The sequence below is a fragment of the Megascapheus bottae genome, chromosome 24, assembly GCF_031878675.1.
Source record: "Megascapheus bottae isolate mThoBot1 chromosome 24, mThoBot2.hap1, whole genome shotgun sequence".
Lineage (NCBI taxonomy): Eukaryota > Metazoa > Chordata > Mammalia > Rodentia > Geomyidae > Megascapheus > Megascapheus bottae.
The window spans coordinates 8,812,080-8,879,137 of NC_143532.1; the positions used below are offsets into that span (position 1 = coordinate 8,812,080).

General features: G+C 47.7%; 3 protein-coding genes across 8 annotated transcripts in view; 1 reads left to right on the forward strand and 2 right to left on the reverse strand.

The window, feature by feature from the left end:
* Calb2 (calbindin 2) overlaps positions 1-14,116 on the forward strand; it is a 23,469-nt gene extending 9,353 nt beyond the window's left edge. The window contains exons 3-11 of one of the 2 annotated variants that reach the window (XM_090357010.1): positions 1,700-1,789; positions 2,168-2,248; positions 6,980-7,036; positions 7,593-7,670; positions 8,119-8,174; positions 8,471-8,510; positions 8,728-8,781; positions 9,495-9,566; positions 13,524-14,116. In XM_090357010.1, coding sequence (XP_090213136.1) covers positions 1,700-1,789; positions 2,168-2,248; positions 6,980-7,036; positions 7,593-7,670; positions 8,119-8,174; positions 8,471-8,510; positions 8,728-8,781; positions 9,495-9,566; positions 13,524-13,640 — 645 coding nt within the window. In that variant the 3' untranslated portion in view covers positions 13,641-14,116. The remainder of the gene's footprint in view (positions 1-1,699; positions 1,790-2,167; positions 2,249-6,979; positions 7,037-7,592; positions 7,671-8,118; positions 8,175-8,470; positions 8,511-8,727; positions 8,782-9,494; positions 9,567-13,523) is intronic. The other variant, XM_090357011.1, reaches the window with a different exon arrangement.
* Positions 14,117-39,365: 25,249 nt separating this feature from the next.
* On the reverse strand, positions 39,366-42,442 carry Tle7 (TLE family member 7). Of its 2 annotated transcripts, none has more exons than XM_090357013.1 (8): positions 42,150-42,442; positions 41,805-41,883; positions 41,321-41,530; positions 40,968-41,209; positions 40,694-40,835; positions 40,378-40,531; positions 39,936-40,009; positions 39,366-39,694 (listed from the first exon to the last, which is right to left on the reverse strand). In XM_090357013.1, the coding sequence occupies exons 1-8, from the start codon at positions 42,440-42,442 to the stop codon at positions 39,590-39,592; spliced, it is 1,299 nt and encodes a 432-aa protein (XP_090213139.1). In that variant the 3' UTR covers positions 39,366-39,589. The 2 variants fall into 2 exon arrangements, with proteins under 2 accessions (XP_090213139.1, XP_090213138.1); XM_090357012.1 differs by having other exon boundaries at positions 41,805-41,889.
* A 7,968-nt stretch (positions 42,443-50,410) lies between these two features.
* Positions 50,411-58,318, reverse strand: Znf23 (zinc finger protein 23). Of its 4 annotated transcripts, none has more exons than XM_090357305.1 (5): positions 58,298-58,318; positions 56,517-56,576; positions 54,534-54,660; positions 53,937-54,032; positions 50,411-52,932 (listed from the first exon to the last, which is right to left on the reverse strand). In XM_090357305.1, the coding sequence occupies exons 2-5, from the start codon at positions 56,550-56,552 to the stop codon at positions 51,137-51,139; spliced, it is 2,055 nt and encodes a 684-aa protein (XP_090213431.1). In that variant the 5' UTR covers positions 56,553-56,576; positions 58,298-58,318; the 3' UTR covers positions 50,411-51,136. The 4 variants fall into 4 exon arrangements, with proteins under 4 accessions (XP_090213431.1, XP_090213433.1, XP_090213430.1 ...); XM_090357307.1 differs by having other exon boundaries at positions 54,534-54,710; positions 58,298-58,315; XM_090357304.1 differs by lacking the exon at positions 58,298-58,318 and adding an exon at positions 58,081-58,164.
* Between the last annotated feature and the right edge of the window lie 8,740 nt (positions 58,319-67,058).

Here is a 67,058-nt window from a genome sequence, read left to right on the forward strand (position 1 = left end):
GCCAAGTAGATTTCTGTTCTGTCAACTCGTCCTGGGCATGGCACAATGTTCAGAAGCATCCCTTGATCTACCCGAGACATCAGGAGCTATCTTAAGACATTACCCTCAATGTCCCCAGGGGGGACCCAGGAGAAAGCCTCTATCAGCAAGGCTGGATCCTCAGCAGAAAAGTGAGGGTTGCTGTGAAGCCATCTGAACCCCAGGTGGTCCTAACTGGCCTTGTGTCAGAGGTGTCACAAATTTTTGATCTGGAGTAGTAGTTCCAGACTACGTCCCAGGACATAGTGATAGGAACGCTGCTGCCCCGCATGCCAACCTGGTCCTACAGGTTTCTAGAATCTTCCTGGGGAGACATGTAGTGTATTATAAAGCTAAGGTGATAAATCTATTGGGATTCCTATGTCCAGTTCTGGAATGTATGCAGCCCTCTCTCTCCAACATGACCCTCTTTTCCGATCCTTCCAGAGTCCCTCTCTCCTGCTCCCTGTCCTTTGAATAACCCACTGCTAATTAGCAACTCTTCAAGGAGCAGCTCATGAGATGAGTCATGAATCATCCATGAACTCCTGGTTCAAAGCTCAGCAGAGTATCCAAGTGAGGCGGAGGTCAAAGCTACAGGATTAGAAGCACTGAGTGATTCATGTGTTTGTCGACCAACAGTTCCCTCCATGAGCCTCATTACTGGGATAACAAACCCTGTATTACAGAAATCATGGCCTCAAGATGGACTCGGAGATCATGAGCAAGGCAGAGGAATGTGTTCTAATAAAGTGTCTCAAATCCACAACCCTTCCCTTACTCATTCCTTCCCTCATACGGCATCAGGCTAATTTCTTTGTCCAACCTTCCCAAAGGCTGTCCTCCAGGTTTTGTGAAGACGTGTCACATAGTAGAAAGGACATTGACCTTGTATTTAATTGAGTGACTTCAAGAGAAGTTAGTTCCACTTGGACTCTATTTGTAGGTCAGAGAGAAGGGACAGCCACCTCACAGGACCCACAGGAAAAACTCTAATAGGTTGGTCACGTTTTGTGAGAAATCCTTGGTATCATACCACGCACATTTGTCAATGAAAACACTGACTTGCAAATAAGGATTGGAAAATCGAGAGCCTCAGAATTAATAGCATTTCCCTTGGCGATTCATCTCATCTCATGGTACTTCCTGAAGACTTGTTAACTAGCAGTGGGTTGTCCAAAGGATAGCATAAAATCAGAATTGTTGTGAAATTGGTAGTTTATCTTTAAGGAAGGAAATGGGAAATTCACCTTGCTGTGGTAGAGTGCTTAGAACCTATCTAGGAGTACTTGTTTGTTTGGGCTTTGTGAAATGTAGCTCAGTAACGTTGAGGTCTTCATTTTTATGACTGAGTGGTGGGAACGAGTCTAAACTCTGTTAATGGGGTTATGAATGAATCCATATCAAAGGCAGAGAGAGAAGCATATTGTGTGGTGTAGAAGGTGTCCAAGTATTTCAACTCCCTTTGGAAAATAAGTGACTGAGCTTTAGAGAAGAGCTCATTTGATTGAGATGAATCCTGGCCAGGAGAAAGATGAATGAGTTCCGATCTCTCCAAGCACTGTCTCCAATAGTCCAGTATTTGTTTCCAAGACAAAACAATTCCTGGACACTGCGACCCTGAGATCCAGTCTCCCATGGGATGTGGCAGCAAAAATCAGCCCCCTTTCTCTGTCCACAGATGTCAAAGAGCGATAACTTTGGGGAGAAGATGAAGGAGTTTATGCAGAAGTACGACAAGAACTCAGATGGGAAAATCGAGATGGCAGAGGTGAGAGCTTGTGTGGAAGGCTTGCATGTCCTGGGTCTCTGCCCTGTACATGCGTCTCCCTCTTAAACTAATGAAGACACCACAGGGTCGGCACTTAGATTGGCCCAAGGGAATAGGTGGGGCCTTTTCTCTGTGTCAGCCAAGGGAATAAGAAACAACAACGATCTAGGATAGGAACGGAGACTTCAAATGCCTCCAGATGTTGCAGGTGCCTGTGTTAAGGCTAAGGGTACCTTGCAATCACTTCTCAGAACCACCTCCCCCTCCTCCAAGGCCCTAGGACTCAAGGAAGGAAGCAAAAATGGAGCAACTGGAGACTCCTGCCAGACTCTCCACAGACTGCTTCCTTAATGTTGATGTCCTTCTGTGTCCCCTCAGCTGGCGCAGATCCTGCCCACTGAAGAGAACTTTCTGCTGTGCTTCAGGCAGCATGTGGGCTCCAGCGCTGAGTTCATGGAGGTGAGGCCTGGACACTTCCTTCTCTGTGCACAGTTCCCTGCTTCCTCCTGTGTTTAGACAAGACCCACCTTCATGTCTGGGGATAATCCCAGAGGTTGGCTACTCAAGGTGGGGGCCTTGGCCTGGTCTCAAAGGTGTCATCTGGGTACCTGTCAGAAAGTCAAAGACACTGCTCCACTGAATCAGAAGGGACAGTTTAAGATCCCCAGGTGGCATTCACATACTAAAGTGTGGAGGTCAAGATGAAAAGTAAGCATGGGCCAAGGCTGACTGGGAGAGGGTGTGTGTGTGTGTGTGTGTGTGTGTGTGTGTGTGTGTGTGTGTGTGTGTAACTCCCCAGTGAAGACTTTGTGAGGAAAGAACCTAATTTCATTTGGTTTGGCACTAGGATTCCCCATCATTCCCTCGTATCCTTGTTCCTAAAGCTAGGAAAGCCAAGGGAGAGTTACAGGTTCTTGTGTCTTCCAGGTTTGATCTGTGGTTTCAGACTGGGTTCCAGTGTCTCCCTCTTATAAAATGAGTATCAGCTAGGTACGGTGGGTAACACCAGTAATCGGAGCTACCCAGAAGGCGGAGCTCTGAGGATCACAGGTCAAAGCCAGCCTAGGCCGGAAACTCTTTACGACTCTTTCCTCCAAGCAACCACTAGAAAATCAGAAATGGCTCTAGCTCAAAGTAGGAGAGTGCTAGGCTTGAGCAAAAGAACTCAGCGCCCAGGCCCTGAGTTCAAGCCCCATGAACAACAAAAAGAAAAAAGAGGAAGGGGTGCTGTGGCTTAAAGTGGTAGAGTGCTAGCCTTGAGATGAAGAGCTCAGGGACCTAGGCCCAGAGTTCAAGCCTCACCACTGACAAAAAATAAAAAAAGAAAAGAGAGGAAGGAAGGGAGCCAGGGAGGGAGGGAGGGAAAAAAGAGTATCACCCAGTGTGCAATAGAAATTATTTAATATTCTCACATTCAAACTTTGAATATCCAAACTCAGATGTCTCTTAAATCAACCAATACATTAAAATCATGTAAAATGACAGATATTGAACTATTTTCCATGCCCCCCAAAGAAATTCCATATGGTTTGGCCAGTTCAATTACCAATCCTGATGTTTGACAAACTATCAAGTAATTTTTTTGCTTCTTTCCTGGGTTTGCATGCTATTTCAAGTGTTCTTTAGAGTGAAACTCAACACAAATAGCCTGCTCTGACACACAAAGACTGGACATCAACATGACTTCAGTTATCATACGCTGAGTTATATTCAGTCCCAACTGCCCATAATACCCTCTCCATGATTCACTGCCTAGAATGATGGGCGAGCCAGCCCAGAAATTCACACAGACAGTATCTCAGCTGGAGGGAATCAGTTGTCAGGGAAGAAGAGTCATTTTTTTTAAAAGCAACTTGCCTAAGCATCAGATAGGAGTTTAATTTTATAGTGCTTTATAGAATTTTCCCCAGCTTTTCTGAGATAGATTCTGTAAGCTGGTGGTTGACATTCTAGTTCTGTCCTAAATTCTCTTGCCTATCTGAAGGGGAAAATTTGCTAGGGTGTTCCTTTTGAGAGTATTATTTTTGCCTGTCCTGGGGTTTGAACTCAGGGCCTGAGCACTGTCCTTGGACTTTCTCAAGGCTAGAGTTCCACCACTTGAGCCACAGCACCTCTTCCAGCTTTTTCTATGTATGCGGTACTGAGGAATAGAAACCGGGTGTTCATGCATGCTAGGCAAGCACTCTACCACCAGGCCAAACTCCTGGCCCCGAGAGTATGTTTTATCTCTCTATAGAAAAGAGGGTATGAGGGTATAGCTGGAGGTATAGCACAGAGATAGAGTACTTCTTAGCATGCTTCTATCCTTAACATTGAAAACGAGGGGGGAAAAAGAAAAGGAAAAGAGAAAGAAGAGCCAGGTATGGGGTGACATGTGCCTATAATCCCAATTACTCAAGAAGCAGAAACCAGGCAGATTGAGAATCAAATCCAGGTCAGGCAAAAAGCTAGTGAAACTTCATCATAGCCAATAAAGCCTTAGCATAAACAGAAAGATCCTGGGCCAAGTGCCAGTGGCTCATGCCTGTAATCTTAGCTACTCAGAGGGTTGAGATCAAAGTCAGTCTGGGCAGAAATGTCCCCATGAGACTCTATCTCCAATAAAACTACTCAGAAAGAACAAGACATGGAACTATGGCTCAAGTGGTGGAGCGCTAGTCTTGAGCACAAAGAGGCTCAAGGACAGCACCCAGGCTCTGAGTTTAAGTCCCACAACTGACCCCCCTCCCCTCCCAAAAAACCAGGATCATTGTCCAGGCTAGCCTGGTCAAGAAACATGAAAATAAGTAACTATGCAAGAAATGGCTAGAGGCATGGTTCAAGTAACAGTTTTAAAAAGCACAAATCTTAAGAAAGAAGAAAAAGGAAGGAAGGAAGAAAAAGGAAGGAAGGAAGAAAAAGGAGCACCGTGCCTGGAGCCTTCTTTCAAGATTGGAGTCCACAAAAGTCTGGTCGCTACTCGATCCTGTTCTGGGAATAGAGATGCTAGCTTTCCAGTAGTAGAGATCCTGAATGAAGGCAAAATCATCACCATCTCCCTTTGTCTTTGTGTCTTCACCTGTCCCCCTCCTTCTCTTCTTTGTAGTTAAAATGATTCCACACTCATGCTTTCATTTTTCCATATTCTTTGCATAACCGCAAAGTAGACACCCCGGGAGCCCACCCTCTGCACTGATTCCTCCTCCTGGAGTTGGCCATTTGTTCCATCTTTATCAAGCAGAGGCATGAAATCATCCTTCCTGAGTCCTGAAAGGCTTGTGCTCTGGGACAGCTCTGTCATGTTGGCTCAGCACAACCTGCAATGTCTAATTTTAGGCAAGCCTCGGGACTTCTCTGAGATTCCACAAAGCCTGGGTCTCTTGAACTTTTTTCCTTGAATGCAAAGAGAATAAGGACACTCTGATAGATGAGCCCAGAGTACTGGAGGGAAAAAGAAGTCCATGCAGGGAGCCCACAGCCAACATGCAGTATGGGGTAGCCTGAGAAAGGGAAGATGGGCTACGGGATCCAGAAAAGCAGCCTCCGGCTCTGTGGAAGAACCAGGGTACCATCTCCCCAAATTGTCCATAGTTCACTATTTCACTGGGGTTTGCTTGTTTCTCATAAATTTAAAATCGGGACCAAAGTTTAATGTGGTAGTGCATGCCTATAATTCTAGCACTCAGGAAATGGAATCAAGGGGATAAAGAGTTTAAGGCAAGCTTGAGCTACACATGAGATACTTCTCTCCAAAAAAACATCCATACGAAAAAATCTTGTAACCTAAACTCTAATGTATCATGAAAATTATACTGCCCTGTTAGATGATATAAAAGGAAGACTCTAAATTACTCATAAACTCGTAACTGTCAGGACAAAAGATCCAATTTAGAAGGATGGGTGATTGCAGATTCTCAGGAAACTAAATGTAACTAGAGTTCAGGTATGGTTTGGAGCTAGGAAATGTGAAGGGAAGAAAAGTCAAGGGAACAAAATTGAAAGAAAATCTAAGAAATATAACACACTAAAATAAGCCAAAGATTTAAAGGGATGGGATTCTCTGTGCCTCTTTGTGACAGAATGAGACAGTGTCACCTCCTTCCTGATTTCCTCATTTCTGCCAGATGGGTTTGGGGTAAAGGCTGGAACTCTTGAGCACTTGAATACAGGGCCATGTGTTTTGAGGACATTTTATTTGTTACTTTTTTCTCACCAGTTCTGGGCCTTGAACTCATGGCTTGGGCACTGTCCTTGGGCTCTTGGGCTTCCTCAAGGCTAGCCACAGCACCATTTCTGGCTTTTTTTCTATGTATGTGATACCGAGGAATCGAACCCAGATCTTCGTGCATGCTAGGCAAGCACTCTACCACTAGGCTAAACCCCCTACCCCTTTGTTACTTATTCTTGTGTAACAAATTATTCTCAACATTTGGAAGCCTAGAGCAATTGACTATTTTTTTTAATCTTAGAGTTTTAGGACTGAGAATTTGGGGTTATCGCAGCTGGATGGTTCTGGGCTAGCCCAACCACTGTGGAATGGGGTCAAAGGTAGCATCTGATTAGCCAGGCATAGATCACATGCCCTCCCTCCTTCTGGAGCTCAACCTTCCTCGAACCATGTAGTTCACAGAGTGGGAGTGTTGAAGAAAGGCTTGGAGACAGTCTACAATAAGGGATTGCTTTTCCCTTTGTTTCACCATGAGACGTGACTGAAATGCATTATGACGCAGGGAAGGAGGAGAACGTATAGTAGATAATAATCAAGTCTGTTCTTGACCCTTCTCGAGAGTTCTCTCCAATCTCTAAAAATCACCTAGTATGAGATACTTCCAGAGCAAAAAAAAAAAAAAAGATACCCTGTACCCAAAACAACAATAAGATCCATCAGATCCTTGTTGGAATTTTCGGGTTAGTGCTTTAGAAAATATCAACCGTGGTTATGAGACGATCCAAACAGAACCCAGACTTGCACCATGTTAGAGTAGGGAGACTTTGTCAAAGCACTTTTCCTCTTCTCTTGTGTGACCTTGACTAAGAGACTTTGCTTCATCTCTTCCTCCAGAACATTACAGAAACTGGACTATCTCCTGGTCCTTATCCCTTGTCCTTATCCTAACACTCTTAAGCAACAAAAGCCTGACTGGTGTGTTAAAAAAAAAAAAAGAATTGGAAGGGAGGTGGGTAGGTCCTGAGATGGCTTTCCCATTGCAGGCCTGGCGGAAGTACGACACAGACCGAAGCGGCTACATTGAGGCCAATGAGCTCAAGGTAGGATGGGCTTTGGGAAGGGATGGAAGGGTTAAGAACAAGACTGAGGCCAGAATTGCACTGGGTTTAGGAGACCTGGTGAGGAAGAAGAGAGTGGCTGAGCAGCACGGAGATATAGCTGTACCCAAGCCTGGCCCAGAATTGTTGGCTTTGCTCAGAGAAAGCCCTGTGAAGTCAGGAATGTTAAACCAAACTCCACCCCTGTCCACCCAAGAGCCCAAGACATATGACCCCCCCCACCCAAGGCACCTGTAAAAATTTGGATGGATACCTCTGATCTCTCTGGACAACCCATGGCACCTGGGCAATGCTAAGCCCTGTGTCCTGGGCTCTGAAGAGTGGCCAGTCTCTATCACCTATTCTGTGGCAAGGTTGCACCCAGGAGCTACCCAAGGCCTTAAGGTCCCTCCACAAATGTTAACGTATGGAGGAAGTTAAGGTATGGAAATACTATATACAACTAGTAGACCTCAAGAAACGACCTGGACTATTTGAATAAATAAGGGTGGGGCTTGTATGAATGACTTGAACTCTGACGAGGCTTCTCGTGTTCCAGGGCTTCCTGTCAGACTTGCTGAAGAAGGCCAACCGGCCTTATGATGAACCTAAGCTCCAGGAATACACCCAAACCATAGTGAGTGACACAAGCACCTCCCAGGGCACAGGACTTGGGTCTCAAGCCACTGGGACTCATCCAGCCTAATGGCCAGGCGTTGTGAAGTGGTTCACAGTGGCTGTTGGCAATGGCAGGAGGCCTCACAGAGCTCAGAGTCTCCATGGAGCTGATTTGGGGCTAGCATGAGTATGGAGGGCCTCCGTTTCCGTGGCAGCTTCTCAGCCCTAGGAGAGGACAGACCTTTGATGCAGGCTGCTATGCATTGGCTACCACTCCCCAGGAGTCTCCATTGTCTCCTGATTGAGACCATGCTGGTCCCTGATTTTAGGTGACCTCCGTGGAGGCCTGAGTACACTCTAGCTTCCTCTCTTTCCTCCTCCCCAGTGAAAGGAAATGGCAAATTAAAGGCCCCACACGAAAGCAAGTCAGAGCAAATAACCTCAGTATTTCTTTGTGTCCCCAACAGCTCCGGATGTTTGACTTGAATGGGGATGGCAAATTGGGCCTCTCAGAGATGTCCAGGTAAGAACTTTCCCTCTCTCTTGGTGACGCTTTGAACAAGTTCCTGTGCTGCCATCTCCCACCCTGAGGACAGTTGGTGGGAAACCGGGCAGAGCCAGGTGTTGGGAAGCAAGACAAGCCAGGGAGAACTGGAAAAATCAACCCGTCGCTTTGTTCATCTCTTCTCAGCTCCCTACCAACTCCTGATTATAAAGCAAACTGTTTCCATAGCTACAGACGCAGCCTCGACACCGCTAAGAAAGGGCCCTTTGCCTGTGCCCCGTCTATTAATGTCTTCTCTAATGCTCTCTTTCCAGACTCTTGCCTGTTCAGGAAAACTTTCTGCTGAAATTTCAGGTAAAGGAACCACTCTGGTTTTTCTTGGCTTCCTCCCTTCCCCTCATCTCTCTGAGCTTCGGCCTTCCTTACCCCTGATCCAATAGGCACACATACATAGACACACACCACATACACATACACACCTATACTCTTGCTTACACACTCACTTTCATACACTCAATTAACACTCACAATCCTGGTTTTTTTTTAATCTTTAATATTTTGGTTCTTACAGGGCATGAAGCTGACCTCAGAAGAGTTCAATGCCATCTTCACATTTTATGACAAGGTAAGAGGGAACGAAGTGTAGGGGGTGGGGAGGAGGGGTCCCCAGCAAGGGGAGGCCTGGCCAGGATAGCTCAATAATGTCTGAAGGAAGACATGTGATTTGTTTCCGTAACATCTTCAGAAAAGACAAATGTCATTTTTGGTCCTTAGCCTATGAAGCCCAAGGATTTGGTTTCTTGAAAGCACAGCAGAAAATATTTAAGCAATGCTCAGAGCAGGAGTGTGTTCACACTGGTTCCAGGCCATGGTTACACCACAGCCAGTTGTTTTCCTACGGCGGGGAGTGAAATGCTCTCCTTACCATCGCCACTGCTCTCTTAAATGTCCCCTGTCCCTGTGACTTTCCTGGTCTTCTTTACAATCAAAGTGGTTGGAGTTTCACTGTAAGCATCCCATGGATACAAGAAGTTGACTCTTGGCTCCTGGAACCTCATTTATATTTTCAGTGTAAATAAGAAATACCACAGGGTCGGCCACAAGAGTTTCTAGTAAGCAACCTCATTCCTACACTGACTGGTCAAGACAGAATTGACACTTTATTCTGCTATTACATAGATGGATCCTTTTGTACAAAATATCAGGCAGATCAGTATCAATCAGACCGTGAACGCTCTAAGATGGGGTGGGGGCAGGAAAGGAGAAAATGACAAGGCCCCAGATAACTGGGGCCTGATTCTCAGAGCTCTTGAGCTGACTCTCTGCTTCCACCCCCAGGATGGAAGTGGCTACATCGATGAGAATGAGCTGGATGCCCTTCTGAAGGATTTGTATGAGAAGAACAAGAAGGTGAGCAAGGGATACCAGGGCCCTGAGGGAGGCACCCAGAGCACTTTGCCTCATTTTACTCCTTTCTGAGCTTCCATAGTAAGGCAATGGCAGGTTCTTGATTTTTGACGTTTAATAGAATTGTGGTAAATAAAGCTAGACGTAATGAAGCTTGCTATCTGAACCATTTTACGTATAGAGTTCAATCTTATTAAATATACCCATCATGCTGTGTGATCATCACCTCCATCCATCTCCAGAACATTTTCATCCTGAAAGCTCAGGCTCTGGATCCATCAAATGCAAACTGCCCACCCCCCTCTCCAGTCTCCTGGCAACCGTTCTACTTTCTGCCTCTCCACTAGGTACCACATAGAGGAGAATTCTATCATTTCTGGCGTCTTTCACTTGAGTATAATGCCCTCAGGCTCATCTGTGTTGTAGCAGGTCAGAATTTCCTTTCTTTCTAGCGCTGAATAATATGGCCTGTACATATTACCCCATTGTGTCCACCATTCCTCACCTATGGACATTCTGGTTGCTTCCATCTGTGGGTTGGGTGACTGACACTGCCATGAGGAGATGATGCTGTCAGCAAATGGCAATGTTAGCCAAATCCCCAATGAAGATTTTTAACACAAAGAAGGAAGTTGGAAGGCAGGCGGCGCCAACTGGAGGTGAGGGTTGTTCTGATCATTCAGGATCCATTGTAGGGTTTAGTCCTCTGCAAGAGAAGACTGAGAAGTGGATTCCAGTTCTTTGTGTGATTTTAGCACCCACAGGGACTCCTCACGGGCTCCCCTCAGTGCCACAATGTGAGGAATCAGGTGCAACCGTGGCCAGGAGACGGCTTTTGCCACTATCTTTCTTCACATCCTGGGAAATGTCTTTCACGGAGCAAATGGTCTTTCTTCTTTCTTTAATTAGATGGTGAAAGCGCTATAATTCCTTGAGCTGTCTAACTGCCTGGGCTGCCAAGGAAGAGCTAAATTTAATGCTCAATTTCAAGGGAGAAAAAAAAATCACTGAAGCCTCTGAGTCTGTCTCTGTCTGCAAATGCTTTCTGAGCCTTTCGTCTCCATCCTGAATATCACCCTTCATTTATTTCATCCCACATGTATTTTTTAGGTTACCTACAAGTGCTTTTGGAAAGAGACAGGAAATAAGGGCTAAAGAATCAAATACTTCCCCAAACGAAGGGAGCCTGCACCGGGTATTGGAATTCAGCAAACTTCTTCCTAACACTACACCTGAGTACAAAATTATTTATGTACTCGTGTCCAAAAGGATGCTTACTTGAATGGAAAATATAACTTTCCTTTTAATTGTATTTATTAATACACAATTTATCTTTATAAGGCTCTGCCAGACATCTGAGGTTGATAGATGCTAAAGGTATACATTAAATCTCAGTGAAAGCTCAATTTGGTGGCATATATCTGTGGTTTCAAAGAGGCAGAAGTAGAAAGATTTTGGTCAAAGGTTGGTCTGTACAAAAGCAGGAGACCCTATCGAAAAAAACAAACTAAATGCAAAAGGAGCTAGGATCTGGCTTACATGGTACTTGTCTAACAAATTAAATCTTGCCAAAAACAATCTCTGAGTGACTTGAATAGCCAGGTCTTTAATTCAACAGTCTCTCTTTAGGGACATGAAGGATCCTGCATGAGCAGGACAGGTGAACTCCAGATATAGAAACAAAGGCAAAGAGGTGTTGAGATTTGGAAGCAATTCTGCAGGATTATTACTAATATAGCTGTATCTGGGAGCCTTCTGCCTGTACCAGGCCCCAGTTTTGGCACCTGGAGATTAGGAGAATGAGTTGGTAGAGAACATTGACTATATCACTAAATAGCAGCACCTGAGCAGGGAAGAGAACAGCCACGACTCGTGAGCCCACAGGGCAGGTGCACTTCCATTTTGAACTGGGTAGATGGAGAGGTTTCAGTAGGGTAATGGTGGAGGCTCTGGAAAGAACAGGCTAATGGAACCGGATCCAGATATTTCAAAGCACTTGTAAGGCCATGGCAACTTGCTAAAGCCTTTCAAAGTTTTAAGTAAATCTTGGGGTCGCTCCCTTGTGCACTTCACCTCTGCACTTTTCTCACGTTTGGGCCAGGAGTGTGGCCTAGTGATAGCATGCTCGCCTAGCATGCACAAAGCCCTGGGTTTGATTCCCTGGAACTATATACACAGAAAAAGCAAAAAGTGCCCAAGGACAGTGCCCAGGCGGTGAGTTCAAGCCCCTGGACTGGCCAAAAAGAAATTATCAAGTTTGGGCCTCTTGTTTCCCTTTTTTTTCCTTTGGTCAGTCCTGGGGCTTGAATTCTGGGCCTGGATGCTTTCCTGGAGCTCTTTAGCTCAAGGTTAGCACTCTATCACTGGAGCCACGCCGCTACTTCTGGTTTTCTGGGGGTTAATTGGAGATAAGAGTCTCACAGACTTTCATGCACTGGCTGGCTTTGAACCTTGATCCTCAGAACTCAGCTTCCTGAGTAGCTAGAATTACAGGCATGAGCCACTGGTACGCAGCATATTTGGCTTTTGAGTGGCCGTACACCAACGTTGCAAATTAACTGACACTCGCAGAAACGTTTCAATAGATTCCTTCTAGGTCAGAGATGCTTTCAAGCACTCCTGGACTAGGCTGTCACTAGAAATCCATCACATGAAGTACTGTCTCTAAATAGCAAAGAAAATAAGTGATATTTGAAGACTGAGAAGGAGGTGACTAAGGACAGAGGACCCTAAACAATTAGGTAGACTTCAGGGACCAGGGATGAAGGATAGTTATACTGAGTTGATCTAACCTTTGTGGTGAGTGCCTTAGTCTTCAAATCTCAAATTTTTCATTAGCAGAATGGGGATTGTGACCCCTCTGCCTGGAAGGGGAGGATTTTTTTAAGTATCATCTAGTAATTTTAATATAAAAGGTTAAAGAGGAAGAGAAGAAAGAGGCAGGGGGAAGGGAAAGAAGATATAAAGGAAAGAGAAGCAAGTGGTTTTTCCACCTGTGATCCTAGCTACTCCAGAGGCTGAGATCTGAGGATTGTGGTTCAAAGCCAGCCCAGGCTGAAAAGTCTGTTGAGACTCTTATGTCCAATAAACTACTCAGAAGAAGTAACGTTATGGTTCACATGGTAGAGTGCTAGCTTTGTGCACAAACAAGCTCAGAGACAGTGCCCAGGCCCTGTGTTCAAGCTCCAGGACCAGCAAAAAAAAGGGAAGGGGATGGTAAAAAAAAAAGAAAGAAGGAGGCTGGTAAGTTTTGTATTCAAGGAAACAAGATTTCTTATTTAAATGGATAATGTATAGGAAAGTTTGGTTCAAGATACCTGGGAGACAAGACCAGGAAACTTTCTTAATTTCCATCTCCTAAATAAAGTTAACCCCAATAAGACACAAGAATGAAGACAAGGGGCCGGGAGTTTGGCCGAGTGGTAGAGTGCTTGCCTAGCATGCACGACGACCCAAGTTCGATTCCTCGGTACCACGTACATAGAAAAAAGCTGGAAGTGGTGCTGAGGCTCAAGTGGTAGAGCTCTAGCCTTGAGAAAGTCCAAGGACAGTGCTCAGGCCCTGAGCCCAAGCCCAGGATTGGCAAAAAAAAAAAAAAAAAGAATGAAGACAAGTTAGATGTTATATAGGTTAACAACTGTGGGGACATTGGTTACCCCACTGGGAATCGCTGGGCATGTGTTGTGCCAGGTGTTTCTGTCTATTCCCTCACACCATCCTAACCCTTCCATGTGCAAGGTACTATCCTTTTCCCCTTTTCCAGGTGAAGCAGCTGACGGCTTCCCGAGAGCACTGCAGCCAGCACTTGAAAGAGAATTTTAACCTAAATCTATGGGATTGCAAATTTTCTCTTAAGCCACTTAACCTGGGATAAGATGAAAGGAAGGTTGGGGAAGTGGGGGGGCCCTTGGGAGGGGGCATCGGCTGAGCCTGCTCTCACTCTCTCCTCCCATCTCCCAGGAAATGAACATCCAGCAGCTTACCAACTACAGGAAGAGTGTCATGTCCTTGGCTGAGGCGGGAAAGCTCTACAGAAAGGACCTGGAGATCGTGCTCTGCAGTGAGCCCCCCATGTAAAGAAGGGGACGTGGTAGCTGCTTCTCCACCTTCTCCCAACCCCTGCCCTTGCTCCCTGACTTCTCCCCAGACCAGAGATCCTGAGCACCCACCCCCCCCACCCCCGGGGCAACCTGCACATTTCAGCTTGCAAACAGGGAGGAGAGATGGAGACTGGGTGATGAAAGGGATTCCTCCGGGTGGGCTCCAGCCCAGCCTGTCTGACCAGACATAGGGCTCTGCCTGAAATGGTCACCAACTGCATGGCTGGTGTGGGGGAGGGCGTGGGTACAGCTTCCCTGGTTCTCTTTCCTGTGGTGCATGTGCTCATTTGCTGTGTGATTTAGGCGTTTATGTCCAACCGAGTGGCCTCTTTCTCTGGCTGCCTCCTGCCTTTCCTCCCAGCCACGACCCACCCCAAATTTCCAGGTTCCACCTACCATCTTGCTAGTGGTGTAGCTGTTGTGTCACAGTTGTGGAGGAAGCTGGCCTCTGCTGGCCTTCTCTACTTGTGCTCCCTTTCTCTTGGAGTTTCCTGTCTTCTTGTTTACCAAAGAAGAGTTTACAGACAATAAAGTGGAAACATTCTGCTGTGGAAAGTCACCCAGTTCTTGTCAACGAGGAGACTTCTCTTCTTTTCTAGGGGAGGGCCTGGCCTCATGTGGGGTGGAGTGGAGGGAGGGGGCTGTGATCAACTCATTTCGGTGTAGGACCCCAAACTCTATGGCTTTCAGTCTTTTTCTTTGGCCTGGCCCTACACCAACCTGAGTTACTTCTTCATTCCATGTTGTTTCTGTCTCTCAGATTACAACAGCTGTCACCCACTCATCGAAGGCTTGCTATGTCCAGATATTATGCCAAAAAGATGACCTGAGGAGTCTTAATCTTTTGAGAGAGCTGTTATGACTGTCTCCCAGCCATGGTCAAGGCAATAAAGGATGATAAGGCTGGACTCTAAGTCTCTAGGTCTGGTAGCCAGTTAGAGACAGAGCCAGTGTATGAATCCAGCAGACCAGGTCCATATTCTAAGCCATTGTCATTTTGTCATAGGGGCTCAATTAGGGTGTGATAAAGGTAAAACTAGATGATTTCCATCAAAGAAGGGAGACCTCTGGCCAAGAGTTTCAGACCACCAAGTGCTTAATTTTTCCTACTCAAAGTACAAACTAACCAGCAACGTCTTATCAAATGCCCCATGCTATATGACCAGCCTGACTTGCGGGTTCGCAGAGATGTTTGAGATAATTGATTTTTTTAATGTTTATGAGTTGTCTATAAGTCATGTTTAATCCCACAACAATCCTCTAAGATGAATACCATTTTCAGATAAGTAAACTAAAGCTCAATATCATTAAGGAACTTGTTCAAAGCTCTGTAAAATCAAAGTGACAGGCCTAAGACTTAGGTGTGGGTTAATCTTGACTCGGAAATCATCTGTGGAAATGTCTCTCAAGTTGCTATCCAGGAACTCACCAAGGACAATAGAGTACCAAGAATACTGGCCACCTGAATTACAGAACCCTCATTTCTTCCTCAGCCACACTTGTTTCTGAACCTTACCATGCTCCTTAGGTATAGCCTAAGCATCCAGCTGACCTCTGTCTGCCTGCCCACAGATGACTGGGTGGTGGACATCTGATCCCAAAGGAGCCTATCAGACTCTCCTGGGATTTGTGGTTGAGACCTGGGTTCCCTGATGTATATAGTTCTGAAGCTGGATGGAAAAAGGCTTGGGGATTTGAGGTCATACTGGGGATGCTTGATTTTGGATGCTGGGAAGAGCAGAAACTACGATCTTTGGGAAAGGGAGTCAATTAGGAAATACTGGAGGAAATTTGAAGAGGAAAATAAGTGGGAAACCAAAAGCTAAAGAGAGAAGAAAGACAAAGAGAAAGGTAGGGGGGAGAGAATGGGCAATCAGGGAACTAGGACAGCCACCTGGCTCCTCTAGTTTCCATCCAGTCTTCCTCGAGAAGGAGGAGGAGAAGATAGGCGAACCAGTCACCATAGCCTGAGACCTAACACAGTGGGGAAGAGCTGAGTCCTTCCGATCTAGTCGTGGCTCTGGACCTGGGTTTGCTGGAGTCCTTTCTTCACAGCATCCTTTCCTATGCAAAAGAAGAAAACTCATGGTCTCGGAAAGCAATGGTCCTTTTTGTGAAGGAGCTCCTTTGGTGAACTCTGAACATAGGTATTTGTCCACTGGGGGCAAAGGGAGAGAGGAGAGCAATCTCACAGGCCTTCACTACCAACTGGTCTTGTGGCTCTCTCCATATTCAGACCGAGGATAGCATTTGATTTATTAGAGTGTCTTTATGTCCTGTGAATGCCAGTCTTTGTTGCTGATTCATAAAACACTCTAGGAGGCAAGGGTAAGCCTTCAGAGGAAGTCCCAACCCAGCCCCACTCCCAGGAGAGGCCAGGATCCCATCATCTCCCACTTGAAAGTGGAGCTCCAATTCCGATGGTGAGCACAAACAATATCACAGCAACAAGATTAGAGGCAGAGATTGCAACCCTAAAGGTGGTTATTGCTGGGAGCACTCTGTATTTACATAATGCCCATTTGAAAGTCAAGCCCAAATCTATATAATTCTGTACTTTGAAAGGGAGTTCTAGTCAATCAGACCCAACTCAGGAATGATCTAGCACTGCCACGCAACTTCTCTGACACACCTGTTAAGAGGTTATCTTCAGGCAGCTCAGTGATAAAAAGCTTGTTTATCATGTATGGAATCCTGGATTGGATCCCCAAGACCATGAAAAAGGAAGATGTTAAGTCTTTTGCTATATTCCCTGTATTGACATACATTAGAAATATAATATCCAAAGTTATATGCTAACAGTATTTTGAGGTGGGGTCCTAGGGAGGTAATTGGGATTTGATGGAGTTGTAGGGTAGGCCCCGTGGGGCCCAGAATGCTAGAATGTTAGCTAGCACATTCGCTCTGACTAGTGATATGCTACCCTTTGCCATGCCCTGACACAGCAATAAGGCCCTCATCAGAAACCATGCCATGTCCTTAGACTCCCTTGCCTCCAGAACCACGAGTTTAAAAAAAACCCTCTGTTTGGGGGCATATATGTGTGTGTGTGTGTGTGTGTGTGTGTGTGTGTGTGTGTGTGTGTGTGTGTGTGTGTATGTGTGTGTGTATGTATTTTATATATATATATATATATATATACATTTAAATCATCCAGCATTCAGTTATAGCAACAACAGAAAAGGGACAAAAACATCTCTCTAATGGCTTGGGTCTCTCCAGGCAACTCCATTAGCTGTCCTAGCATCTAACAGAGGGCATCAGAAACACTATTGGGAGTGAAAAAGGAGCCCAGGGGCTTGACCCCTTCTCAGTGAGTACTAATGAGGACTCCACTCAGAGCCTCAAAGCTGTAAGCTGCAGTCAGTTTCATTCTCTGGAACCCAAGGCTAATGTGGGAATATTTCTTATAGGCTGCTGCTCCATCTACTGGCTGAAACACTGGGAAGAACTTTAAAGGCCCAGACCACTGCCAGGTCTTTCTCCATATATTTTCCTGACAAATACTTTCTACCTGGTGTCACAGGGAGATAGTGAGAAGACAAAGACATGGGATGGTAGGGGGACACAGGTCTGGTGGCACTGAGAAGTAATGACCCTGGTCAGTCAGGATCACCTGACCCCACAGCATGACTCCCAGCTACTAATAAACCCTCTCTGAACTGTTAACAAGGTAATCATCCCAACCTCTGGTAACCCTTGTGTCCAGGTGGGACACCAGATCCTTATCTGTTCTATTGAGTTCATCCAACAACAAATATACTCATGAAGCTCTAGAAAGGTATACAGGTATAAAGGGAAATATTTTTAAAAATTTAAGATTTAAAAAAATATTTTTTTTTTGCCAGTCCTAGGCTTGAGCTCAGGGCCTGAGCACTGTCCTTGGACTTTCTCAAGGTTAGAGCTCTACCACTTGAACCTCAGCACTACTTCCAGCTTTTTTCTATGTATGTGGTACCAAGGAATCGAACCCAGGTCTTCATGCATGCTAGGCAAGCACTCTACCACTAGGCCAAACTCCCGGCCCCTTAAAAAATAATTTTAAGATTTAAAAAAAAAAGGGAGGGGCTGGGAGTTTGGCCTAGTGGTAGAGTGCTTGCCTAGCATGCACAAAGACCCAGGTTCAATTCCTTGGTACCACATACACAGAAAAAGCCAGAAATGATCTGGGGCTCAAGTGGTAGAGCTCTAGCCTTGAGAAAGGCCAAGGCCAGAGCTCAGGCCCTGAGTTCTAGCCAGGATTGGCCAAGAATAAATAAAAAATAAAGGGAAAGATAGGCTAATATATATATATACATACACAATACATATACATATAGATACACAATATATATCATACATGTATATATCCTATATATACATATATAGCTAATGAAAAGAGACCCTAAGTGCTCTAAAGAAGAAAATAAACAGGTTAAAGATATCACAAGAGGGAGCTTCTTTGAAACGGAGGTATTTAAGCACAGACATGAAGAGAGTTAACCCTGCTACAATCTGGAGCCACACAGAGAGAATGGCAAGTGCAAGGGTCCTGCAGTGGAGGAGTTCTTGGCATGCTCAGGAAAGAAGGTCATGCGGGCAGGAGCTATGGCTCAAGTGGTAGCGCACTCACCTTAAGCACAAAAGCTCAGGGACAGCATCCAGGCCTTGAGTTCGTCTAGGACTGGCACCAGAAAAAAAAAAATTTGGATTTTTCTGGACATGTCAGAGCAAGCCAAGAGAGGGGGACGTATAATACTAGAACTGCAATGTATTAATCTGGCTTTGGCATAGCTCTACACACAAGGCCAGAGAAGAAAGCCCAGTGAGAAGCCAGGAAGTTGATGCTGTGAAGAGGCATTGGTAGAGGTTACAGCCTGGATATGGCATATGGGAGAAAGATGGGAGGAAGACAGGAGTCAAGGTAAGGCTGTTGGCTTGAGTGACAGTCAGTGGGGGGAGGCTGGTGAGCAGCTGGGATTTTGGTGTCTCTGTTGGGATAGCAACAGGAAGCAGGTGGCTCTGGAGAGCTATTGACCAAGGTGTAGATGTTGTCATGGAGGAACCATAGAAGGGACAGTAAGTAGGCAGGGCTGACAGGTGACCTTCATGCAGCCATTTCAAAGCTGGGACAAGAGGGAAGCTGGTACCCATCTACAGGATGGGAGATAGGGAAAGAGCCGCTCTGGGAATAAAAATGAGGAGGTTGGGTAGAATTCGAGGCTTTGCCTCATCCATGTCTGCTGGAATACTCCTATCCCAAGTTTTCAGGGGCCATTCTTTCTCATGGGAAGTTTTTTTTTTTTCACCAGTCCTGGGCCATGAACTTAGGGCCTGGGCACTATCCTGGGGATTTCTCAAGGCTAGAGCTCTACCACTTGAGCCATATCACCAATTCTGGCTTTTTTTTTTCTATGTATGTGGTACCAAGGAATCGAACCCAGGTCTTGGTGCATGCTAGGCAAGCACTCTACCACTAGGCTAAACTCCTGGCCCATGGAAAGTCTTTCTTTAGTGGAGTTCTGCCTCTGTGAACACACAGTTCTGTTCCACCATAGGGCTTTGAATTGTACATCTGTAGTTTCAACGTTTTCTTCTCATATGTGTTCTCAATGGCCATTAAGAATCCATGTGACTGAAAAATATTTAAATCCCCTTTTGTTGCCATAGAAACCACATGCCCCAACCATTTGAACCATTTGCTTTATCTTCTACCTGCCTGTCACAACCACTGGTAAATCCCAGAGGATTTCTTATGTTCCCATCTGCTACTGAGCATCTATGGTCCCTTCCCCCCACCCTCTGCTTTTCTTGAGTAATGGATTAACTGGATCCTAGAATATCCAGGCCCTGTTTTGCTAGCTCCATCTCCAGGATCAATGACTAATTCAGTCCAGTCCCCACAAAAACTGATGGCACCTTCAAAACTTGTCACTCAGAAGCATTAGTCATAAAAAGCTCTTACAAACATGTCAGTAAAATATAATGGATTCACAGCTGGGAGTCTGGCCTAGTGGTAGAGTGCTTGCCTAGCACGCATGAAGACCTGGGTTCAATTCCTTGATACCACATACATAGAAAGAAGCCAGAAGTGGTACAGCTCTAGCCTTGAGAAAGTCCAAGGACAGTGCTCAGGCCCAGAGCTTAAGCCGGTGGGTGAGGGGTGGGGAGTGTGTGTGTGTGTATATGACTCACATGAGACAGGGAGGATGCTCTTACCTGTTACCGCCTCAGGCCCAAGGAAGGAGAAGAGACAACCAGGATTCCGAGAGGAGTATTCAAACAATGCCACAGATTTGGTTCAAGCACACAGCCATCCCAGAGTTAAGACTTACAAATTCATACTCCCTTCCCCCACTCCCGCCCTTCTCCTCCTTTCCAGGCTCCACACTGCCTGAGCCCAGCCTGCAATCCGGGGCCAGGAGCCTTCTGCTGATGAAGTCTCCCCAGGCCAGCCTCAAAGGATGGAGAAAGATATGAATGGGCACTAAATGTACAGATTTAGACTTCTGGGCATTTGGGGCTAGAGTATCAATTTGTAGAACATTTGTGGAAAGATGGAGGCACAGGAATATGAGATCACACAGGAAGTGGTAGAAGTTAATAAAGGATCTGTGGACCTTTACATCGCTAGAGCTCTGAAAACAAATAGGAATGTGGCCGGGGAGACGGAGAGAAACCAGAAAGCTGTGTGGCCAAAGGTACCTGACACTGCTGAGATGTGAGGGCTAGAGTTGTAAGGAACTTTCCAAGACATTCAAAAGGATGAGGGGAGCTGTTTGGGCAGTGAATTGATGCAAGAATGAATGAATGAATGATCCTACCACTGGCCTTGAGGATGGGTGTTATCAGAGCTGAAATTGGGAAATCTTTTAAGTTAGAATAAAACCACTGATTATTTTTCCTTTACATTTTTATTATAAAGGTGATGTACAGAGAGAGGGGTTACAGTTACATATGTCAGGTAAAGAGTACATTTCTTTTTAGACAGTGTCACCCCTCCCCTCACCCACTCCTGGTTTGGCCGTGGAACGGCAGGTCTTTAGGTAGAACAGAAACTCAGAAGGAAGAGAGCCTATAGCTCATGTCTGTAATCCAAGCTACTCAGAAGGCTAAGATCTGATCACAGTTTGAAGCCAGCCCAGGCAGGAAAGTCCATGACTCTTATCTCCAATTAACCACCAGAAAACCCGCAAGTGCAGCTGGTGGCTCAAGTAGTCAATAGCCTTGAACAAAAAAGCTCAAGGACAGTACCTGAGTTTCAGGCCCAGGACCAGCAAAGGAGAGAGAGCCTCTGAGAGCCTCTGCTCAAGGACTGGGTGCAACCAGCTCCTGAAAGACCCTGCAGGCCTACTGAAGAACTTGAACTTCACTTACCTTCTTGACCTAGACTACAGGCCTACAACATGACTCTCTTTGTGACTCCCAGTCTCAGGTCCAATGTCACTTTCTCAGTGAGGCCCACCCGGCCATACTGCAGCCCCTAGAGCCCTCTCCACTCACACTGCATGCCCTTCCCCAGCACAATCTTGGGGCACATGTGACTCTGGCCTAGGTTTTGGCCACTGTCTCAGTATACATCAGGAGAGGAGAGTGTAAGTCTAACATAGGAAAGGCCAGAACCAGAATCATAGTGAACTGGTATGAAGAAGACATTGCTGGCTTCTAAGCTGGCAAAAGCAGATCCTCCTACTTCTGAGCTTCAGGGCTGAGATTCTTGGCTCTACCTTCCACAGACACATTCTGTGTCTGCCCCAGGACCCACGAGGATCCAGTGCTTCCCAAATTCACAGGTCCTCCTCGGCTCCTGTCACCCCTCAAAGTGCCCACAGGATCTCTCCTTATATTCGTCCATTTTCTGTGACTACAACAAAATATCGGCTTTGTAAAGTCCTTACTTTATACTTGGCTCATTATTCTAAAGGCTGCAGGGTGCCAGGTTCTGGTGAGGGCCCTCTGGCTATGTCACAGCATGGCATAGAAAGGAAAAAAAAGGAAATGATAGTATGCCGAAGGGCCCACGTAGCCCCATGCATCGCGTGGCCTCCCTTTAGGACCCGTTCTCACGAGAACCAGCACACCTGAAAAGCCCAGCACGAATCCCTTGTGAGGGCAGTGCCCAAGACCTCAGTACCTCGCGCTGCATCCCACCTCTTTTTAACATTTTTTATTGTTATTATAAAGGTGATGTAGAGAGGAATTATGGTTGTATTACTTTTCTTATTGGACAGTGCCACCCCAGCCCTTGCTCTCTCCCAGGTTTTTCATTCCCATCCCCATCCACAATTGCATGGTTCATTTTCAACAGTGCCTTGTGAGTACCACTGCTGCGTTTGATCCCCTTTCTTGAACCCCATCTCTTAATATCACCACGCTGGAACCCACGTTTCCCGCACATGAACCTGCTTATGGCCCAGGAGTTCTATGAACCTGGAGGGCTCCCCAAGAGGACACAGGGAGCTGATCTCCACACATCTACACTGAGATTGGGGTGCTGGCTTAATGCCATCAGTCCCCCCCCCTCGGTCCCCATCTGCCCTTTATTTCCATTCAGAGGCCCCCATCTGCCGCTAGAACTGGGCCAGACACTCCCTTAGGGAGCCCCCTTTCCCATCTGTAGAGCAGGGAATCTGGGAGTCCTTCGCAGCCCTGACTCCTATGCAGTGGAAGGTGTGCTGGACTTAACTGTTGGGCTGAAACCCCTTTGCACCACTACTTCAACATAAAACAAAATGAAGGAGTCTTAACCTCCTGACACTCTCAAGAGGATCCATGAGCAGAAAGCACACAGGATGGTGAACACCCCTGGCCATCAGAGCCAAGCTAGAAAATCACAGTGACATACCCTCCTCCCCACCTCCCCGCCCCTGCACACACAGAGCGTAATTCCAACCCTGCTTTCAAATGCTTGATTTCCATTTACAAAAGTGGAGTCTGCTGCCTTAGTGCAGGTTACAGACAGCCAGAGGAACAGAAGAGGCTTTCCGGAGACAACATGAAAACAGCATTTGCAATAAACAAGTCATTACAATGGCTTCCCCATACCTCACCCCTCCACATCACTATGTGATGCCCCTGTATTCATCTCACTGGCTCCTGGATTCAATCTGCTCGTGGAAATGGTCTGCTTATAGATTAAAAAGGATCCTAGAAATTCTGACAGATCAGCCTGTGTGCACAAGCCTGCTCTTTACAGTGCAGAGAGTGTAAGCCACCTGGCACCATCATTTATTTACCCAGAGCCTCCGTGTCCTTTCTCATGGTGAACACAAGCCACTGGCTATGCCACAGAGCAGTGCCTTCAGACAGACATCAAAGTAAACTAACAGCTCCCCGCAGGCGCAGACTGTGGTTCATTTATTACCATAACCAATGCCATCAGGAAGGAAGAGTAAATTTCTCTATCAGCATGTCTTTTTAAGAGTAAAAACTAGCATGGACAGAAGAAGGGCCCTGAGAAACCACCAGGAATGTCCCCTAAACTACTGAATTCACCAACAGCACTTAGGAGATGAGAGCCGAGGGTCTTTTGGGATCTGACAACTCTTCTCACAAAGATCTCACAACAGGAGCATACCAAACGAAGCCGGTGGGTTCTAGCATCAAGTTTTCTATGATGAAGAGACAAAAATCTCAGTGAGATTTCCCAAGGCTCCTCTGGGAAATCTCAAAGACCACTGTAGGTACAAAAGACACGTTGTCAATTCCCATCCATTTCTTCCTGTCTGCTTTGAAGAGGCCAGATCTGAAGTGTTTTCAGGGCAAAGTGGGTGCTTGATTAATGTATGATCACTGGTGCCTGAGAAGCAATACAAGGGTACCCATTTGATCAATAACACTTGAGAATATATAGATCCAAGAGTACTGAAGATAGGTAGCCACATTTTTTTAAATGCACACAGTGTCCATAGCCTTTGGCCCTTTCCCATAGTAGTGAAGAGTGAAAACAACCCAAATGTCCATCCACTGATGGATGGAGGGAAAAAAATGTGATTAAGTATCCATGCAGTGGAATATTATTCAGCCATAAATGGAACAAAATATCGATACATTCAAAAACATAGATGAACATCTAATGCATTATCCCAAGTAAAAGAAGTCAGGCATATAAAGGGCCACATATTGTATAATTCCATGTATATGAAATGTCCAGAATAGGTAAATCCATACAGACGGAAAGTAAATCAGGAAACAGGAAACACCATGGGCTTGGGTGGGGAACGAGCATGAATTTTTTAGAAAAATGTTCTAGAATACTGCCGGAGATGACTTTAAAACCATTCAACTGCACTCTTTACAAAGTCAAGTGGTACTTTAGTCTTTTTTAAGGACCATACTGACCTGGATTGCAAAATAATTAAGTCAATCATAGCTAATAAATAAATCAGTATGTGTACATACATCTATCTATATATATATCTTGCTTATAAATGAGGCATTTTTGTTATTGTGTTTTAAAATAATTCTGAGTGTTAAAAATTCCACATTAAGCATAGGCTAGGGAGCTGTATCAACTAGTGGAACACCTGTGCAGCGAATGCAAGACCTTGAACTTAAACCCCAGTAACACTCACACACGCACGCACGCACGCACATTCACTGTAAAATTCAAAACATATCCTGCTAGGACCTAGAATTTGGTACAAAGAAGAGTCTTCATATATTGGCAATGATATCCCTCCCTCATAATAAACCTACTAAACTGAGCACATTTTGCTAATTTTTAATACAGTTCATACATTCTTTTCAGACACTTGTACTATGAAACAGCACAAAACTGGCTTCCTAAATGTTATCCTTCATGGCACTCTTTCCTGTTGTGCAACAAATCGACATTTATGTAAAAAAGGCACAGGAGATGCAAGATCAAAACTGTTTTCATAATAACACTAAAGTGTTATTTGTACTCACATGCAATGTGCTCATCATCGCTATTTTCAAACCAATCGATAAGTAAGTCTTTTTAAGTGTCTCTGCTTTCATTTCTAATGCAGTAAATATCGATAGTTTTAACCCACATAAACAAAAGCTCTTTGGGTCATCTCAATAAGTTTTAAATCGATAGAGGAGAAGGTCATTTTTAAAATGACCTTAGTGCTGAGGGAAAAGTGGATAGACTCAGAACAATCCGTCCATCACACCAAACCATATGTTCTGTGAGAACCTTAATCAAGGGCATCGGTGCCTACCAGAGTAGCTGGCTAGGGTGCAGGGAGAGGGCCTCAGAGTCAGAGATCTGATTCAAAGTGAAGAAAACAAGAGTGGCTTTGAACAGAGCCAACAGTGATCTGCCATGAGCCTCAGCAAGCGCTTAACTCATCACCACGCCTTCACACCAAGAGTGCCCACGCCCTCCCCCCACCCCCAGGAAAAAAAAAACCCAGCGGCTGCAGGGGCCCACATTCCTAAAGATGCCACCTCCTGGCCATTTTCTCTGGTAAGTCACATAATGGAAGGCACCAGAGGGTGATCCTTGATGGGGAGCAGCAGTCTGGGGTAGTAATTTGGGAATGCAAGCCTACTGATTATTGACACAGCAGCTACGCTGTCCAAAGAAGTTGCTCCATCTCTGAGCGCATTTAGGCCAGCTGAAAAGCATGACGGCTAGTGCAGAAATAGGCAGAAAGTGACGGACGTGGTTAGAATGACCCCAACATCACGGGCATGCCACTCAGTGGACATCCTTTGATACATGAAATAAGAGTCATAGAACATGTGGGGAACATGAAGGGAAAACGGGGCCCAGCGGGAAAAGATAAAAGTATCCATATTAGGGGCTAGACGCCAAGAAATAAACAATTCTTCCAAGTTATAGAGTCTCTGGAGAGCTAAGAGCTACGAGGTCAAATCCCACTGCAATACATAGAAGGGTATGCACCCCCACACACACACCTCAGGTTTCGACACAAATGGCCCAGTGGCTTTGGCATCACCAGTGCTCCTGACCAGAAAGCTGAAGCTTATCTTAAGCTCCAGTATGAACTCGTTCACTGCTTGGCAACTTTGGAGGTTTTGCTTCATTTTTTTGTCTTGGAACACTGCTACAAACCTCAAATGCCCTCTATAACCTATACTGAGGGCTGGAGTGGCTCTGCTTCAACCTCTCTGGTTCTCGGTTGGCCAGCCACCTGTTTACTCTTCCTCCCAGCGTGCCCTCAAGTGACCTCTGTGCACGCTTCTGCTCCAACACAGGCCCCTCTTCAAAACCACATAATTGGTAGGGTTTAGGGTTAAAACACACACACACACACACACACACACACACACACGCACACACGCGTCCATCTTCCTTTGACAATCTGTTTGAATGGTCGAGACAACCACAGCAGAGCATGAAACAGGGAAGCTGTGTGTAACTGCCTGGGTCACAGGCTCGGGAAGCCAGCCCTACCCTTCTCGGAGTGTGCAGGCACAAGCTGATGATACGCATGCCCCAGGTAACTGCTCCTCAAGGGCAGGGAGACATTCTCCATCACTAACCACCTGAAAGCTCCCAGACTCTCACCGGCGCCCCTAGGGGGCATTCGAAAAATTCTCAGCTTAGAAATTGCAAAGTGAACTTAAAGGGTTCAAAAAGAAGTCTGTTTTTATAATACTCATTTTTTTAAGCTTTGAAAAGTCTTTCTTGACCACAAAACTCAAGATTAAACCATAAAACCTCCCTCTCACACACACACTGAAGTCTGTCCCTGGAGGCTTGAGAGCCCAACAGAGTCTGTGGGAGAGAGGCTATTGGGGGGTCCTTTGGGGGGAGGGGGGTTCCTGTCAACATAGCAATCAGAAACCAAAGCGGGAATGAGCCACTCGCAAGAGGCAACCTAGGTTAGAGATGCTTCATCTCACCAGTGATGGTCTAAATCCTGAACAAAGAGAATTGTGACTGGCCGAAATATCTCCTTTGCTAGACAGCGGGTTTCATGAAAATAACTCAGGTCAGCAGGCAAGGGGAGGCATGGCCCAAAGGGTGTGAGGCCAGTAGTTCTGAAAGTCCCAGAAGTTTGAGAGAACCCCTCAACCAAATGAGAGACAAACAGTAGTGTATAAACACCTCAGGCTCCTAGCACACGCACACACTCCCTTCCACCCACGAGTGCCCATGAGTTAAATCTCAAGATGACACGAGATCATGATCGCAGGACACAATATAGTCTGGGCATCAGGACAGACAGTGCTCCTCCATACCAAGTGGAAGAACAAAGAGAGTGGATAGCTAACAACCTAGGGGAAGCCCTGAGGAACAGCACACAAACCCTCAGAAGGCCACCAGTGGAAGTTATGGCCTCGGAACCCAAACAAATTCAGGATGATGAGTTTTTTTTAAAGATGATGCTGCCTTCCATTTCTAAGAAGGGGACGCTGAGTGGCCAAGAGGCATAAGGGTAACAAAAGCAGGGAAGGAAACCAAGATTTCCTTGGCTCATGTGCATCTGAAAAATGAAGACAACAACACTGGGCAGACATCTCTGGAGGCCACTGTCAGTAAGACATGTTGGTGGACAGACAGCTGATCAGGAAGGAGAAAGAGAAGAAGCTGCTTGAGGAAGCAACCATGAAAAAATAAAAATAAAACCTCACATCCAAGACTTGGATATTGAAAAAAAAAGACACTAGAGAAACACAAAGGTCTTGTAAAATTCAGTTCCATTCTAAACAGAAACACTCATTGCCTCTTCTTCGTGGCACAAGACATTCAAAGCAGATTCGGTGAGAGCTGCCAACTTGAAGGTCAATCTTTGGATAAACAAACCCAGAAAGAAGCTGATCCCTACCGGACAGCTCTGAGCAGCACACTTCCCCAAGAGGCTATCAGTATCCAGCCTGACCCCCTGGGGCAGAGGGGCGCCTTCCTTCTGTACAACCCACCGGCCAATCAGAGGGCCTTTCTCTAACTCTTCTTGCTGGAGGGAGCCGGATCTAGACTGCGAGATCACTCCCTTTGGTCACTGAGGCCCCAGCTCAGCACCCTTCTCACCTACTATGACTCAGCATCCCCTTTTTAAAAAGTGCAGCTCTTTTGAAGAGCTGACATCACAGGAGGTTGTGTTTCCACACTTTCTGAGGCCACCCCAAGGCAGAGGAGTCTGTTCCAGTGAGGAGACCAGCGGAAGGAACTTCCAGGGACCCCTGGACCTTCTTAAGAAAACATTCTGCAACAAGAATATTCTGTAATAAGAAAAACATTCTGTCAAACAAAAAAAAATTCTATAAGAACATTCTTAAAAGAGCCCCCATTTGCTCAAGAAGGGTATGTACACTTGCCACAATCGGAGCTTTGTGACTGTAAGAGAAAGTCACAGTAGATAGACACCCCAAAGACTGTTTCCTTGGACCATGGCTGGATAGTCTTGACCAAGGACTGGGCATGCCCTGCTCAAGCTCACCTCAAGTCTTTCCGACCTCGTATACGCACTCTGCTGAAACCTCTACTTCTGCAGGTAAGTGCAGAAGAACCACTGTGTCAAAGTGTCAAAGAAGATTCAATTCAGGGCACAAAAAGATGGTACACCTGGAGTCAGCCCAGTCCTCAGCCTCGTGGGGGCCTCAGCAGCTGCCCTGGGCCCTTCTGAGCAAGAATCATGAGACTGGAATCCCATCTGTGGAGACCGGGAATTCTCTGGCTAGGTTGTCTACACACACAGCAAATGAGACTACGGCACACAGTCCATACCATTCGCACCACCATCCTCTGTGCAGTATGGCTGATTCTAAGTGATGTAGCCTCAGAAATCTATTTGTAATTAACACCAGAGCGCCAACACCACATGTCAATGTTAATTAGGTCTAAACTAGGTAACACTTAGCATCTTATCATTGCCCTCGGGGGTAGGAAATTTCTCACCTTTGGGCCATGCAATCATTTAGTCTAAGTCCAACAAGGCAACTGCAGGTGAGCCTCAAAACTCAGTGAATCTAGTTTTTATTTTATTTTTTTTTCACAGCAACATAATCATCAATACAAGCTAACATCTCATGTCAAATGACCCTTGCAGAGTAAAACGTAAAAATGAAAAAGTTCCCCAGCTCTGTGAGAGAGTCTCATGTTAACATCTAGGTCTGGCTCCACAGAACCCATCTTCACTTGTAAAACAGCCAGCATCACCAACTTTCCCGGACTCTACACAGCTCTTGGCACAACTGGAGGATTCCAAGGTGCTAAATGGAGTCCTAGGCACTTAATTCATAGCTATCAGCTGCAGTGGATGGCCCCAGTCCACAGAAGCTCATCAGTACTGAGCTATAACCCCTATAAGCTTGACTCACACCCAGCCATCATCATTAACCAACTCAAAACATCCTAGCACCTCATTTCTTTATTCTAAGACCCAGGGGTAGCTCCTGCTCTTTCCCACAGCATTTCTAAAGCTTGCTTCTATTGCCTTGGGCCACTTCAAAGTGGCAAACTTCAAAGTGAGGAATTTGTAAGCATACAACTAGAAGACACTACATGCCCCAAGAGGAAACTCTGAGAGATATTCAAGGGGGAAAAAAGAAAGGTTTCCAAGCCTGGAGGAACATTCTTCATTCTTCAGAGGTGACACAATCTTGAAACAGAATGACTGAGCAATCTTAGAGCAGATGTGTAAGAAGTTAAAGAGAAAGACAGATGAGACTGGTCTGTCTATAGAAGACGATTAAACAGAATCACACCAATGATTACATGTCCTTAACCCATTTAGAATGCTCCAATATGACAGCCCCAAAACAAGGGTACCTGTGGTCTTCTCCTATAGAGCATTTAGGCCACACTCCTAAACAGTGGTGACTTCAAGTTCTTCAAATACTCATCCTCTACTTCTGTTTCTTCCAGAGCCTTCTCCTTAGAGCCTCTTTCTGAACGAGGAAGCATCACCTCAGGTTTACGCTTCCACAGAATGCATTCACCACAAACAATTACTTCACAATCTTTTGTCCCACAGTAAAAGACTGTGAAAGGCATGCTGCATTTTCCAACCAAGTCTGCAGCCCTTTGACTCTGAAAGCCTCCCTTTCCTAGGATTGTACCATCTACAGTCAGTGTACAGAAGTAGGCAGAAATCAGATGTCAAGGTCAGAAGAGAAATCTCACAGCACTTCAGTGTAGGCAGGTCAGGGCCCCATGACAGAATGCTCAGCCTACAGAAAATATAGCAAGGAGCGGTCTGGCTCTGTCTCTCCCTCCCTCTGAGAGGACATTCGGAAAGGCCTGGAGGTGATCTCATGGTCAGTATGGGGAAAGGGGTGTATGGAAGGCGCTACTAACCATCTAGCAGGCAGGGTCCACTGCCACCAAGTCCCCTACAACAAAGAACACGTCAAAAGTCAACAGTGCTAAGGTTGAGGAAGCTGAGACTCTCCATGCATCCAAGAGCTCGAGTCCTGACTCTTCTGAGATGTCTTTGTTAAGCCAAAGATACAGAAACCGTATGTACATTGTACATGCACACAGGGCCATAGAGCTTTCAAGCCAGGGGCTGGAGGCCCCACAACTCCTCATTTCCCATCATGAATGCTTCTCAATCTTACACCGTCAAGAGAAATGGAGGTCAATGCTGTGTTCGGGGAGTAGTCTGTTTCTTTCATCTTCATAAATAGAACAAACCCTGTCCAAAAGGACTGCTGGTATATGCCCCCCTACTTAAACCCTGCAGGCATCCAGGTGAGCTGGGACTATTACAATCACCATATGATAGGGAAGACTAAGTACACACCACTAGCAAGTGACCACAGCAGTGACGCCCCCTGGGTAGCCGAGGTTCAGAAACTGGTCATGGAACCTGCTGTGACCCCAGAATGTTCTGGCTCCGCCAGGCTTTCCACCTGGCTCATGCACAGCAAGTGGGAAGGCTGAGCCTAGAGAAATTATTAAGAAATACCTGGCCAGTCACTGTACCACCCGTACGAAGCTGCTTTGCAGGCGTATTTGCAGACCTGGAGATTGATGAATGTGTGGACACAGACAGCAAACCGATGCAGCAGGGGCTCTCTCCAAGAGCCCTGTTGGTTTGCAGGGCTGACGGCTCCTGAGCCTTCCTGCAGGTGGAGGCCTCCCAGGTGCAGCTCTGGCAGGAAGGAAGCCTCAGGCTCTCCATCAGCTCCTTCTTATCTCCAACCACACCGCCTCTCCAGCTAACTTGACCAGTGCACCAGTCACCCAGCATTAGGGACATCCCCCCACCCCCTCCTCTGGATACCAGCCACTTCCAGCACACCACGCAGACGGGCACCTCCCAGGCCCGTCTGTGCTCCTCAGAGAAGCCAGAAGTTATCTGGAAATTTATGAAGCGAAAGTAAACGGCAAATCCCTTGAGTTTCCTAACAGTCCTTCAGCGAGGCCTCCTCTTGGCTCTCTCCGTCTCTCTCTGCTTTTGTTTCATAGGAAGAGGCTGTGGTCCACGCAGGAGAGTGGTCACACGGGAACCAATATCCCTGTCCTCCTCCGGCTAGACCCGAGAAGCACAGATGGGCTCTGGCCTTGGGGCTGTGAGCTGCAGGTATTTGGCGCTCTCCGGGAGTCCTGGTGGTCCCTCCTTTAGTCTCCTCACTCTTGAAGACCATGAAACATAAGCATCCACTAGGAGCCTGTAACTAGCAAGAGACTACATTCACACAAACGATCACAGGGAGGACATTTCCTTATAATCTGTCACCGTACATGCTCAAATCTTAGGATTGTTTTGACTCGGAAAACAGCCAAGCGAGCCAGGCTCTGCTACTCATGCCTGTAACCCTACCTACTCAGAAGGCTAAGACATGAGGATCACAGTTCAAGCCAGCCCAGGCACTAACGTCCATGAGACTCCTATCTCCCACTTAACCACCAAAACACTGGAAGTCATGCTGTGGCTCAAGGGGCAGTGCAGTGGCCTTGAGCTGAAGAGCTCAGGGACAGTGCCCAGGCCCAGAGTTCAAGTACCACAAACAAACAAACAAAAACAGCCAAGCAGATATTATACACTTACCACACCAGTTTTGTTTTTGTTTGCCGGTTGTGGGCCTTGAACTCTGGGCCTGGGTGCTGTCCCTGAGCTGTCTTCAGCTCAAGGTTAGCGTTCCATCACTTGAGTCACAGCGCTACTTCCAGTTTTCTGGTGGTTAATTGGAGATAAGAGTCTCACGAACTTTTGTGCCCGGGATGGCTTTGAACCGCAATCCTCAGATTTCAGCCTCCTCGGTAGCTTAGGATTATAGGTGTGAGCCACTAACGCCCGGCTCAGCCCAGGTTTTTCTAAATGAGTAAAGCATGCGTGTAAAGTGAAACTCCCCAGGGCCCTGTTCTTCCCGTACTCCCTCGTTACCCAAAATGAGCTCTGTCTTGGTCTGAGGTGCAGCCCTTACTCTCCCACTATGGCTGTAGAGCCAGAACCAGCATGGCAAGCTACTTGGTGACTAACAGAAACAGCAATACACTGTCCTCATCTGGGCCTAATTGGGGTGCCCGCTGGACCCCGGTGCCTTTCCTAGAACAGAATGGGAAGGAGGAGCCTGACTGTTTCATGGGGGCGGAGATCCTGAGAGGAAGAGGCGAATGGCTGGGATGAGGCAGGGACTGTCTAGACCCACTTAGCATCACCAGCAACACTGGCCACTGAGAAAACCCTGCCCAGAGTACGAATGCACTCATGGTTTCCACAGAAGAGAAGCTGGTGGGCATGTGGAAAGGACAGATTATGAGGAGGATCATGGTTCAAGGCCAACCCACACAAAAATGTTGGGGAGGCCCCCTCATGCCATGCTTCCACCCTATCCCAGCTCAACAAACAAGAATGGTAACATATGTCCTAATTATGATCCCACTGGGAGACACAGGTAAGAGTGACCAGGGTTCCCGGCTAGTCCTAGGTTCAACACAACCTAACAAAAAATAGTCATGTGCTGGTGGCTCATGCTCGTCATCCTAGCTAACTCAGGAGGCTGAGATCCGAGGACAGCAGTTCAAAGCCAGCCGAGGCAGGAAAGTCCGTGAGACACTTATCTCCCCAAACATCAGAAGGTGCACCTGTCCGGCTCTGTGGATGCTGAGGTTGAGGGTCCAGACCCTGGCTTTGTTCTCTGAGCTGCTCCCCCAGGGCCGATGGTCTCTGGACCATTGGTTTACCTGCAGACCTGGAGTTCTGTCTGGTCCACAACGCAGGACACTGAGTCTAAGAAGGAGCTCCCTTCAAGGTAGCGTGGACCTTGGGATCCCAGGGGAGCCAGATGGCCAGGGGCAGAGGCATGGATTTCTTTTTTGATCTGATATCCCTGTCTCTGGTGAGATTAAAATTGTTTGAAATTGGATGGTGAGTGTGCAAGGTGGTCACAAGGGGGCAGCAGAGACACCTAAAAACAACTAATTGGTCTTTGGATTTCAGGCCCACAATTTCTAATCTGTGCAAACCTAACACCAGGCATTTTACAAGCTCCCCCAGGGGAACATTAGCTTCTAAATGGAGAAAGGGGGGGAGGAGGAGGAGGAGGAGGAGGAGGAGGAGGAGGAGGAGGAGGAGGAGGAGGAGGAGGTCCAAACTCATTCTAGTATTCCACTAGAACAGAGAATCATTAGGCTGGATCTTTGTATCTCCAAGCCTAAGTCACTGACAACCAGCATTATTCATTCATCTGGAAACCTGGGAGGATTATAAATGTTCAGCCAGAATGGGTAAGGAAGTCTGTGAGACTCCTCGCCAATGAAGCACCAAAAATGAAATAAAAACATCAACAACAACAGCAAAATCTCTGAACTGGAGCTGTGATTCAAGTGGGAGAGCCCTAGCTTTGAACACAAAAGCTCAGGGACAGTGCCCAGTCCCTGAGTTCAAGCCCCAGGACCAGCCCACACACAAAAAATCCATTTGTTTACCATCACTGGCCATGGAGTAAAGGGGTGGCACAGACTTCAAGTCCAGTAACCCTGCAGCACCTCAGAACTATACATTAAACGGTGCCAGGAGCTCTTGTCCTTGGCCTCTGGCTCAGGATTTTATGGTCACCTGTGACTCAGGGCAGGCACACAGGATGTCAACCAAAGAATCTCTCACCTGAAGTTATGATATACAAGTCCTCTAAACCCAGGCAAAGACAGAAGGGGAAAGGACCAGAAAACTTCCTGCAGGCTGAACTTGTACAGCAGGCGAGTGGGTTAGATATCAGCGATGAATGAGAGGAAGTGCCATACTTGAGACCTAAAGAAGAAGATGAATAAAGGATAGTAGAACGGGGGAGAGAGCAGCGTAACACAGTTTCCAATGGGAGATGAAGCTGGCATGGGGTAGGGGCTCAGAACATGAACACGGTCCTAAAATCAGGTGTAAAACTTTGGGGCCAGGTAGGGGATGATTCACTGGAGTCCTTTGGTGAAGCCACATGGCCAAGCTAGGGAACTGGAAATCTGGGCCCTGGATTCCAGTCTGCTAGAGTTGGTCCAGCCTTGTATAAAGACATGGCTCAGAGGAGGAAGGAAGCCTCACCCTGGGAGAACACAGAAGGCCAGATGGGAACAGGGCTATTTATCTCAAATTCACTAGCATTTGGCCTTTGGAAAGCATTCTTCCAAAGTAATCATCTCTAAGGGAGGCCATTTAAACCCAAGGTCCAGATCAGAACAGCTAAGTCATCTGGGCTTGAGCGTGATACGAAACAGGGGAAAATGACAGGAGAAATTCCCTCCGAAGCTTAAAAGGAGAATTGTCTATGTAAGGCGTGATACAGACCTGGCATCTAACTGGTTGCTCATCATCACGACAACCCCGCCCTACTTCAAATCCAGTGCGCCACCACTGTGGGTCCTTCAGTTTCTTCCGCCTCTTCTTGTTCCTAATTAATGACAGCATTGGTTGAGTACTTTTTACATAGCATTGACATATAGCAGCATTTCATCTAGCAGTAATGTTTTGGCATCAGCATTTCTCTAATTTAAAGGTACGCAAATGTAAGAACATAGCCCACAGCTGAGCCCAAAGGGAATCAGATCAGATTCAGGTAGCCATCTTCTATTATGGCCTCCAGTGCCCAGGGCTCTGTCTTGGCCTAAGACCCTCAGGATATCTTTTTTCCTCTATCCTTCATCCTTAGGTAGATGTAAGGATTTCATTTGGTTTGGAATCTTCTTCTCTGTCCAACATTTCCAAAGGTCAGAGAGCTAGATCCATGTGAATGTGTTTCCCCTGAAACCTGACAAGCCAACCTCGAACTCTAGCCTGTGCCTCAGCCAGCTTGTCCCTTAGTTCTATCATTAGGGCACCAAATTGATCCTATCCAGAAGTTCAAGTTCATCTGCTGATCCAGTTCCTGAGGAATCCCAGAGAGCAGGAATCTTCTCAGTGTCTTCCACAGATCCAAGCACAATAGCTGGAGAACTTACCTCTTTGCCAAAACAGGATCCCCTCCCACTTTTCCTGTCCCATTCACAGTGACATTGCTCATCCTTTGACTCAGCCCTCTCCAACTGTCTCCTCCTCCCTCAACGGTCCTCTCTTCTTGGAAGGGACCAACTGCCTCTTAGATCTTCCACATCGCCCACATTCCAACAGCCAACGACTCACCCGCTCTCCAGTGAGTGCAGGCCGAGTTCCTCTCACCTTATCTTACCCTATGCTCTGCCCCTTGCTAGCTAGCTCCCAGTGTGGCTCTCCCACAAGGACCCCTAAATGTCTTTGAGGGCAGAACTGTGTTTCATTTTTCATCCCTACAGTAACTAGTATGGGGTGGGGGAGGAACATTAATATATTGAGCAAGTTAGGGCTTTTGTTGAAACAAAAAGGTCTGTCCATAGGATCTTTCAATTAAAAATAAGTTTAACAACATAGATATATTTCTTGACATAAAAAGTTATAAAGGGGCTGGGAGCACAGCCTAGTGGGCTAGCATAGGCTAGCATGTTGGCCTAGCATGCACGAAGCTCTGGGTTCGATTCCTCAGTATCACATACACAGAAAAAGCCGGAAGTGGCGCTGTGGTTCAAGTGGCAGAACACTAGCTTTGAGCAAAAAGTGTCTAAGGACACTGCCCAGACCCTGAGTTCAAGCCCCAAGACTGGCCAGAAAAAAAAAAAAAGTTATACAGTTAGGGGCTGGGAGTGCAGCCTAGAGGTAGAGTGCCTGCCTAACATTCATGAAGCTCCAGGTTCGATTCCTAGGTACCACACACAGAGAAAATGCCAGAAGTGGTGCTTGTGGCTCAAGTGGTAGTCACTAGCCTTGAGAAAGTCCAAGGTCAGTGCCCAGACCCTAAGTTCAAGCCCCAGTACTGGCACACACAAAAAAAAACAGTTATAAAGTTGGTCACCTACAGCCCAGCTCCTTGCCTGGCAATACAGACCGTGCTTTTATCTATTTGGACTGCTTCCCCTGAAACCTATTGACTATGAAAATAATCAGTGAATGAATATTAGAGGTCACCTAATTCAGGGGAATTTATACCTGAATGCTGGAAACAGCAAGGTAACTTGTTAAATATTTATCAGGTGTCTACAGTAAGACATATTTCTATCCCTTTTTTGATTTTCTTCCTTTTAAAGATCAGATTTGCAAAACATCTCCATGTACTTTTTACTCAACTTTCTCCAACATCCAATTATCACATAATCATCAAAAACAGAAAATTACCATTTACACACTAATAAATCTGCAGACCTTGCTCAGATTTTCCCAGTGGCCCATCCACATTTTCTCATATTCTGTACAGTTCATTTTGATGTCAGACAGAGCTAGTCTTCCTTCCTTTTGTCTGTTTTTCCCTGGCTACTCTAACATGCTTCATTCCTATATTAGTTTTATCAACTCCATGAAACAATGATTGTTATTTTCTTGTGCCAGTACTGGGGTTTAAACTCAGATGTGTCAAGTTCTCCTGTAACTTTCTGTTGTTGTTCAAAGTTAGCATTCTACCACGTGAGCCACACCTCTGCTTCCAGCATTTTGCTGGTTTATTGGAGATAAGAGTCTCATGGGTTTTTTTGGCCAGGGTTGGCAAAGCTCAATCCTCAGATCCCAGCCTCCTGAGGAGTTAGAATTATAAGCATAAACCACTAGTGCCTGTATATTGGTATATTTATAATGCACATTATTTATAAACTAACTTGTGGGAAACTAGTATTATAAAGACATTAAAATGTGACATCCAGAAACAGAGGCCATCTTCTCACTTTGCCTGTTTCTGTCTCCCAGAAGTGCAGCAAAATTTTCCTTTTATGGATTTTGCGTATTTCTTAGAATTTCATTTCCTTATTGCTCTTATCAGAGTTTATTTTGGTTTGGGTTTGTTTTTTTTTATGGTATTAGTTACCAACCACCTACTATGACTTAGCCCTTATACTACTCCTGCTTTATGGAGGAGAAAGGGAGCACAGAGAGGTTACAGCGCCAAGCTCACACACTCTGTTCAGTACCCTACCTGCCTGGCTTCAAAACCCACACTGCCTCCACACCAGAAACAGACACTGGGCTTGGAAGCTAAGGAAGCAGAAACCAGGCTGCGAATGGGGAGCCCCTTCTAAGGGGTGAGTGGCCTCTAAGGGGGCCAGTGATATTTATCAATAGGAGGGCACTAGAGAAAACTTCTCTGGGGTTTTATACCCAGACAAACTGGCCCTTCAGAATACCAACAACATATCAATGCTTTAGATTATGCAAAAACACAACTACTACTGTTCCTCTTCTGTTGAGATGCAAAGTGTAGCAAGACTGTGTATGTGTATATATGTATACATACATGTATATATGTGTGTGTATATATGTACATGGAGCATGTATACACACATATCACAAATTATAGCAGATCTACAGACCACATTCTCCAGGCTTCAACTGTGCAGAAAGGCAAGCCTTCCCAGTGCAGGGGACAGGAGTTAGATGAGAAGCAAAGGGTGTGAGGGCTGAGAGGGATTGTAGGGCTGGCATACTAGCTAAGCTGCCCCTGTAATGGATTCCTCTACCCCCAGGGGACTCCACAGGTAACAGAAAGCAGAACAAGGACCATACTGTGACACAGAACTGCAACTGGGTGGTTTAGAAGCCTTGTTCAGGTCAAGCAGTGGTTGACTCAACCTCATCTTCCTCATTCTCCTGAGCCAGGGGAACGTGGAAAGTCCTGGGCTGGCACAGATGCTGTCCTTGGACCTCAGAGGTCCTGGTCTAATGGAGGCAGGCAGGCCTCACCCACAGGGGACCACCTGAAGCCACAGCATGTGCTAGGTACTTGTTAAGTGCTCTCCAAGCTTAGGGAACAATGATAGAATCAGTGTGAGAACTGTCTCAGTCTGTTCCCACTGGGGGGTTTTAAATTAATTCTTGAAGAGAGGAGGCCTTGCCAGGCATTATATTATTGCTTTTGTGAAAACAAGGGCTTAGTGGGTAAGTAAGCTAGCAAGTGTGAGGTCATCATCTCACCCTGTGATTTGAGGGTAAATCAAACCGACTTATTGAGACCAGCAGCATTGCTCTTCTGTTATGAGGATAACCCCTCCTCAGAGGGTGGGTATGGGCATGCCAACACTGGGACTTGAACTCACAGCCCCATACTCTCCTTCTGCCTTCTCACTCCTACTGGCTCCCTATCACTTGAGCCAGGCCTCCACTTCTGGCTTCCGGATGCTTAATTTGAAATAAGAGACTCACCTCATAATCCTCAGGTAGAGTAGGTCGGGTTACAGACATAAGCCCAGAGCCTCTGCTCCGAGGGGTTTGAGGGCTCTTCTTCTACCCTTCAAAACGAGATGTCCCTGTGTGCACCACGGAAGCAAAATTATCGAGACAAAGAGAAAAACAGGGGCAAGTCTGAATGAACCGTCACCTGTCCCCTCCCCTTGCCTGCTAGTCACCTAGGGGCCTTCCGGACCTGACTCCCGCTGTCTCCCCCGGCTCGGGCCCCAGCGGGGCTGGGGACCCGGCAGGCAGCGGGTCCCCGCTTTCGAGGTGCACTGGCCTCGACGGCGGTACCTTCCGGGCGCCAGGCATCCAGCACGCATCCGCATCCGGGACTTTTGTGGAGCCACGCCCCCCTGCCCACGTGTCCCCGCCGGCCACGCCCCTTCCACACCTCTCTGCAGGCGGCTTGTGCTGTGGCCTGGTGTCTTGAGGATGGAAGGCGCCCCGGGCCGCACGGCAGGCGGATCGCTGGAGGGCCCTGAGCTCGAGTCTCACAGAGGGCATGCTTCTCTTGCCGTGCTCTATGGGAGGTCACCCCGCAAGGGGCAGTGAGGTAAAAAAGAGGCGCCATGCTTCCCTACATGTGGGTACCCAAGTATGAACTCCCCTCTGTAGGACTGTGGGAAAAGAAGGGGGACCAAAAGAAATGTCAGTCACAGGGCTTCTCCCTTCAGGATCTGTAAAGGAGAAGGACAGCTTGCCGTGGGGGAGGGGGCATCTCTGGAGACAGGACGTGGCTTCCGCTGCTTCCGTCCTATCTGTGAAGGAGTTGTCTCCTAGACTGCAGGGCCAGGAAAGGATTTTCCAAATCTTTCCAGTTCCTGGCTGACTGAATCGACGCATGGTTGAGCCATGGATTCAAGATGGTACTTGTTCTTGTTTTCTGTTGCTGTTTGTTGGTTTTGTTTTCTTATAATTCCAAGAATTCCTTGATCCTTCCTAAAAGGTTACAAGGTAAACCACATCTGATCTAAGCTTCTCTCCCGCCCCTGGGAGACTGGAGTTCACACTCTCACCATTTGCTAAGCAGAAACATCACCCAGCCAGCACAGGGACTTCCTTTTGTTCATTGAAAGAAAGGAACATGAATCCAGGCTAATTTTGTGTTTACTTTGCCAGTTTATTCATTACAATTATATTTCAAAAACATCCCTATCCAAACTTAGAAATCAGTAGTAGAAAAACAACAAAGGAAAAGCCACAAGCCACATAATGGAGGTTTAGGAAGCGGATGGATAGTTTAGGGAGGGGATGGATAACCAGTCATCAAGGCTGAGATGGAGGAAGTACTGAAACTTTCTGGAACCCTGAGCTGAGATCTTCTTTGCGCCATGGCCCAGGATCCTCAATACAAGAGCTGGTAAACCGTGGCAGTATTCTTGGAGCCTGTGACCAGATACTTGTTGTCCGAGGAAATATCACAACATAGAATGTCTGAAGACTCCTCTGTCTAGAAGGGCAGAGGGGGTGAGGCAAGAACTGGTAGAACTGTTTCAAGGTTTCCAGAGACCCAAGGCTTGGTCTGCAAACAAGGCCAAGTCTTGGGGCTCAAGATGGAGCCCATGGACCCAGCGTCCCCTGCCCTATTCAATGCCAGCTCAGTGGTGGATCCTCTTAAATCCACCCAGTAGGATCAGGGGCCACAAGTACCCAGTGCTTCGAGTTTGTACACATGCCCTCCCTTCCCATACCTGAAACAACCGTTGTAGAGTTGGGGCTTCTATGCAATGGATTGACTCATCTTGTGTGGACACAAAATAGGTTCCTGGCAATGAAAGAATAGACAAGAAGGCCAGAGACTTGAAGCTGTGTTGTCATTCCAGTCTGCCCTCAACTAGACTGGGGACAGAGAGGACAACTCTTTGCTTCAATTTCCTGGTCTATGAGAATCAGAACCTAAGCCAGTCTCCTTATCTGCTGCAACCCTCCCACCACGACGAGGATCATGGGTATCACTGAAAGAAATGGACCACCACACAGGGCTTTGTGACTCTTCCTTCTGTCTGTATGAATCTTCTGTCATGCAGTACAAGAAGCTCTTATATTACAGAGAAAGGAAGATAAGAGGAAGACAATATGAAAGTGAACCCCCCACCCCAAACGTCTACGGCAGTCTCCTGGTATATCGCTCACCGCAGGAAGCAAACTTGAGGTTGTGGTGATGGGTGTATCTTTGGATCACAGCCTTAAACTTCTCCTCCCGGTGAGCATGCAGGATTACAATGTCGCTCATTTTCAGGCCCGCTAACACCCATTCCTCACCAGGGTCATGGGTTATGCACAGGATCTGGTTGGAAGATGGTTTGAGGTCAGTATTCCATGTTCCCAGGGCCCTCCTTACATGCTTGAATCTTGACCTCAGCCCCTGCCCCTGCACATCTACACATCCAAAGCCTCGTGGGGCGGGGGGGGGGGGGGTTGCAAGGGCCCCGGCATAGCTGACAGGTACCTCATTACTTAAATGATGCTGCTGCAGCCTCTGGTAACTCCTCAGGTCCCAGGAATACAAGATGGTGTCTTCACCGCCCGTCCAGAACTTGTGGCCTGTGATATCCACACAACGGGAGCCGTAGACGGGGACTTCATGTTTCCTGGTGGGAAAACAACTCACAGGTCCACAGACAGGTGTGGACCCACCTTGTGGCACCCAAGAGAGGAGAGTGGCACCTTGCAGACCAGCTCCCCTCAGTGCCTCACATGATTCTAGAGAGGACAGGCCATACCTGATTAAGATTTGGTTCTGCACGTCCCAGATCTCCACAAATCCTTTGAAGCAAGCCAGACAGATGTGGGCATCCGAGGAGATGGCGAGGGAATAGCAAATGGGGCCTGTTGAGGCCAGCTGTGCCTTGACTTGGGGTGTGGGCGCCAGGTCCCAGAGGGTCAGGGTCTGGGCCACGCCCCCGGTGATGAGGCTCTGCTCGTCGGGGAAGAGCTTGCAGGTGAGGACCCGGTTCTGACGGTTCTGGAGCAACAGTGCACACGCGCGCTGTGCCCCTCACAGCACTGAAGACTGAGGACCTGTGTTCCCCCCACCCTGCCTCCCCGCAAAGCCCCGGGCCTCACAGCCCCTCACCTGAAAGTCCAGCTGGGCCTGCGGGGCCCTGTCCGAGGCGTGCAGAGCGCTGTCATCCCACACCCGGATGTAGCCCGAGCCACACGTGTACACATGGTGGGGGGCGCGGCTGACAGCAATGGCGCTGACCCTCTTCCCGTGGTGGAGCATGCCCACCTTGCAGAAATCGCCTGGGGCTCTCCTGACCTTCACTTCAGCCGGGACGGGGGGCTAAGGGGAGAACAGCGTAGGGGGCAGTGAAAGGGTGGCAGGCTTCCTTCCTGCCACCAAACTCCTGAACATCAGAGCAGATCTCAGACCAGAGCCTGGTCCGGGATGCCCCAGAGAGAGCACCGTGACACCACGACCCCACCATGCTGGAGGCCAAGCTTATCAGGATGGTGGGCCACGCCCGACAGCCTGGTTCAATTATGTAAGCATGTATAGACACCCCCCACTTCTCAACTGACAGAGGGAGGGGGAACACAGCCAAGAAGGTGCTTACGATAGTTCTGAGGAATGACCAGACGTCTCTGCTGAGAGATGGTGACATATAGGGCTGGCCTGCAGAGAAACAGCAATACCTACCACTCACAGACAGGGAAAAGACAGTTCTCTCCACCCAGGGCCCCCCATTCTGGGTTCCCAACCCGAGGTCAGGCTTGGGTCCACCACCCCTTTCTGCCCCCATGTCACAGCCAGTACTTACCAAACGTGGCTTCTGGTAGAAAGCTTTGACAGATTGGAGAGAGGGAGGAGACAGCATGAAGCAAAAGCTTCATGCCCGGAGCCCCCTCTCCCAAGGGCAACTTGTGGGGGCGGGGAACCTCACCATTCATCAGAGACCTACCTGGGGCCAGTTTTGTCCTTCGGTTCTCCCTCTGAGAACCACATGGCCTGAAGTCCAGATGTGTCCCTGGTCTGGAGGTTCCACTGTTCCTGCGTTATATTGGTCAGTTCCTGATACACAGGGCCGTGCTGTGTGGGGGGCAGTGGAGGCCCCCCATAATCACTGCCCAGCTGGGGCTGTCCTCGCTGAGGCTGGGGAGCTATTGCAGAGCTTTCCCGCAGATTTCTCCTCTCCACTCGTCTGTCGTGAATCCTAAGTATCTTAAAGGAGTCTGCTTCCTTCTCCTCAGCCATGTTCTTGATCACCGGAGTTCTGAAACACCGGGCCTAGGGGGTAGAGAAGCAGACAGACTCGGTACCCAGAACCTGGGCACCCCATTTGCCCTGCTCCCCTGTCGCAGGATAGAGACAGAGGCAGAAATGGGGATGCCCTGTGCGAGGTCTAGAAAGGTCTGTGAATGTCTCCTTGCATGTGAGGCCTCAAGAGATTGGCTGCCAATGGGACTTTCTTACACATCGACTCCATTTCCAGTCACAGAAAAATCAAACTCGCCCTTTATTCTGTTGTCCACATTTCAGAAAGAGGGTTCGTTCTCGATACACATGAAAAGTGCAGGGTCACAAGAAATCTAAACTGGGTTCCTGTCCCCCAGGCATACTAGAAAGGGAAGCCTGGGGGAATTCAAGACTAGAAGCTCAAACACAAAGATGTTCTATTTGATGGGACAAGGGTACAGATGAGGGAGAGGTCAGGAGATACTGGTAATTCTGAGAAGTGAATGGAATCAGGCACGTCGAATGCTCTACATTGCATGAGGCTAAAAGTAAAGACTCAACAAATGCAAGACAGCACTATTTGTGGATGATGCCAGGAACCAGAGTTCTAAGGACTTAAGGTAAAGCAAGGGTTTTCCCACAGGAAAATTCCATCACATTGTCTGCCCAGTAGCTTGCCCTGTAGAGATTCTATCAATCAGCACAGCATAGCAGAGGTGTAGGGGCACAACAGTGGGATGGAAGCAGACATCTTCCAGTTAAGAGAAATGGCCTGGAGCCTGGAGTTTGGCCTAGTGGTAGAGTGCTTGCCTAGCATGCACGAAGACCTGGGTTTGAGTCCTCGGTACAGTATACATAGGAAAAAGCCAGAAGTGGTGCTGTGGCTCAAGTGGTAGAGTTCTAGCATTGAGAAAGGCCAAAGATAGTGCTCAGGCCCAGGACTGGCAAAAGAGAGGAAGAGAGAGAGAGAGAGAGAGAGAGAGAGAGAGAGAGAGAGAGAGAGAGAGAGAGAGAGAGAGAGAAAATATGGCCTGACAGCTAAGCTTAATCCTGGGCTCTCACTGAAGGTTCCAGAAGGCTCCAGGGAGGCCAGGGCTGTGTGTCTGATCTGGAAACAAATGTACTCATTTTATGTCACACAACTGTTCATGCCACTTTGTTTGGGGTTGTCTGTATATGTGTTCATATGTGCATGTATGTGTATTGTGGCACTGGGGTTCAAACACAGGGCCTTGCATATGGTAGGCAAATGTTTTATCACTGAGTTAGCCCAGGCCACATTTTTTTTTTTACAAGTCCTGGGCTTGAGCTCAGGGCCTGAGCACTGTCCTTGGACTTTCTCAAGGCTAGAGCTCTACCACTTGAGCCTCAGCACCACTTCTGGCTTTTATTCTATGCATGTGGTATCGATTGCATGCTAGGCAAGCACTCTACCACTTGGGCCAAACTCCCAGCTCAAGGGCACATTTTATTAATTAAAAAAAAGAGCTCAAAGTAGGTAAACATAAGGCTTATGACCAGACATCTATAAAAGCCGAAGAGGCGGCTCAACCTATGCCTTGTGTGGTTTACTTTCCTTCCTTACCATCAGACGAAAGAAGGCACCACTGATCATAACTATCAAGATATCGTGCCAGGCGCTGGTGGCTCACACCTGTAATTCTAGCTACTGAGAAGGCTGAGATCTGAGGATCACAGTTCAAAGCCAGCCTGGGCACAAAAAAGTCCATTGGACTCTTATCTCCAATTAACCACCAGAAAACAGGAAGTGACACTGTGGCTCAAGTGGTAGTTGAAGAGCTCAGGGACAGCACCCAGGCCCAGAGTTCAAGCCCCAAAACCGACAAAAAAAAATATTTGCCTTCCACCCCGTATTTCCAATTTAAGGAATTTATCCTCTAAGTCCACCCACATATATGCAAAATAACACACGTGTGTGTCAGAAAATTACATCATCATTTGTGAAAGCAGATCATTGTACAAAACCCAAGCAACCACAAGAAAAGACTGATGAGATAGTTACAGCATACCACACAGTGGAATAGTACTTGACTGTGAGAAAATCACAAGGACAAGTGCACTGGCATGGAAAATTCTGATGTGCATTAATAAGTGGTAGAGGGAATGCAAAATTCAGGACAAGGTGCAAAAGATATGACCTTTGTATATAAGAGACAAATTAAAATTTATCTTCATATATGCTTGCACATGCACAAGAAAAATGAACAGCTGTTTGTCTTCGAGGGATAGAAATGGCAGACAGAAAAGAAGACTGGGAGATTTGTTGCTGCAGGTTTGGAGGTGCTTTTTGCATACTTCTGAATAGTTCCATCGAAGTTTTAAAACATTACGCTGAAGTCTATCTCGTGTAACTTTCCCCACATGATTCTCAATTAGCTTATTTAATTTTTAGTTAATTTCCCCTGAGACACATCAGGTTTCCTTTAACAGGAATACAGGAGGAATGCCTGAAACACAGGTACTGTGTAGCTTGCATGATGGGGACCCCAAATAGCTGGTAAACCCAGTCAGCGCCCACACCCCGCTTATGGAGGCTGGGAAAAGCATAACATTCATGTGGCAACTTAACCCCAAGAATATATGACCTTCAGAGGGAAATGGGGACAAAAACATAAGAAGGGATATCAATGGGTGAGAAGTAATGCACCTTCTAGCTGGCAAATAGAACTGTAACCCCTCTCTACACTGAAATAGCAAATAAAAAAAAGAATATATGACCTTCAGCCAGGCGAGGTGGCTCATGCCCATAATCCTAGCTACTCAGAAGGCTGAGATCTGAAGATCAAGGTTCAAAGCCAGCTCCAGCACAAAAAGACCTGAGACTCTTATCTCCAATTAACCTCTAGAAAATGGGAAGTGGGGCTTAGAGCAAGGATAGGGTGGTAGCCTTGAGCTGAAGAGCTCAGGGACAACGCCCAGGCCTAGTTCAAGCCCCATGACCTACAAAAATAAACGAGAGAGAGAGAGAGAGAGAGAGAGAGAGAGAGAGAGAGAGAGAGAAAATATGACCTTCTAGGAAGAGGTCCCTTACTTCTCTTTCTCCGAGCTGGAAAGTCAGAGACCCCCTTCCCTGGCCAACACTTTATTCCAAACCCTCAACACAAAATACAGGTGCTGAGGCCTCCAAGCCAGCGAGACTAGCACCCACAAATAGCCTGTGGCAAGAAACTCACCTCTGAAGGCTGAAGGTCAAATGCCAGAGATGGAAAATGAAGGGCAGCAAAGACTCACTTAGGCCTAGGAACTTTCCCTAGCTCTGGACCCTCCTTTCCATCTCTGGCACTGCCCCTCAGCCTTCAGCGCTGCTGTTTTTAAACCCTAGCCCTGTATCCGGCAGCCCTAGCTGGGAATGGGGGCCAGGTGTCTGAGTCCTGGAAAGCTGGTTAATCACGCAGGCTGACATTTCCATTCCTACTTGACTCTTGGGGTGGAAGACAAGATGGAAATCCCCAGGTAAATACATTCCAGGAGGTGAGATGCAGTGAATAACCTCTGTGAGCTAAGTCTTTAGTCTGGGGAGCCTTGCAAGAGTTGGGGTTTAGGCAAAGCTGAGCCGGGGCTCTAATTCCCAGGTGAACACTCTGCTCCTGAGGGCTGACCTCCACTGAAGCCCTCAATGGGTGATTAGGGGAACTGATGGTTTGCTTCGTGGGGAAGGAGGGAGTTTCTTTTGATGAAAACTTCTCAAACAAGGGAAGACTTCATAATGGCAGACTTCACATTGCTAGGGGGGTGGAAAAATAACCAAAGCAACACCAGATTGGGGGGGGCACAAATTGGAGGCCCTCTGATCCCATCCCCCCCACTCCTTTTCTTCATCCAGCAGCAAATTCCAGGCAGTTTATTTGGCCTGGAGCTTTCTTACTTTTGCTCCCCTACAAGAGTTAGTGAGCTGCAGGTCCCCCCTTCCCAGGGCATCAGTCACGTGGGAAAGGGGAGGGGGCACCCCCAGTGTTTGAATGGCCAGCGTCCTGGGGAGGGGGGGGTCCTGGTTTGTAGGAGGGTGATGGGGATTCGAACCACAAAACACCGGCTCGTCTGCAGATCTTGCCGCTTTCCTGCCTGGCTCGTGCTCCCCCGGGGCCGCGGCCGCCGAGCCTGGCAAGGGAGAGCCCGGGCCTCCCAGGGCGGACCCGGAGGCCCGCAGGGCGCAGGACCCGAGCGGAGCCCTCGCGGCGGCCCCGGGGGTCCGGGCCTGTCCCGGGGAGGGGGGCGCGGGTTCCAAGCCCCCCCTCCTCACGCGCCCCCCTTCCCGGGGAGGGCACCATGGCGGCCTCCGCGCCCACGTGGCGCCTGGTTCTTCCCACCCCGGCCCGCCGGCCGTGCAAGCCCTGGCGCTGCAAGCCCTGCACGGGGACCCAGTCCGCGCTCGGCCTCCGCCCCGCGGCTCTGCTTCGCTCTCCTCCTCCGGCGCCCGCCATGGCCCGGGCACCCGGCGGGCCCTGCTTCCCACCGGGCGCTGCAGGGCCGGGCGGCCGGGCCGGGCGGGGGGCGGCCCAGGCCTCTGCCTCTCTGCCATCTTCGCTTCCACCCCGGGCGGCCCCACGTGACGGGCCGTCCCCACCCCGGGGGCCCTGGATCCGGGGTGGGAGGGGGGGCAGCTGTTGCAGGACGTGGGCCTCGTGTGGCCGAGGCGACCCGGGGGCCGGCCACGCTCTCCCTGCTGCCGTGCCGGAGGCTCCCGCGCGGCCTCGGCCCCACGCGGGCGCGCGCCGCCCCCCAGGGTGGAGGGGGGATGGGAGCTGCTATGGCTGCTGCGCGCCCCCGGCCCCACCCGCACGGCCCGCGCCCCCTGCGCCCTTCCCCTCCGAGGCCAGCTCGAGGCTCCGGGCGCGAGCCTCGGACTCCAGTCCGGTGGATGGTGGAGGCCCTCGCGGGGCCCACGCTGCGCCCCCAGAGGCCCAGGGCCGCGCCTGGGCCCCGCCGGGGCCCTCCGCGCCCATCCTGGCAGCCCGTGGGCTTTCAGGGAGGAACCGCTGGCAGACCCGGGGGGTCGAGGCGGACACGGGAGGCCCGGGGCAGAACAGCCCCTTACCGTGGTTGGTCGAGGGTGAGCCCCTGGGGCCCGAGGCCGCCAGGGGGGGAGGCTCAGTGCGAGGTGCAGTCCGGGAAGGCTTCCTGGAGGCCCGGCTGGGGCTGCGGGTGGAGGGATTTCGGTGGCGGGGAAGAGGCTGGGGAGCCACACCTGGGGAACGTGGCAGCCACTTGGGGACCCGAGCCCGGGGAAATCAGGCTGGAGTGGGAGGGAGGTTCCGGCCCTGAGCATGGAGAGGGCCCGGAGGCTCCGATCCCAGGCGGGAGCCCCCAGGAGGCCTGGAAGGTGCTGGAGGTTCTGGAAAGCCTGCGTCTGCCGCGCTTGGGCCTGAGGTCTTCCGGGCCTCGCTCCTCGCCTCCCCCTTGGCCGAGGATGGCCAAGCGCAAGGGCCGGAGACATTGTGGACCAGAAGGGGACGAGGGGGGGCAGGGTCCCCCCGTGCCTGGCCGGATAGCCAATAGCAGAGCCGGTGGATGAGAGGCTGGGAGGACGCGGAGGCTGCTGGCCGCCTTCTTCTCAAGGGACCCTGGAATCCATGGACCTTCCCTGCTCAACCTACTGCACCCCTCATGAGCCTCCCAGCTCACCCACCCACAGGTGACCCAACAGCCATGTTGGCCTCTGAGTTTCCATTTCCTCTCGTGACCAGGCCAGGGTAGCCAGCACGCCACTCCCCACGGATGACATTCTGGGATGGGAGGGCAGCCAGCACCCCGCACTCCACAGGGACAGAGGCCCCTGATCCAGACTCAAGGAGGACGACTTTAACCCGTACCCCCCCACCACCACCCAGGGCTAAAAAGCTCTCATTTTGTGTCCAGGGCTGAGGCTTCTCCCTATCCACTTGGGCTTAGGGGTGTGAGTCACAGCCATGGGGGACTGGCCCTGGGTGTTGTGGCCCGGTCACTTCATGTGCTTATCTCCAGGGTCTGAGCAGATGGACACCACTGGACAGTGAAAACCCCACAGGGTGGGGAGCAAAACCAGGAGCTGTCAGGCAGGAAGAACCTCCAGAGTCCCGGGTGCAGGCCATCCCTGCGCTCACCAGGAGCCTAAGGCTCAGAGGTCCAACTTCGCGGGGTACATGGGGGACACCGGGCTCTCTCCTCAGTGACTTTTTTTAAAGATTTTATTAACACTGATTTTTACATATTTCAAATGTCATGTTTACTCACTTTTCTTGGGCAGGTCCTAGGGCTTGAACTCAGCGCCTACGTGTTGTCTCTGAACGTCTTTAACTCTACCATTTAGACCACACGCCACTTCTTTTTTGGTAGTTCAGTGAAGTTCCAGACTCTCCTGCCTCGACTGGCTTCAAACTGTCATCCTTAGCTCTCTTACGTGGCTAGGATTACAGGCATGAGCCACCAGCACCTGGCTTCTCAGTGACTCTTTAATCTTTTTTACAGTTCCTGCCTAAGTCCTATGGGTCCTGCAGGGAGCAGGGCCGTAGGACTTCCCATGTACCCCCAAACACCACTGGACTCATCCCCAAGACCTGCAGCAGCCATCTGTGACCTGGGAAGGTGAGGGTTAGGCCTGGGCACCTGCTCTCCCCACCAGGACTAGGTAGGTGAAAGACCATCCTTCCCGGGGCCTCAGCGCATTGTCTGGGATGCCCTGATAGTCAGGGCAGGTAATGAAGGGAAAGAGGGGCCCAGCTCTCCTCCGTCCTCTCCCCTCGTGTGTTCTGGGACTTCTAGTCTGTCTTTTCCTATGGCTGGTTGCCAGATGAGATGTACAGAAGGGCACCCAGCGTGAGGTTACCGGGTCACTGGCTTCCTCTCAGGAATAGCCAACACAAGCCAGCCACGGGAGCTACAGGAAGAAGGATGTGAGTGGGGCTCCCTGCAAGGCCTGCCATGAGTGCCTCTTGATATGGGAACTCTGCCTGTGCCCATGTGTCTTTATGCTTGTGGGAGGGATTTGGGAGCTGTGTGTTGTGACTGTGCAGCAGATAATTTGGCTCTCACAAACACACCTGAGAAGAGGTCTACCATCCCATTTTACAAGGGTAAAATGAAGGCCCAGGGATGTTACATATCTTTGCATTGTTGAAATTTCTCTGAATACTGGGTATTACACTTTTTTTTTTTTGCCAGTCCTGGGCTTGAGCTCAGGACCTGGGCACTGTCCTTGGACTTTCTCAAGGCTACAGCTCCACCACTTGAGCCTCAGGACCACTTCTGGCTTTTTCTGTGTATCTGGTACTGAAGAATAGAACCCGGGTCTTCATGCATGCTAGGCAAGCACTCTACCAGTAGGCCAAACTCCCATCCCCTAGATATTACGCTTTTATGTCACAAATTTTACGAAAGTATTGTCACTCTTCTATTTTAACATTACTTTGGTATATTTAAAACAAAAACATACAGAAGATTTCTTTGACTAAATGCAATAATTATTTCCTTATTGCTGGCTTCTTCCTTGCATCTGATACTTTCAAAGGTTTTCTAGATAGTACATAAAATTACTCATCCTTTTCCTTTTCAAAAATTTTTATTGTCTTTCCTTTTTACAAAAGTAGTGCATGCTTATCAAAAGTTAAGCATAAATATATTAATTCAGGTAATGGAATATTTGTTTTTGTGCTGGTCCTGTGGCTTCAACTCAGTGACGGAACACTTTTTTTTTTGGACTCAAGGCTATCGCTCTACCAGTTCCACTTCTGGCTTTTCGGGTTAACTGGAGGTAAGTTTCACAAACTTTCCTGACCTGGCTGGCTTTAAGCATGATCCTCAGATCTCAACCTCCAGAGCAGCTAGGATTACAGGTGTGAGCCACAGATACCTGGCTTTAAGTCTTTCTTTTGTGTCAGTCACGGGGCCTAGACACCGTCTAGCTTTTCTGCTCAAGGTTAGTGCTCTACCACTTTGACCCGCAGCTCCTCTTCTGTTTTTCTGGTGATTAATTAGTCTTAGCCAGGCTCAGTGGCTCACACCGGTAATCCCAGCTACTCAGGAGGCTGAGATCTGAGGATCCTGGTTCACTAAAGTCTGTGAGACCCTTATCTCCAATTAACCACCAGAAAAGCAGAGGTGGCTCTGTGGCTCAAGGAGGAGGGTGGTAGTCTTGAGCTGAAGAGTTCAGGGACAAAACACAGGCTAAGGGGTAGGGGAGTAGCCTTGAGCTGAAGAGCTCAAGAACAGTGCCCAGGCCTAGAGTTCCAGCCCCACAATAGGCAGAGAAAAAAATCTCCCAGACTTTCCTGCTCTGATTGGCTTTGAACCATAATCCTTGAATCGCAGCCTTCTGAGTAATTAGGATTACAGGCATGAGCCACCAGCACTAGGCTTGAAAATTTTATAATATGAATTTCTCTATTTAGTAACATTCATCTTTTATTGGTCTCCTTTTATTCAATTATCTTTTGGTAGTCCTCAGTGGAGTATTATAATTTTCTCTGTACATATACTGCAAAACAATTGTTTACTCCTTGAAAATCTACCTTTCTTGATGCTTCTAGGGGTTTTTCTCATTTCCTGACTGGTACTGACAGAAAAATTAGAGATAACATTTTAACTGGCCATCTATTCCTGACTGCATGAAACAGGAAAGTCTTGTTTGAAGACTCCACATTCATTTCCCTTTCAGGGCCTTTTCCCAGGGTAACTGCGACCCACTGTGGCATTAACCTTCCTTCTTCACTCTTCTTGCTACTCCGGCTTTGCTTCATTATGGACACTCTGGTGCTGATTAAGTTGGAAGCTAAACCTAAAGGCCTTCCGACATACTTTGCACACATAGGGCTTCTTCCAAGTATGGACAGTCTGGTGTATGATACAGTCAGAACTGACACTGAAGCCTTTGCCACACTCCACACAGCGGAATGGCTTCTCCCCGGTATGACTTCTCTGATGGCGGATTAAATGGGCATTGACATGAAAAGCTTTGCCACACTCCTTACACTGGAAGGGTTTCTCCCCAGTGTGGATTCTCTGGTGCACAATGTAGTCAGAGCTACAGCTGAATGCTTTCTCACATTCCACACACTTAAAAGGCTTCTCCCCAGTGTGTATGCGCTGGTGTCTGGTTAACTTGGCATTGATGCTGAAGGCTTTCCCACATTCTTTACACTGGAAGGGTTTTTCCCCAGTGTGGATTCGATGGTGATCCAGGAGGTTTCTTTTGGATGTAAAGCATTTCCCACACTCGTTACACTGGAAGGGTTTCTCTCCAGTGTGAATTCTCTGATGCTGCATTAATTTGGCATTGACGCTGAAGGCCTTTCCACACTCCCTGCACTCGTAGGGCTTCTCTCCAGTATGGGTTCTCACATGCTGCCGGAGCTGCGAGTTGCACCTGAAGGCTTTCCCACATTCGCAGCACGAGTATGGCTTCTCACCCGTGTGGATCCTCTGGTGCTGGATTAATTTCCCTTTGACACTAAAGGCTTTTCCACATTCACTGCATGCATAGGGTTTCTCACCGGTGTGGATCCTCTGGTGTTGAACGAGCTTTGCATTGTTACTGAAAGCTTTCTCACACTCGGGACACTGGAAGGGCTTCTCTCCTGTGTGGACACTGCGGTGCTGCCGGAGCTGGGAGCTGCACCTGAAGCCTTTCCCACACTCGCTGCACTCGTAAGGCTTCTCTCCAGTGTGGATTCTCTGATGCTGGATTAATTTTGCATTAACATTGAAAGCTTTCCCACAGTCATTACACTCATAGGGTTTCTCTCCAGTGTGGACCCTCTGGTGTATAATATAGGCAGAGCTGCAGCTGAAGCCATTTCCACACTCCCGGCACTGATAGGGCTTCTCTCCTGTATGGGTCCTCTGGTGCCTGCTTAGGCTCCCGTTGACGCTGAAGGCCTTCCCACACACCTTACACTGGTAAGGCTTCTCCCCGCTGTGGATTGCCTGGTGTGTGAGATAGTGGGAACTGTAGCTGAAACATTTCCCACACTCCACACATTTGAAGGGTTTCTCTCCACTATGATGTCTTTGATGCCAGATCAATTTTGCATTGATGCAGAAGGCTTTGCTATAGTCTGAGCACTGGTAAGGCTTCTCAGTATAGCTTTGTAGATGCAGATTAAGCAGAGAGTCACATCTAAAGGTGTCTGCTGAGTCTTCACATTTCAAAAGTGTCTCCCCAATATTAGTTATTTTATGCTTAATAAGTTTTGTATCATAACTGAAGGCTTTCCTCAGTCCTGTACACTCGGGGTGTCGCTCTCCAGGACAGATTGGAGGACACTGAAACAGGCCTGGACTCTGACTGGTGAAACACTCTTGTGTGGGGCTCGCCTCTTTTTTCACCGTTCTATCTGTGGTGCTGCTGTTCTCCCTCTTCACACATTCTGTTGAGTGCAGTTCCTGCTGCTGTCGTACTACACAGACTGCTGGAAAATCTGTTTCATGGGAAAAGTCCCTATGAAGTTCAATCGATGTACTGTCTTTTTCTTCACATGTTTCCTTTGTCAAATTACTGCCAGTCTGAAGATTAACTATAAAAACAAACAAATAAAAAACCAAAAACCAAAATAAAACACAAAAGAACCATGTTAGAAAACATGTACCTAGTAGCAGAAATAAATCTATACATGCTATATGACAAGGCATCCAAAATATTAAGTGGAAAATAAGACACAGTAGAATTCATTAGTGAAAAAAAAAAGTATTCAGGAGCTCACAAGTGCTCTACCATATGAGCTATGCTTTAGTTTTTCACCTTTTTTTTTTTTTTTTTTTTTTTTTTTGCCAGTCTTGGGCTTTAATTCAGAGCCTGAGCACTGTCCTTGGGCTTTCTCAAGACTAGAATTCTACCACTTGAGCCACAGTACCACTTCTGGCTTCTTCTATGTATGGAGTAATGAGGAATTGAACCAGGCCTTTGTGTATGCTAGGCAAGAACTGTACCACTAAGCCAAACTCCCGACCCCTCACATAAGCTCTTGAGCATTTTGCCCTGATCAGGTTTAAACCTTCATCCTCCCACCTCCTGGACTACTGGGAACTCAGCTTGCTCACCAAGACAGGATCTTGATAACTCAGTAACCTTTTACTTTTGGTCTGGAACTGCAATATTTCCATCTTCACTTTCTGAGAATCTGGGATTACTAAATTGGAACTACATGTATGAGCCACCACTCAACCAAGAAAATTTTTAAGAACATCAACTCTACTGACATGGGCCTCACGCCTTTGCCAGCCTAGAGCGTTTGATTTCTGACCCAATTAATGTACAAACAGGTATGGACTTAATATTTATACTTTCAGCTAAAATGGGTGTTTTGTAAACTTTATTTCTACAGGCTACTGCCTGTAGAATGAGATACAAATATGATCAGAAACTGGACCCAAGACTTCCTCACTAACAATCTGAACATTGGAAAGACTGGTAAGTGGGCCTTGAGTTCAAGCCCCAGCAAAAAAAAAAAAAAACACTTGCATGGCTGGTCAGTAAATATGGCATGTTTGTATGTTGCTGGACAATATGTTCCTTTCTTACCAGTCCCGAAGTCGTGGGGACCCATTCCAGTTCTAGTGACCAGCTCATCTCCTTCTTCCAATTTTAAGATCACAGCAGGTTTGAGAAGAGGAAATCCTGGTTTGGGAGGAGATAGGAGAGATGAATAATCTCTTACAGATGAGCTCCTAACCTCTCCTCACACTCCTGTGGTGGGAAAGGAAAATGAGAGCTCTGGGAAAGGTGAGGGTGCAATGAGAAGGATGAGAATGTAGGTGGACCAAGATGGGAGAGTCTACCCACAGGAACACCACTCTTAGACCTAGACCTAAAGTACTCTGCAAGACCAGTGAGATCCTTACAGTAAAGTAAGGGGGCCTAAAGATGCCCTGTAGAAGAAGTTAACCATTTTCACAATGTGTCTAAAACATAGCTTCCCTAGGGCAGGTCAAAAGTATATATTAGTCTTAGCAAAGGATCTGGGGTTTGCCCTTCCCAGCAATCTATCAAGAGATTAGAAATGGACTAGAGGGGTTCATGGAATGAAGATTGGCAGATTACACCTATAACGTGACAGAAAAGGGAGCTTGGGAAACCCAAAATGGCAAATTTTGAATGGTAGGAAGACAGCAGCCTTACCAAGGGAGGCCACGTTCCCATAGTTCTCCAGCATCACATCCCTGTACAGGGCCCTCTGTGCGGTGGACAGGCCATCCCATTCCTCCTGAGTGAAGTACACAGCCACATCCTCAAAGGTCACCGACTTCTGAAACAACAGGTTCCCGCTGCCCTAGGGCCAATTCCATGGCTCAGGCCCTAAGTGAGGGGCAGAGGGCAGTATAAGGGTGTGGGGAGGGAGCTTGTTACTTTTTTTTTTTGCCAGCGATGGGGCTTGAACTCAGGGCCTGGGCACTGTCCTTGGGCTTTCTCAAGGCTAGTGCTCTACCACTTGAGCCACAGCACCATTTCTGGCTTTTTCTGTGTATGTGTTACTGGGGAATCAAACCCAGGGCTTTGTGCATGCTAGGCAAGTACTCTACCACTAGGCCACGCTCTGGGCCCCAAGAAAGAAATTGTGAAAAGCACATTAATAAGAGTTGAGAAAAAAAACACCAGGAAAGTAAACTAGGGAAGCTCAATGCTGCCCAAGCTAGGAATATCTGAACACACACATCTTTTAGTGTCCTCTCCTATTCAATGTCTCTCAAGACCTCACTGTGTCTCTAGTAAGGTGTAGGAGGGAAGAGTCCAGCCTTGAGAACACTCAGGACAGTGTCCAAGCCCTGAGTTCAAGCCCCAGGACTGGTTTAAAAAAAAAAAAAATCTCATCACATTACAACACTGCTTCCTCAGTTCTTGTATGGATTAGCAGTCATAACCACGTAACTTGGTGATTAGGGACAGCATATTACTTTCCTTTGCCACCATTTCTTTTTGGCAGAATGAATGTTTAACATAGCACCTATCAGCTAACATCCAATAGTGGTGTTAGGCCCTACCTCGCATAGCACCTGTCACAGAGGATAGAGGTCCACGCGAAAGGCACAATAATGACGCTGTAAAGCCTGTAGCACAGTCAGCCTCAAACCACACTGCTGGTGTTACTGCAACTACAACTATTCCCAGACTGGAGTCTATAGAGACCATGGATGAGTCCCTTGAAGGGTATGCAAAACCTGGTTTGGGGGGGAAGAGTCAAAGACTCTTATCAGAAACATGAAATCTGGCCAACCAAGCTAGGTGCCAGTGGTTTACATTTGGCATCCTAACAAAATCAAGAAGCTAAGATCTGAGGACTGAGGTTAGAAGCCAGGCTAGGTAGGGAAGTCTGTAATACTCTTTAGCTCCAATTAACCACTAAAAAGCTGGAAGTGGAGCTGTGGCTCAAATGGTCGGGCACTAGCCTTAAGCAAAAAAAGCTTAAGGACAGTACTCAAGCACTGAATCCAAGCCCCAAGATTGGTGCGCCCTCCCCTCAAAAAAATCTGTCTGCGTAAAGCATCATATGCCTATAATACCAATACTTGGGAGCCTGAGTCAGGTAGATTAGAAGTTCAAGGCCAGCCTGGGATACATATTGAGACTCAAATAAACAACAACAAAAAAAACAAAACAAGAACATAACTGTGAAGTCTGAGCCACCATACCCTAAACTCTGGAAGCTTTACAAGAACACCATGAGACATAGCCCCATAAGAATTTCTGACCTTCTCCCCCCTTGACCCCAGTCTCTATCACCTTCCCCTTTCGTCCTCATTGGTCCTGCTCCTTCTCTCACCTGCCACTGACAATCCCAAACTTATGTAAGTCTCCTCCACTCACATTCGTGCACAGAGCAGCCCACCAGGGCAGCTTCTGTGGTCCCATTTACTTACAGCCCTCTGCTGGAAGTGCTCCTATACAGAGGAGCAGAGCCCTTCACTGTGCTCCCAACAGGGATCACTTCTCGCTGCCTTCACCAATATACTGGCCCAGTCTCTGCCACTCCTCCACTTCCACCTTTCCCACAAGTTCCTCTGGCACATGGATACAAGTTCCAGCCTAATGGTCACCAGCAACATCCTCAGCTCTCAATCTGAAGGGGCCCAGAGGAAGAACTGAAGATGCCTCCACACAGCTCACCTGGGGCCAAGCTGTCAGGAGCTTGGCTGTCATCATCTGCTCTCTCTCTGAGGACTAGAGCTGAGGAAAAACAAGAGAGATGGGGAATTGAAGCAAACCACAGGAGCAACACAGAAGGCCTGAGGCCCAGGCAATGGCACCCAGACAGCAGAAACGGAGCTGTCTTCTCACTGGCTCACTGCCCAGGACTTCTAGATGCCACTGATGCCCTAATACTCCCTGCAAAGAACCCAGGATTTGACAGTTCTGACAAACATCCTATAAAATTGTGTATGCAAAATGCATGCAGAGCCTAAACATAGAACATTTATCAACAATTCAAGAGATATTCTTAAGGCTTTTTATTCATTTCTTTCTATAAATAAGTTTCATACCCAAACACATGGCAAGAGAACACAGAACAATGTGAATGAATTTAGGAACAAATGCTAAATTATGCATGTACCAGACAACAACAGATGCTAAATGATGTCACTTATATAAAAGCTCAAAAGCCACAAAAAAGCCTGGTGTTGGTAGCTCATGCTTGTAATTCTAGCTTCTCAAGAGACTGAGATCTGAGGATCACGGTTCAAAGCCAGCCCAGGCACAAAAGTCCGTGAGACTCTTATCTCCAATCAACCACCAGAAAACCAGAAGTGGCCCTGTGGCTCAAGTGGCAAAGTGTTAGTCTTGAGCTGAAGAGCTCAGACACAGTGCCTAGGCCCAGAGTTAAAGCCCCAAGACTGACAAAAAAAAAAAAAAAAAAAGATGTTTATGGGCAACAACAAAATTCGAGACAGTCATTCCCTTTAAGGTGGAAGGCCGAAGTTGAATGACGAACACAGAGAGATGTGGCAATATTCTTTCTTCACAGGGTGATGTGTTCATGGTGATGACTTTGCTAATATCTATGTACTTTTTTTTTTTGATGTAAGATTTTACGTAAGATTTTCGACGTAGTTCAGGCTGACTTTGAATTTACTATGTAGCCCAGGCTATCTTTGGACTCTGGATCCTTCCGTCTCAGCATCAGGAGTAACTGGGATTACAGGTGAGCACTACCACACCCGGTTTATATTCCCAGATATACACAACCAGGAAGGGATAGATGTGAGGTCCCCAAACGAAATACACACAAGAGCAAATAAACCCAACTATATTGTTAGTGTATAACCCAACCACGTTAAGGAGACGAGTGACTCTGGAAAACGGGACTGCCAAACAGTCAGGGCTCAAGGTAACATCTGCATCCACTGTACTAATTTTTTTTTTCCTACGAGGGTATAAACTAGAAATGCTGAAACCACTGTATCTGTATTCTAAAGCCGAGGAGATTCCTATTCACACTGAAGATGTCGTTCAGACATCGCTGTCCCCCTTCAGCCCGGGAACCCGAGGGGGCTGATACCGCTTCGGCCCTGGCCTCGCGCGGGGCTCCTGTTCCGGGTGCGGGGACCGGTGGGCGGTCTTGTTCTCTCGGCCCGGATTCACGGCCCTGGGTCGGCCACAGAACTCGCGATCTTCCCTGCGCGACCTCAGCTGGTACCGGCGTGTGACCGTCCGGCCAGCGCCCCGCAGTTACCTCAGCCCCCGGCGGGGTCCACGCGACCTCCCGGGCCGGCCCAGCGCAGCAGCGCCGCGACGGCGGCCTTCCCCGGTCAGAACAAACGCGCCGCGGGTCCGAAGCCTCCGCGAGGGCTCGGTGAAGCCTCCCCGGACCTCCACGCGCTCCTCGCCACCACCCGCGGCGCCCTCCCAGTGCGCCTGGCCCCCGGCCAGACGCGCAAAGCCGCACTCACGTCCGCGGCCCGCAGCTTCGCGGCGCAGCCGGAAGTGCGTCATCAGGAGGGCCGAGCCCCTCTAGGAGCCGCGCCGCTCCTCTCGGTGGTGCTCTGGCCCCGCCCCTGCGACCCAAGGCCCATCCCCACCCCGAGGCCTTCTCCCTCCCCTGCGGCCTGCCATCCATCACCAGCCAACCCCAGCCCTTCTCCTCTGCCCCTTTGCCTACAGGTTTGACCAAATAGATCATGTGCTGGCAGTCTCGGTCGTCTCTTTTTAGATAAATATTTTATAATATTCACTTTATTCCTGCCATAAACCTCATTAAAAAAAAATGGCCTATACACTCCTGAAAAACTGCATTTTAAAACTGTTGGCTTCTTAATTCTGATTAAGTTCTAAATACTAAGTCCCAGAGATTGTAATTAGAGATTCCCTCATTGAACCACTTGTTCGTTAAACTTGTCCTTTAAAATATGATGTACACATAAAAAAAAACTGTTGGCTTCTATGTAATAAAAGAGAAACACAAGGATTATAATTTGTAATAAGCAATAATACCTTGATCTGAGTTTGGTTGGAGACCTAATAAGGTAGTCTGTACTTGCCAGCACACACAGAATTTTGAGTGTCATAGTCATAAAGTTGTGTCTGCTGGTGTCTCTAAAACTCATAAAAGTGCTATCCAAAATAATGAACATGTTTGGGAGAAGCTCTGAGTGAAACACAAGGTGATTCCCTTATGAATACGGTATGTTTATGCATAGAATAACAACATATAATAAAACTGCTGGAAAATTATCCAGAAAACAGGCTCTAGCCTTGGCTGATTTGTAGAGTTTTTCATCTACAAGAACTCAAAGATAGTAACATTTCCTTTACTAATTGTGAATTATATTAATAATTCAATATATAATTGAAAAATACATGGTAGACAAGGTCTGATTCACAGAGCAAGAAAAGAGTATAAATTTAGCAATAATTACAAAGATGGTTGTTTAAAAAGTAAAATACTGGGACCAGGAGTTTAGCCTAGTGGTAGAGTGCTTGCCTAGCATACACAAAGACCTGGGTTCAACTCTTTGGTAGGGAGGGCAGGAGGGGAAAAAACTGGAAGAAAACAAAGGAAGAGGTGACAGAGTTCAAGAAGAAATGTACTCATTACCCATCTGACATGTTAACTGAAACCTCTCTGCACATTACCTTCACAATAAATGTTAAAATAAAGCAAAATACTCAAGACTAAAAAAAAGTAACTAGCACTAACCTACCCCAAATTGCATATTTGTCACAAGTAACATCAATATGAAAAGTAATTTCTTATTCTTTTTTTTTGCCAGCTCAGTGGTAGAGCACCAGCTTAATAAGTATAAGACCCTAAGTTCAAATTTCAGTATAACCAAAAACAAATCTTAAAAAAAGAATGGACAACTAGATTTACCAGACAAGAATTAAACTAAAGGAAAGAGCAATGGCTTTAGAGGATTGCAGTCACCAGGCACAAAAGCCAAGGTCTCCAGAAACTTCAACAGGTAACCCCCTCAATGGGGTTGTTTTTGTGCCAACCAATTACCGAGGAAACCATACCGCTGTCCACGGTGCTAGCCCTGCCTGGGCATGTGGCCATGGAGCTCTCCAAGGTTCTTAGTGTGGCCTCAGAACCATTGTTTTCAAACCAAAGCCTGATCTCCAGACATCTTCCTTCGAGCTCAGAACACACAGACAGGAATCCCTTGGTGGTCTGGTTTCTGCCTGCATTTGCATGTCACCATACCTCAAATCTAGACAAGTCCAGAGATGAGAATCTGTTGTAGATACCTATAGCCAAGGAAAACTCTTCTTTGACATTTTTTTAATGCTTTAAAGATTTCTGTAAACAAAGTATTTTTGTTGTATTTTTTATCAGTCCTGGGGCTTGAACTCAGACCCTGGATGCTTCCTTAGGCTTTCTCAAGGCTAGTGCTCTACCACTTGAGCCACAGCACCACTTCTGGCTTAAACAAGTTATTTGACTTTAAAAAGTAAAAATAGACAGGAACTTATTGGTAATAACGAATTACCTCAACATAATTTAGAAACAATAGAACTATAATAAATTGGAAAGTTCTTATATTTCAAGTGCTTTATTTAGCCACCATAAGCCATCCTTCTGAGTTACCTTACATATGCATCTAGCCATGCAAATGCCTTTGCTCTGAATTTCTCTTTATGAGCTATGAAATTCTTTGTTTACTATGTAATTTTTTGCCTGTCATGGGCTTGAGCCCAGGGCCTGAGCACTGTCCTTGAGATTTCTCAAGGCTAGAGCTCTACCATTTGAGCCTCAGTACCACTTCTGGCTTTTTTCTATGTATGTGGCATGGAGGAATCAAACCTGGGTCAAAGATTCCATTTCACTGAAACAGAATAAAACTTATGTGTTTGTATTTTATCCATGTCCTTTTGGGTGACATCAGCATTTAAATACAACTGACGAAATAAAGAACTCCAGAAAACAAACATATTTTTTGTTCTGGCCCTGAGGCTTGAACTCAGGGCCTGGCCACTGTCCCTGAGCCTTTGTGCTCAACATCCCGTATCGTGAGCCACACCTTTATTTCTGGCTTTTGTGATGGTTAATTGGAGATAAGAGACTCATGGACTTTCCTGCCCAGGTTGGCTTTGAATCACAGTGCTCAGATCTCAGTCTCCTAAGTAACTAGGATTACAGACACGAGCCACCAGCTGCTGGAAGAAACTGAAGTTTTGACATGAGCCGAAGTCCCACTTGTAAAGCAGGCTTGAGATCAGGAAGGAACATGGAGGTGAGTAGAAAGGAGTGCCTTGGGGCCAGGCACAAGCATTTCAAACCTGTACCCTTAGCTTCTTGAGAGGCTGAGACTGGAAGGACTGATGTTTGAGGCCAGCCTGGGTAGAAATGTTCTGAATCCCTCCTCAGAGGAGAAGCCAACGAAAGGCAGATCCCATTCATGTACTGTCCTGGCGAAAAGGCAGGCCTAGCTCAAAATGAACCAGCAAAAAAACAAGGTCTGTGGAAGGGCTCCATGGTGCCTGCCTAGCAAATGCAAGGTCCTGAGTTCAAGTATCAACTCTACCAAAAAAGGGGAAAATAAATCGTGTCTTGGAGAACATAGAGGTGGAGTTTTATGGAAAGAGATTCATTGGTTCAAATGCAGTAATAGAGATGTGTTAACAAAACAGGGAACATATATAACAGCACCGCCTCGTGGAAACAAAAGGAGACAAAATAATCAGCCTTCCTCTTGCTTTCACTTGGTGTTCTTTTGACTTTTCCTAGCTGAAAGCTCTTGGGTCTCAACTTCTCTTTCTCATAAACCTGTACACATACACATACACATACACACACACACACACACACACACACTTGTGTATGCACATGGATTTTGAACAGCCTTCAGGTATTTGTGTGTGCATACTTACTCTTTTAGAATTGCCTGGGTTCTTTTACCTCTTTATATTTTAAGCTCCTTTTTAGATTAAAAGCCTTGGATCTCTGCTTACATTGCCATGTCTTGGCTCTGAACACCTTGTCTGACGGATCATCCAGACCACCCCTTCTGCCCAGTGGACCACACCTCTGCCCTCTTACTGGCAGCCCCATTTTTTTCTCTTTTTTTAAACCTAAAGCTCATGTCGTCTGTACCCTGAAAATGAACTGAAATTTATCTCCTATAGTATACTCATTGTTGAATCAGACCCTATTCTTGCATGCAAGCAGGGGAAGGAGACTAACAAGCTCCAACAGGTTGCCTTTATCCTAAGTATTAGGCTTCCTGGTGGACATGACTCACGTTGACATGACTCATTGGTGCCATCTAGTGTCAGCAGGAAAAATCTCAGCTAGCTCTGCAAATGACCTGAAATGTAAAAAGTCTCTCAGAATCCTCACCTCAACCCCTCTGGCAGAGCCAAGAGTTGTTTTCCTAATTTATAGTTTACCTTTCAACTTTCACAATAATTGATCCTTCTTTTACATTATTGAGATAAGATGGGTGTGCAATAAATGCAACATTTTTTTTGGAATGTAAGATGAGTTTTGATCAGCAGAGAACAAAAGTGACACAAATCCTGTCCACAGCCACTTGCAGCAGCAGCAGAGCCTGGAGAGCAAGCTCTTCTGTGTCCTGGTTTGTGTGAGCCTGCCAGGACACCTAGGCACACACTCAAGAGATAGAAATGCTTGTGGACCTGAACACCCCCGATCTCGTCTGATCTCGGAAGCTAAGCAGGCTCGGGCCTGGTTAGTACTTGGATGGGAGAAATGCTTGCGGACAGATTGTTTGGGTTTGGTCTTTGAGCCTTCTGTCCTGTGTCTTCTCTCCTGGTTTAGGTCTCTCATTGGCTCAAGTTCCTTGTTGACAGCATGCATGCAGGCTCACTGGCTTTGCTAGGCTCTCAAGTTCCCAGCTTTCCTCCTTCCAAGTCTCCTGGACGGAAAGGGACATAAGCTTATTAGATCGAGTGTGTAGACCTGTCTGTCCATCTGGCCCATGATATTTCCATTCATACTGAACTACTATTAAATTACAGTCCATAAAAACTTACACTAGGCCAGGAGCTGATGGCTCATGCCTGTCATCTTAGCTACAAAGGAGATTGAGATTTGAGGCGCATGGATTGAAGCCAATCTGGGCAGAAAGTCAGAGATCTCCTACTAACCAGCAAAGAGCTGGAAGTTGAGCTGTGGCTCAAGTGGTTGAGGGATAGTCTTGAGTAAAAAGACTAAGGCACAGTGCCCAGGTCCTAGATTCAAGCACAAATGTATGTGCATGTGCACGTACACACACACACACACACACACACACACACACACACACACACACACACACACAAAGCTTATTCCAAAATTCCCGGGACTTTCCACCATGATACACTTCCCAAAGGAAGCTCATGATGTCTAGACACAGTAGAATCATCCTCAAAGCCATTGCAAAACGTGTTGCCTAAACCCACTGAGCTGCAGTGACTCTCCACCCAGCCATTTGCCCTCCCCTAAGAGGAACCCTTTGGCAATGACTTCTGGGGGGTGGGATGGGGAGGTGCTATTGGCATCTAATGCCATCTAGAGGCCAGGGTGTGCAGAACAGCACTCACAAAAGCAAAGACTAGCACCAAGGCCGGGCAACCTGGTCCTAGCTTTAGCTCCCTGGGTGTGGGTGCTGCCTAGATAATTAGATTTTTCTAACTGCCTTCGGGGGATCCTAACTTTCAGCCAAGTTTGAGAACCTCTGTTAATGACCTCTGTTAATGAGAAGATTCAAATCCATGGCTAACTTCTTTTTCCAATCTTTGCCGGTGAGTTTTGAACTAAGAAAAATTCTGTGGTGGATTGGCTGGGAGCAGAGGTTATTTAGAAGAAGGAGAGTGGTTGCTTTTGTGAGAAAGCCAAGGCTTGGGGGTGGGGGAGGCTGGAGTAGTAGCAGCTCTGTTACGCGTGCATAGGAGTTGCTGCTTATCTCACCTGGTGAGCTGGCCTCCCTTTATCTCCCCTCCCTGGCTCAGGAAGATCATTAACCACAGGCGAAGGCAGCCCGGGTTACACTGCACTCAGTTACACGCTGGGGAAGCGGTTGTTACTGCTACTACTACGACTACCACCTAGGCCACATTTCAGCTTAGGACATCCGAAGGCCAGGCCCGGCTGCAACCACCCATTCCCCCAGCCCCAACTGTGTCACGCTGTTGCCTTGGTCCCCGTGCCATTCCCTCACATGCTTTTCTAGTGTCCAGATGCAAGGTACCCAGACTTGACTATGTGCCCCAATATAGAATGTTTTCCCTGGCTATGGGCTGGCTATAGAATGTATTGTCTGGGCAACATGCCAGCTACAGGATGTTTTCCTGGCGATAAGCTAGTTATAGGATGTTTGGCTCTGCCCTGCTGGTATGTCCATTGTCCAGCAGCAATCACCAAGATTTCCTGTCCCCAGCCCCTTCTCTGGTCCTCGTCCCCCTGTATAGGGTATAACTGCTCCCCTGCCTGAGAGCGCTTTGCTTGGACATTAAATCTTGCTCTTTTCTACGTGACTTGTGTCCATGTGGTTTTCTGGGTCACTGCTTACAGCTGGCACCCAATGAGGGGCCTGGGCTTCCCTGGTGAATTTTGCTCTTCCCCTTGGGGAATCCCAGGTGTCCCTGGAACCCAGGCCAGGGCTCAAACCCACCCAGACAACCACTGAGGAGAGTTCCTGCTAACTGAGCACCATTCTCTGCATCCAACACAGGTTGATGCAATGTCCCAGCAGAGACAGCACCTCTCTGCCCTCAGCTCTGGTGGCCTCTCCTACCCCTCCTCCTCCCACCAAGAAGGCATCTTTCAGCTGCCTGTGATTCCCTCTCTAACTCTCCAGGGCCAGGGCCCTTCTCCAATAGCCCTTCCCTACCCCCCTTCGTCCCCCCAGCAACCCCCCCTGCCAGAAGCTGATCCCAGCTCTGACTCCTGCCCCAGCTCAGGGCTCTGCCTCAGCTCCCCTCCTCTTACAAGGTGGTGAGGCTAAAGGAATTGTAATTGTTTAGGTGCCTGTGCCAGTTTCACTGATCTATCTCAGATTGAGGCATGCTTGGGGTCATTTTCCTTGAATCCCTCGACCTCTATTAAGGAGCTAATGACATGCCCTTCAGTCTCAGGAGGTAACCTGGCATGATATCTGTGTAAGTAGCACACTATAAGGAAAATGGAGAAGAATGGAAAAGGAATAGGCCCGACTGGCTCTTCAACTGGCGATGACTGTTTATTGAGGAACAGAGAGGGGCACAGACCTTCCCGTGGGATTGGTGGTTGTTCTAGGGACTGGAGTTTGGCGTGGGATTATACAGGGCTTAACAAAGAAGCAAGGATTAGACAATGGTCTGGTCTCTTGGGGGCCTAGATGATGTTCTTGGTCAAGGCCACAGCAGAATGCTCTAGTGTCACCTGGGGACGGAGGGTGGTTTTGGCCCAGATAGGAATAGCTCACCTATGGACAGGTGTGTGGTCCAGCTTTCCGTGTGACCTTGGGGATATGGCAGGACTTCATATTCCATCTTCAGATACATATTCCATCTTTAGATACATAAAAAGATTGAGCCTGGAGGAAAGAGGCAGATCCTTCACACACTACTGCCAGAACAGAGGGAGGTTTGGGGAAAAGCCAGCTGCTTTGCGCAAGAGGCCCAGCAAACCACCCCCGCTCACCCTCCCTGGACTGAGGCTGTGCCTGATCAGGAGCCTCGCTGGGACTACAACTCCCAGGCAGGTTCCCAAGGCTGAAGCTGCTTCTTAACCTATTTGAGGGGCCTATGTGTTCAGCGCCCAAAGCCATCAACTTTAAAATGACTGAGATCACACAGGATGAAAATGAGAATCTGCCGGGGCCAGCCGGCAGCAAATCAGGGTTCACGGATTGGGATTCCTGAAATAGGGGCAAGGACTAGGAAAAAATAGAAGAGAGACAAACAGATGGAGTTCGGGAGGAGTACAGCCCAAGTCAGCAGTCCAAGAAGGCTGTGAGCTCCAGACTGCCGCCTAAGACTCTCCTGTTTATTTTAAGTTCCGACCTTAAATACTCTTCTTAAAACTAGGGAACTGCCAGAGGCTACATTCATACAAAATAGTAAACAAATCACATATAGGATAAATGAGAAAGGATTAACATTGCTTAAAGTCATCATGATAAGAACTGATTGACATTGCTTAAAGTCATCCTGATAAGAGTTACTTCCTTGTGTATACAGTTGTGTAGGTCCAAGGTCAGGTCCAAGGTCATTGACCCCACAGTCGGTCCCCAACAAGAATCCATCTGTCTTTTGGGCCAGGTGAAAGCATGTTCTCCAGTTCCCTAATCTGGACCCTGAGTCTGTAGATGGACAGCGCTGTCTAATGATTCACTTCATAAATCATGCAGCACCAGACATCTAGGCCAAACTAAAGAGCCTACATCAGGGCACCCTAACACACCCAGCTCAGCCCCTGGAGGTAGCCTTTAAAGTATATCATGGAAGGGAGGAAAAGGCCCAGAAACTCAAGTGCCAGAGGCTAGCAAAGATCCACCAGCCACAAGCCTCGCAACCAGCCCCTTTCTGACAGGGACCACCTAGGCCTTGCTGCAAATGTGATCAGGAGGGGCGCTGGAAAGGATCCTGGCCCCCCGGAAAGGGCAAAGCCTCCAAGTCGGAGGCCCCCGGGCTGTGCTTCTATGTGGCTGGCTGGGTCATCGAGCTGCAGATTGCCCTTAACCACGGGACCCAAATAATCCATGCCCTAAATGCTAGGGCTGGGGACACTGGGCAGTAGACTGTCCATTGTCCTCTCAAGGATGCTGGCCATCTACTAAGGCCCCAGTGTGCTCTGTGGCCTGCTGGGAGTGGCAGCTGAAGACTGAGGAGGCCCTGGACTCTTGGTCCCGACCACTTGTATCACCACGCAGGAGCCCAAGGTGACGACCCTGGTGCAGGTAGGCCAATCTCATTTTTGGTGGACACAGGTACAGACCTACCTAACCGAGACTTCCATGGTCGGGGTGGAGGAAGAGTCTTATGGGCCTCAACAAACACCCCCTGTTGATTGTCTCTTCAGCACAGTGGCTTTTTCTCACCCCTTTCTTGTTCCTTGCTGCCCCATCCCACTGTTGGGCAGAGGCCTTTTGGCTAAGTTTAATGCTTCTATTACTTTATGCCCCTCCAATGGTCAGAGCATGGTTCTAATGTGCTTTCCCTGCACTCCCTTCGTTGATGGCTTTGGTGCAACAGCCTAGCCCCTCCTCTGACTTTCCCTTCCCCCTT

Bases quoted from the DNA above. Each gene is read 5' to 3' on its own strand.
- Znf23 (XM_090357305.1), bottom strand. From the start codon at position 56,552: ATGATGACAGCCAAGCTCCTGACAGCTTGGCCCCAG. The intron at 54,661-56,516 runs GTGAGCTGTGTG...CTGTTGTTTCAG, and splicing joins TCCTGACAGCTTGGCCCCAG to AAGTCGGTGACCTTTGAGGA. The intron at 52,933-53,936 runs GTAAGAAAGGAA...TTGTTTTTATAG, and splicing joins TCCCCACGACTTCGGGACTG to TTAATCTTCAGACTGGCAGT.
- Tle7 (XM_090357012.1), bottom strand. From the start codon at position 42,442: ATGGCTGAGGAGAAGGAAGCAGACTCCTTTAAGATACTTAGGATTCAC. The intron at 41,210-41,320 runs GTGAGGGGCTGT...CTGTTGCTCCAG, and splicing joins AGGCCCAGCTGGACTTTCAG to AACCGTCAGAACCGGGTCCT. The intron at 39,695-39,935 runs GTATGGGAAGGG...CTGCCCTTCTAG, and splicing joins CTCTACAACGGTTGTTTCAG to ACAGAGGAGTCTTCAGACAT.